The sequence below is a fragment of the Photinus pyralis genome, unplaced genomic scaffold (genome assembly GCF_008802855.1).
Source record: "Photinus pyralis isolate 1611_PpyrPB1 unplaced genomic scaffold, Ppyr1.3 Ppyr1.4_LG7, whole genome shotgun sequence".
Lineage (NCBI taxonomy): Eukaryota > Metazoa > Arthropoda > Insecta > Coleoptera > Lampyridae > Photinus > Photinus pyralis.
In genome coordinates, this window is record NW_022170738.1 from 24315296 (window position 1) to 24387384 (window position 72089).

At 36.6% G+C, this 72089-nt stretch overlaps 1 protein-coding gene and 1 long non-coding RNA gene across 5 annotated transcripts; one reads left to right on the top strand and one right to left on the bottom strand.

The window, feature by feature from the left end:
• Positions 1–6719: 6719 nt before the first annotated feature.
• Positions 6720–40636, bottom strand: LOC116177027. Of its 4 annotated transcripts, none has more exons than XM_031495882.1 (4): positions 40512–40636; positions 18739–18855; positions 13988–14187; positions 6720–8781 (listed from the first exon to the last, which is right to left on the bottom strand). In XM_031495882.1, the coding sequence occupies exons 2-4, from the start codon at positions 18818–18820 to the stop codon at positions 7981–7983; spliced, it is 1083 nt and encodes a 360-aa protein (XP_031351742.1). In that variant the 5' UTR covers positions 18821–18855; positions 40512–40636; the 3' UTR covers positions 6720–7980. The 4 variants fall into 4 exon arrangements, with proteins under 4 accessions (XP_031351742.1, XP_031351740.1, XP_031351744.1 ...); XM_031495880.1 differs by having other exon boundaries at positions 13952–14187; XM_031495884.1 differs by having other exon boundaries at positions 13952–14187; positions 40525–40630.
• LOC116177028 lies at positions 30180–30683 on the top strand. The gene is made up of 2 exons (XR_004146588.1): positions 30180–30350; positions 30404–30683. It is a non-coding gene; the product is annotated as an uncharacterized LOC116177028 (long non-coding RNA).
• Positions 40637–72089: the final 31453 nt, after the last annotated feature.

Consider the following 72089-nt stretch of genomic DNA (forward strand, 5'->3'; position numbering starts at 1 on the left):
CCCCGAGTTCAACCCCCTCTTCGCCTTTCGGCGGATACGAAATCGCTCGGGACTTTATTACACAATCACGATCTTAAACGACTATTAAGAAGACCCGCATTTTCCCTTCTTAATAACCCTGCTTCTGGAGATTACCCATAAAGTGGGCTACATGCTCACTCCAGCCCTGTATGCAACAAATATTTTGGCAGGAAAACAAATGTATAAGAAATTGAATACATTTAACTGCGATACCTAAAGGAATTAAGTTTCGTCGTCCTCGTTTCAGATGTTAGAAATAAGATAAATGGAAAATGTACACATAAAAAAAGCGCACTTATTTCCCTGAACATCAAGATTTAGTGGCATGTATCGGCACTCGATCGCTTCTTTTATAAGCACATATGTTAAGAGAATGGCTAGTACGTCAAGTTAATGTGAATTCTTGTTCTTATGGGCGATATATTCTGATAAAGTATCTAGACGTAACCTCGTTCAAACCATTGAATAAAAACAAACTTCATTCCTAATTAGGTATAGGTACTACCATAGTATTACACATATTATGGTACTACGTTCACATACAAGAATTCGTACTGGAAAAAAAACGTGTTTGCATTTCCATAACTTGCACTTGATCCCAAATGAACTTCCTCATTAGTATACTGGTGGACATACGTACTATTACACGAAATTATTTTATTTCGTAACGTAGAATGTGTTGCCTACCCAGCTGAAATGGGGAAGTAAGTTCCTATTTTCAGCTATTCTAAAAAGCTCTCGTCCAAACAATAGTTATTTATTCATAACGATAGAGGGATATTTTAACCATTGTGTGAATTAATTTTCTCGAGATGGTTAGTTTTCCTTTATCGTCGTGTATAATACAAAACTTTATTTGATAGCAGAAGTCATACCTATAAATTATTGTAAAGCTTCTGAAAGTTTTGAATTTAATTTAGAGACCTCAAAAATAGGAAGCTTAGGTTCTGCCGTCGCGATCGTTTCCATAGAAACAGAATTGTCATATGTACTGAACGTCATTTTATGTCGTGCATTTGAAATAAGAATGACAGATGTCATTAGAATGCACAGTCATTTATTTCACTTTATCTATCCTTATGGTTAAAGAACGGCTTAAGGATACTCATTCAAACTTATTAAAATGTCAATTTAACATGTGCTATAAAGTCGGTATAGTTGTTCTTCGCCATATTAATAATAAAAAAATCCATAGCAAAATAACTCCTAAACATTCACGCAACTGGTCTCCTCTGGACCCTAACGTAAAGTCGGCACTTGCCATATTTAAATGGATTGGTGTCGTGAGTTCTGTTATTATTTTACCACCATCCGAATTAGGTTTTCCTGAAGTGAATCTTAATGTCGTCTAGCGCTGTTGATGTTGGCTTTTGAGCCCGTGTGAAGGCAGGTTGATCGACCTAACTGTCGAATTTTGATTGATAACATAGGTCGCTCTTGTTCCGCACCGGTAGGAAACAAAGAAGACAAATTCACCATACTAAAAGTCATCATACACGATGAAAATGACGCTTGGGCACTAGTACTGCATGTGGGGCACTTGCTCCGAATACAGCCGGGATTGCAACACCTAAAGCAGCTCAATTTGTGAGCTTGTGGTATTATTTTGTGCATGAGCATATTCGACGGGTAGGCGTTCCCTAATGCGGATATTAAAAAGACCGTAGATGTAAGATTGGCAGATATTGTCATTGGTTACAGCGTTACACGCGATTGCATTATATGTTTTTATTGCTATTTATTGGTATAATGCGAGTGGAACGATCCCTTTCTTCCTATCTGTATACCAAAAATAAGCACCGAAATAAACTAAATGCGATTCCAGATTTGGGATCTCATCGGACAACCTGACATAAAAAAATTATGCGAGAAAAAACAAGGACAAGGACTTCACTTTTTTAATTAAATACTTTATACTTACTTTTTTGTGCAATATTTTCAATATAATAAATCCTCATCAAAGTTTTTATATTGGTATTGTACCTAAATGTGTTCTCACATGTGCAAAAAAAAACAAATGTATTCTCTTTATTAGCATAATGAGATGCTCTTTTATTTTAATTTAACGATGTTCAAATTTCTAGTTTAGAGAAATAACATGTATAACGGAGTATTCTCTGTTAGATCATTCTTAGCACAGTACCTGTTACTCGTAAGGAATTTGTCGTGCAGTTTATGGTTCTAATAGACTACTGTAAGTTCTCTCCATTGTTAGGGTTTATTTACGGAAGCATGTACGAGTCTTTCGAATATGTTGTAAAGTTATTATTTATTATTACAAACAATTTTTTCTGCATGTTTGAAGTTTATCTCCTTCGGTAGAGTTAATAGCTTTCTAAAAATTTCATTTGTACAATCACCTACTAAAGTAATGATAATCGGAAGCTTAGTGCCACCATACACTATCTAAAATGGCAACGTTGAGGTTTAAGTTTTTCTCCGAGGATTCGTGTGGGATGGGTCGCACGACGTTTGCCGGATGATTTTGATCTGAAAGGCAACGGTTACTTTATAATGCAGGCGGCCGGCCGGCCAATTCCTCCCATCGATGAGGAATGTTAAAATTACATTGTAAGTATTGGCCGATCGTAATAATTTTGGGAAACTCGCTGGCAAACTGGACAATTCGAGCTTAAAAAGTGATCTATATCTGAGGTTACCTGTGGGCATACTTTCTGCGCACTGCAAAGGGAAACTAAACAAACACATGCACCGCATGGGTATGGTAGAATCACCATCGTGTAGAGCAGTGGTTCTCAAACTTCCATTTCCATGGCGCCCCCTTTCATAAAACTAAAATTCCTCACGCCCCTCCCCCCCCCCATCCCGATTAAAAAATGAAAAGTGCTGTTGCTGCAAACGTATTTTTTTTCATTATGGGGACTCGGAAACTGTAATAGATACAAAGCAGTTTGGGGAAAATGTATGCAAAACTGTATGGTGATTAATTTTCCTTCCAAAAAGTCTTGTAAATCTACAAATAACGAATTATGGTCAAAAAACCGAAAAATGTCATTTTCGAGGATAGGTTGACGTCCATTTATTTCCAAAGACATCAACAAATAATTTTAACAAAAGCTTGGGAAATTTTTCTCAACTTTCTGACGGTGCTCAAAAAGTTGTTATGGGCCATAAAATATTATGTTTTTCAGATTAGAACCGCTTCCGCTTCCAGCGTCCTTAGGTTCATCTCACGTATTTTCAAATCTGCATTTAACTATTTTACAATAGGTACACCATTTATTTATTTGTTTATTTTTCTCTTTGTTTTTCGTTAATCTTTAAATAGTGGATACTTTTGTTAAACTCTTTGCCTTTGTCTCCATCTTGCTTTATTTTTACTGTGATAATATTATTATCTAAAGTTTAACTTTCATTACACCGCTACTATAGCGCGTTCGCACCTCCAGATGCAGTATGGGGTCTTATGGACTAATTGCCTCTCTTACTAGTTTGCGTCATTCTTCGATAATACTATCCTTGTTTCTGACCGCATTGATGTCAAATTGACATATGATTAAATTGAAGTATTAAAACAATACATAATCTCCTTGCGCTGTCATTGTCACCTTTGGCAAGCATGTACTGTATGTCCATAAGCACCATACTGCATCTGGAGGTGCGAACGCGCTATAGTCTATAAATCTCTCGCCACTGATATCATTATTACTGCAATTTTTTTTCTACGTTTAATTTATTGTAGTGCATTTGGAGTTAATATTAACTTGGTTTTTTTATTTATTTGTTTTAGTTTATTATTTTTTAGAACATATTGCTATTTTTTGTCTGTCTTTGTGTATATCCAATGATGAACGTGGAAATGAATGTGTGTATCTATCTATCTATTATAATAGTTTTCAACTCGGTACGAAAACATCGGAGAATTTTATCTGCCTCTTAATCGTGATCTTACACTGATATTTAAAATATTGTACAACCATCTTTAACTGAAATTTTTTTTTTATTCTCCTTTAATTAGACAATCTGCCATAGCTTATTTAACAATAAGTATTTTATAGGATTGGATTAATGATTATAAAATGACACGTGGGGAAGAATTCCAGCGAAGTCTCCCCTTACATTTTTAATATGTAATGTATGCTATGAAAAGAATATAGGTAGGTATAGTATTTGACAAAAGCAATTTACAGTTAATGTTAAAATCTTGTAGGTAAGTCAGATGGTTTGAAACGTTTAAGTCTTCTGGGTTCATCATTATTGTCCATAAGCTGGTGCACAGAATCGTTGGGGTGAACGGTCAGTCTGCCTTTGTATCTTACACTGAAGTTTTTAATTTCACTTTTCACTGTGGGAATGTGTAGATCACTTAAAATCACCTTATTTGGGACGTACCATGGCGCATCAACGATCATTCTCATGAAATTAATTACTAAGACTGTTATGTAACGGAACGCTCGACATTCACACCAAGGGCGCACAGGACGAATAGTTAGGGTAGAGCTCAGGCACCTGCTATTTTGGCATTGCACAATACAGGGTATGATATTTGCCAGATAGAATATGGTTTTGGCTGTATTCAAATATTTCGGAGTCATGAAAGATAATTGCCATTTATGCAAAATATAGTCATAGAAAGGAGGGTAACATGAAAATTAAATATTAGCATAATTTGTACTCGAGCATAAAAGAGGGGGAAGGAGTGGAAATATTACATTAAATCTTACTTGACTTGAGGCAGTTCCAGGACTGGGTTTCACAGTCAGGTGAAAATCGTTTACAATGTAACCTAAAATCATAAAGATGGTCTTTAAACTAAAAAAGAACCAAGCAATTTCGAAGGACCTCAATCAAGACCATTTGAAGCTTTTTGCGTGGCTTTCTTTCGGCGAGGCAATATTTTGGATCAGAGGGGTTATGCCTGAGAAAAACCACTTAAGAAACTTATCGAGTCCGCTTCTACAGCTCAGGGAAAATGATTCTAATTCACATACCTTGTCGGTTTCTCTGAATTGCATCAGTAGCAGACACACTAGGGAGACCAGAGGATTTGCCTCTTTTATTTTGGCCCGAAATCCAATCATTCTACATTTCAGCTAAAAGAATGATCAATTAATATTAATTAATAAAAAAAAGCAAAAACCTTCGATCCATCGCAGAAGCCGATATCAACATAACTGAATTCAAAGTCGCCCTTCTGTAAGTAGAATGTTAAATAGAAAAGTTCCACTCAACATCTACAAGGTACTCCAAACTATATCAACACCCGGTACATTCATCTTAATTGAAATGCACCCTACACTTGTGGAAAAGTTCCCTACGTACGTATCGAACCTAACAAATACATTAATTTGTGTAAACATCCTGTATAATCTTAAATGAAATGTAACCAACACTTGTGGAAAAGTTCCACATTACCTACGTATTGAAATTCTAAGAAATACCCTAAATTAACACCCTGTATATTAACCTTCAATCTTTCCCAAATGATAAACTAGCCCCCGACGTCAAAACAGGATAAAAGATTAATTATGCTAATGTAATTAACGTCATAAGTCCGGTAAATCACTTAAATGAATTGTAACGGTACGAGATAGATACTTCCGGACGAGGCGAAGTCAGGAGGCGAGTTCGGAAGTTCTAATCGAATATCGTTGCGATTTTTAATGGACGTATGGCGTTTAATATTTTATTTCATACTGGCTCTGATTTGATATAGGTATTTAATAAAAATATCATAATGTGAAAAAACCTTAGACAATGAAAAAACCAAAGGAAAACTGCGACAAAAGTCGATTGGTCTCCATGGTAATATAATGGTCTCAGTTTTGACGTTTTATTGACATTAATTCTTACGACATCAAAACGAGTTCGTTTTGCGATTTGACAGGATCCGAGTCGTGACATTAACTTTACCGGACTAAAATGGATGCCATTTACGATAGTATACCGGACAGTATGAAATAAAAGGAATTTTCCATAACTCGTAATTCCCATATACTTAGAAGGAAATGAAATGGAATTTTCAACAAAACCTCTACGTAAATGAGAAATCATAATGTATGGGCAATTTACCCCTTACTTAACTAACAGTAAAACAACCCACCCACAAACAATTAAAATAAAATTAGATTTATCATATCACGTAGTAACCCAATCTACAGTCACTAATATAAAACAAAGCCTACAGCCTACTTATGCATCTCTGTTACTCACGAGGAAAAAAACCATAACGCATGTATGTACTTACCGACCTTGTGCAATTGAATTGTGCACTTCCCGCCAAATCATTTTCCAGTAGGGTAACTTGCGTTGTTTCGCCTTTAATGAAGTGGACAAAAATGTATAGCGGGAATTCCTTCATTTTTAAAACTCACAGATATCATCACAGGGTGAAGTATACAGCAGCCAAATCTTGAGTGCACGCCGTTTTACATAAAGACCACTGCTATTGACTTTTTAAAAACTAATATTCACAGCTTTCGCTATTATTTTAAACAAAAAATTGAATGCATCAAAACCCAGATACCCGCGCTTCATATTGGCATTTAATTGATGATGCCGGCTTACATTGATAAACCCAATCTATGTAAATTTTGTATTGAGGTGATAAATTACGTTCTCACCGTTTAATAGATCCTCAGAGTGGTAATTAATTAGGCAAGTGTCGTAGGCGGTAATAAAACGACGTGAGTAACAACATTTGCTTTAAGTAATTTGTTCTAATAACAATCTCAGTACATTATGTAACACATTTATTATTTGTAACAATATATAGTGTTATGCGATAATATGGTTATTAGCATATGTTGGTTCATGTATTAAAAGTTTTCTCTTTGCTATACTTGGTCTAAAATATACACTTCCCTAAACAATTCATACAATAGAAACTAGAAATAGTGTAAGTAGTAATTTCTACGATATTATCTAGGTTAGGTCCCAAAAGAAGTAACTTTAAATTTAGTATTGATATTTTGTACATCTACTGCAGTTTAAAATTTACAGCTACGTTATTCAATTCGTTATTTTCATAGGGGGGGAAATAGAAACGGTCGGCAGTTAAACAAACGTCTAGCTGTAATAGTAAAAATACAAATTGAAAAACGTATCGTTCATTGGTCCTGTAAAGCCATTATAAATATATCACATTTTACATTTCAAACATAGTTACATGAATTTCATTTGAGCTAATAGACGTATGTAACCTTATAATTGTACAAACCGGATGGAATAATGCCAGTTTTATCTTTAAGAAATTGCACTTGCTGCTGTGTTTCTCAAATCCATGCAAATTTAATCTACACGTTGAATTTGTGCTACAACCACTATCCTTCCTATGTATGTTAAGTTTACAAAACCGTATTACAAATATAAATATAAAAATTTTGTTTAATCACACTTAAATTCAAATCAACTACAATTTTTTGATATTTATATTTCAATATAACGAAAATATATCTTTGAGCTTAAAGAATAATTGATCTACCCATTTATTGCCCCGATTATTAACAGAAACGTCAATTTCTAGCTATCTAGTATGAAAATAGACGAATTCAGTCAAGAAGTTTTCAGTTTGTAGAATAACTGACTGTTTACGATCACTACTTAAAGCTTTGCCTTACAATAAAATGTGAAGGGTAAAAAGTTACTTCATTTCTTAAATTATTCTTTTTCAATTTGAGTAATAAATATGCAAAATAGAGGGGAGCCAAGTTGACATAAGACACTCCTCAAAGGCATTTACTGTTGTGGAATAGCGTTGTTTTAGGACATCTACTACAGGCTATAATTGATCAGCGTCACAAACAAACTTGAATATTAACATCCGTGCACTTTGTTTAGCGATGGGTGAAGTTGTTTTTGAACACATTCAACGTCAATTTATTTTAAGTAATTGCAAAATGAGACAACGCTTTTTGTGTATTTTAAATTTAGATTAGATATGTGTAGCCATATTAACATAAACAAAGAACGCAATCGACAAATTATTAGTATTAGCCATCACACATCGGAACTTTTAAGTCCTTCAAGAAGCGGTGCGGTGATTTTAGTTTCGTCAAACGTGATGCTAACGGGGGATGATCGGTCTGGATCCGGCATCGACGATCGCCGAGAGAAGCTGATGGCGTTGACGTTGATGTCTAAGCTTGTTGCCATTCTGGGTTGCTTAGTTCTTTCTACGTTAACAGTTGGCTGCTCGAAGCTAAATGACGTTTTTCTAAATGGCGTCGATGGGTTTACTACTGATGTTGAATAACTGTTTGCCGTCGAGGGAGGAGGTTCCACCACAAGGAATGGCGCCTCCAAAGATTCGCTCGGCGTTTCAAAGCTGACGGTCGGTTGATGCACGATACAAGAAGGTCTTTCGGTCGCGACCGATCTTCTACGATCGAAGCTTAATATAGGTTGATCAAAACTAATAAAATTACGATGGCGCCCAAACAGAGGTCTATCGCCACAACACGAAGGTCTCCGGTTCCTTCCATAGGATGATATTGACGTTGCAATTGACGGTTTTCGGCGTCCGGGCCTTTCGATGCTGACAGACGGCTTGCGATCGCGATGTGAGGCTGCCATGGGTAACATTGAATTGCAACTCGATGATGTCGGACTATACTCGTTTAAAACTAAATGCTGTATGTCGATTGCGGATTTTACACGTCGCGGCGGATTCATAAATGCCATTGTCGAACTACCAACGAACACCGAATTCTGCCTCGGCCTTCTAAGCGGGTTAGGAGAGGGCAGACCGGAGTAATCGTTGAGACAGCTCACGTTGTACTTCGAAAACGACATTCTTTGCTAAAACAGAATAAAGCATGAATCTTGATAAATACAACAAACCATTTCAGTCAATCTAAGTCTAAGCCTAGATATAAAGGTAGGGGAATTGCTCTTATGTTCAAGCGAAAAGCATATTATTATTGCAACCTTTTCTTCTCTCTTCATGAATCGTTTGACTATTGTAATGCTCATTTTCGAAATATTTCTTCAGTTTTACGACCCATGAAGTGTCAAGCACATGCATGATAAAGGGATTTAAAAGACTCTTTTATGTGTCGGTATATCTATATTTGTGGGGTATAGAGGCATTTTCTGTCAGAGTAAAAGAAAAATATTGCAAAATAATCTAATATTACCTACATATACGAAATTGCAATTTCCTTTATGTGGCTGCGTATTTCGTTTAATCAACATTTCGCTTATCGTGTGTACTACTTTTATATAGCGAAATAATTAAAAATGACTTGTGAGTAATGATCCGATGATATATAAAGGCCCTCTGAAATCATCCTCATACAAGTACGTATTAACTTAGTTAAGGCACGGATAACATTGTCTGTGGTTAAGCAAATCTGATCGTGTACATAATTAATAAGACATTTTTTTACAAATAGATAATATCTTTTCTCAGGGAGTTACGGCAGATACAGAATTTCCCACATTCGAGGGTTACCAATGGAATCTCGGAAACCGTCACATTTACGATGCCTTTTAAATGGAGGAAAAATTGTGCATTTTGACACCGACTCTAACGCTATTTAAAAAGTGAAGGGATTCCGGACCTGAAAAAAAAACGAAGTTCGCTAATTTCAATTTTATTCTTTGTGATTTATTTTTTGATATTCAACTTTATTTTTTATATACGGACCTACATTTGTTATTTTGTACCTTTTATATCTACACTTTTTAAAAGACTGGTCACTCGCAAGATAATGTCGTCTTTGGTTTAAATTGAATGTAGGTTAGATAGATATGCAAGACAATTAATTTATTTAATTTTATAAGACGCTTAAATTGTATAAAATTCGCAGGTGTTTTCTTTGTGTTAAGGTTTATTATCATTTATGCGTTTACATTAAACGGGAGAGGTTTATTGTCAGCATGGATAGCATAGCGATTCCTGCCTTTAGCGGCATTGGAGTCATTTAGATAACCGTAATCGTTAGTTTCTGGAATATTACATAGCATCGTCATACAAATTGTTTACATCGTACTACACCAAGTACACGGTTTCAGAAACGGGAGCATATTGTTCTCCCATGTATTTATTGTTAGCTTAAGCATATTGATTGGAATATTGTGTCACATATGATCATTTCAGTGTCCGTTAATAGTTCTAACTGTGCCTGTTTAAACATGACATTAAACGCTACATCAGTATTTAAACATACTTGGCGAAAATTTTCAAAAATGTCAGGTAAAAGTAGAACGTCAGTTTTTAGATAGTATTTTCCAAATGATTTAATATTAAATTTATGCCAAATATTGACTGCATAATCAATAAATTTAAAACTAATAATATCTTCAATTAATTTAGTAAATGGTACATATTTTTTTTTATTCACAGGTAACAGGGGATACACGACCAGGACTTGTAGTAGCCAATTTCCTAATATAATAATGAAATAAGAATCATACCCTGACAAGTTGTGAATAATCGTGTGAGAATCGGTGTAGTTTAGATTACAATACGAATGCGATGAGCCAAGATATTGACCTGTAAAGTGATTATGAGTTATACGTTTTCGCATGATATTGTTGATATCCCACTGTGCAATACTATGAAGTTCCTTTACCCTCGCGTAACCAAGCAGGGTAACTGAGTTACCCCAAAAGTCTTTCTTAGCATAATTTCGTAAAAGTTATGTTTTCACGTACGATGCTGTACCTAATACTCAAATATACTTAGTTAGGCATATTTACATTGCAACTGTACATTTATCTAATTTGATTTGTGTAGGCATAGGTGGTGAGTGAATTATGCAGGGTATCGTTCTGGAGATATCCGCATATATTCCTATGCTCCACGAAGCTTAATGAGCATGAGCCTTTGACGCGGTTTCTGGTAGCGTTCGATTATTATATCGCACCTGTGTTCTCAAGGAGGGCAATGAGAGGCATTGCTCGACGGTGGTTGATCTATTGGCCGAGGGTGCTAGTCACAGGGTCGAGGCGGGATGTTTATCCTAAAGAGTAGACGTGAACCATTTCTCAAATAATAGGGTTGAGTTCCACTATAACTCTTCATCAATCAGAGTGTTTGGAGGGAGGTCCATGTTAGCTCAGTGTCAACTCGGGGAGGAACGTCTCTCGGTGTGAGTTACCCAATTCATTGACGATTATCGCGGTTACGCAGTCGCAATTGTATTAAATCAAGTAACCAAACAAACCACACAATGCTGGGGAATTTGCGAAAGAAATGTTATAAAGGTGTCCAATGCATAAAAAACAACTGGGATAGCGTCGCAGGAAAAACCAAGGAGTGGTAGCCAGAAGATCAAATCGCTGGTTTTCTGAAGGGCGTTATAAGAAGACAGATATTAAATTTTTATATGGAAAAAAGGTTTCCGACCATCGCTGAGTTGCATCAAAAACTGTCTAGTACCGCGTTAAAAACGTGGGTTAAAGACATGAATGTTGCCTTTAGAAAACTGGAGAATCTTGATGCAAGCAGCAGCTTTTAAAACAGGAGAATGTTTAGACTCAATCAAAAGGTATAGAGAAATCGAATGGATTATATTTTTTTACCGAGGAACCATGGTGCGGCGCAAACCATTCCAGAAAATTTGAATGAGTTGAATTTGGAACCTCCGAAATTCGTGCCGGTTTTGATCAATATAGAGGAACAATTCAAGAAATAAACGGGTACAGAGGAGGAATCAAAAGGGCGTAGTAAATGCTTCATTGGGAAGAAAGGTTCGGCAGATTACTATGATGAAAAGGTCAACGTGTTTCATTCCTCATTCCCCGAGGGATACCGGTGGTGGGCTGCTCAGTATCCTGACCCTCTTCAGCCAGAGAACGGGAATGCAAGGATGGGTAAAGTTAGGATGGGAACGGAGTTAGCGTGTTGAGAGGGTAAAGTATTGCTAGTACAAGAAATTTAGCTCTTCGGGCTAAAAAAAATTCATAACACGTGACGATTGATATTAGTTCCCCAGACAATGCTTTTTAGCAGGGGATAAAGACTTCAAAAATCCTAGCTATGGAAAATTTACAGGACCCAATTGTAGTGTTCAAGTTAAAAGTCGCACTAGTAATCCGAGCTCTCAGAGACGGTCTTGTAAGTTCCATTAAACATGGAGCACGCGTCTGGGTGTGTGTTTGTTTAAATGTGTGTGTGTGTGTGTGGGGGGGGGGCACACCCATTTCGTGTTAGCGAACGTATACTGCTCGAAAACGACCTGTGCTTCGTGTTCTGACTTAAGTGACACAAGCAACTAGATGTCTGGTCTCGCTGTAACTCATGAAAAACTCCAGACTGTGCACTGTCTATCAGAAGACGGCAGCCCTCTTTCTTATACAAATAGGCGCCTAAATGCAGCAAAATTTGAGTAATGAAACACCATGGGCGACACGCTTGTGTCATTGCCTGAGCGATGGCCTGGCGAGTCATCTTACGGGAGTCACTGTCGGACTCGATAACGATACCTAGTAAACCATTATTAGTGTTTCTGGTATAATTACTTGCTGAATGATCCTCGTAACAGTAATTGTAACCTTCCAATTTTCAAAAACGCAATTTCCAGCCCGAAATTGTACGGCGCTGCGATTTGTCGTCGATCGTTAACATTCATTTTCCTCTTTCGTTCGTCAGCTGAGATGGAGTGCACTTGATTTTTAATCAAACAGCGAAACTGGGATGTTAATTGCTGCCACCGATATGTATTTATATAGTATTGTGCAATTAAATTCGGTTACTTGGGGGCTTCCGCATCAATTTGTGAATGGAATTTCACCCATTTACTCCAGTAGGAGGATATAGTTGTCTTCTTCCTTTTCATTGTAAGTACGCCATTTGTATTTAATCTGCTTGAGGTAGGTATATCTTTTTTATGTTTCGGTTGATATTTCATATCGCAATTAATTAACCCTCTTATTTAAATAGGTATGTACATTTAAGGTTATTAAAAACGATTAAATAATATTTCTTGCATATGTACTTAAATTAATTGGTAAAGATTGGCGTTTCTCTAATGGACGTTTTTTCGAACGTATTTCGCTAGCCTAATTCGCTAAATTCAACAAAAAGTATGAAACTATGTGTACTTATGCATAAATAAATGACAATTCAAACAAAATTAGTTTAATAAAAATCGGCCCAATAGTTTTTTTTTCATAAACGTTTAAAGTGAGGTGACTAAACTTTTTACGTCAACAGTAAATGCGCGTAGTGGACGAAATTACGAGATATATAGTTATAGATAAGGACGGACCAGGCCGACGAAAGGCCTCCTACAGGAATCCTTTCCGTTCCGGAAAATTCCAAATCGTAAAGTCTAAAATCCACAAAATAATTTCGTTTGTTGTATGCGTTTCGGCAGTAAAGCTATCATTACCAGCGGGCTGTCGGTGGGAAGACTAAGTGTCTAACGCAATTTATGAGAGCGAACGGAATTTTCATTGAAAAGTAAGAGAAAAATTTTCGGGCCATTGGAGCGGAGACCGTTCGTATCATAACATTGTGGCACGGATCTGCATAATCCACATCATTAGAAGACGTGGTCAGTGTAGGAGAATAGCAAATTTTCGTTTTATCGTGATGATACGGTTGCTAATAGCGTTCCGTAAAATGATCTTTTACATGCATGGATAGGTAACCTGGTCCATGACGGAACTTAAAAAGGCAAACGATTTTAGCAAAGCACCTCCTCATTAAACATGCCGCTTGCGTGCACGTAATCTTTTTCATGTTAGTGTTTTAGCCCGCCTAAATGGCGTAAAATATCTCCTTTTCCTCTCATATCTTAATTGCGGAATTAAGCGAAATCGATCTAGATGCGTGCTTATACTACGAAATTAATTTTGTGCTAATTAGCTTCACTAAAAGTGCAAACTACCGCCATCCGCTAAACGCCTAACGTCGGTCGTTTGTTTTAATTTGAATTTGACTCAATCTGTCGTGCGACGTTAGGGTTTTAACAGAGGCTTATAAGTGAGCTAATAAATAGACTTCCGTATAGCATACACAGATCGATTTCTGTGGCCGTTGCACAGTGCTCACTTGGGGGGTGATTCCGGGTGGACTTAAGGGCGCTAAGGGACACGACGGTCGATGAGATTGTTGAAACTTCGGCTGATACGGTTCCAACATCCTAATCTTTCCCCAGCGATTGAAAAAAAGGGCGATCGCAGCCACCCACAGCGTAAGGACAAGGACCACAAGCAGCACCTCTTCTGCACGGACTATCACTACTGGTCCATCTGCAATAAATAGGAAATAGGTATAAGTTATTACAGCAAATGCGATTTGTATTGTAATTACTTTCGACTATGACATGCAATTTTTCCTTGTATTTGTAGATAGCTAATTGAGCTAATAAGACGAAAATAATTAAAATTGTTATCACGCGTAATGGCCAATTAATTTTAATGATAATGAAATAGTTGGATTATCTAGTATATAAATTTTTTGATGTAATTAATGGTGTAAGATCCCACATAAGGACATCTGTTTACTGAGTGAATACATTACTTAGAAGAACGTTGGAAATATTGTGTACACCACGAGCAGCTCTTTCACACGGATCAGTACAGTTGTTGCATTTTTAAGTAGCGCGCGCGCGCGAGAGAGAAACAAGTGCATGGTTCTGTGTGAAATGCGAGTAGAAGGACGCAGCATAACACCTGATCGTGGTGTAAGCATTGAATGTAAGAAAGTGCGCATGCGCTCTTTCCATGTGACAGAAGCAGACACAAATATTAATTACATTAATTTTAATTAAGGGTAGTTTTGACCTAATTTTTTTAGGCAACCCATTTGCAATGTGTTTGTTTACATATCAAAATTGCTAAAAAAGGTTTTTCACTCGGAAAACAGATTTATTTATTTATTTATTTATTATCCCTCTCTTGTTCTGGACCCTCAACAGATGAGCGAAGGTTGGCCTTATGTGGGATCTTGGACTATAACGAGTTGTTTGATGAAAGAAAAAAACTGATGTTGCATTTCAACTTAAATATCAAAAGTCCTTTTAGTTACGAATAGTAATCTCAAAATCTCCTCTTACACGAACGGTACTAATGACACAAACAATTGAAATAATTGAATCTAGCAATATCAGTAATGCATATTTGTGATTAAAGGTAATGCGTTTTAAGTTTTAGCAAACAAATTTTGATCGCTATACTGTGAAGAATTTATCTGGTCTGGTTCATCTAACTTAATTATTGAATCCGTGCAATAGTGTGCTATTTTGTGTTGGTCATGTTAAATTTACATAGTCAAGGTTCCTTTTGTCACATATCCTAAGCAATGGATTACCTTACTGTTTCGTTCGTTGTGGTTCCCATTATTGAAGCTTTACGTTCAACTGATAGATGTTCTTTTTGCATATAAATCGAACATCTCTGGGGTTGTAAGGTTTTCCTTCCCCGAATTCATCTGAATTAAAACGTGTTTTGCGTATGCACCCGAAGTTTTATCAACAAATCGACCAATCTTCAACTTATTTCTATTGCTGTGACTCGTACGGGCCGTTTATACAACACATCAAACCAGGCACAACAAAATATATTTCACTTCTGACTTTAAATTCTTGATTCCAAGCAAACAATGGTCAAGATCAAACTCCTTAAGCTCCAAAAAGGTCACTTACCAATTATTGAAAGCACTTGAAATTAACCTTTGGGCGAGGATCAACAGAACGTTAAACATAATTGGGCATGAAAGATCTCTCTGAATCGTTAAAGGGATCGAATAAACACACGACTTGTATGATTTTACATTAACAAAATTTATTCTGCGACCACAAATGAAATTGAACATCCTATACTTATAAAATTGGACCACAGCGTCCGAATAAACAAACCACGCACATGAGTTCGATTACAAATTAAATAAACATCTCAAAATCTTAAAATTAAACTAACTAAACTAACTCTGTTAGACGCGATTCTTCTCAAATTTTAAAACAACAAACACTTCAATTTGGCCTAGCAATTGGCAGACGAATTCTCCAAAGGACCGCAACTTGACGAAAAAGCCTCTTCCAACGAACGGCACCCCGGCCTAGAACTTGGCAAGGAAGCGTCTATCTAACGCCGACTGCAGTATTTAAACGGACTTCCCTCTTCCATCAACCACTCGAAAACTTCTTATCCAATAAATAACCTTTGGTAACTTGACAAACCAATCGACAACCTGCGATAGGATTCGTGTTCTTTATCACGTACACGAATCTTTACTCGGAATTATCTTATATAAACTATTACATTTTTACGAAAACAAACAGTTAACAAACAAAACCCCCCTTATATCTAGACAATTACATTTTCTTTCATAAAATAAAGGAAATGCTAAATAAATCAAGTCGGAGCTGTCACAAATGAATTAACAAAACAAAAGTGATAACATAATTTGAGACACACATTTTCTTAACCTTAATTCCTTTTACAATGCAATAATTAAACAAAACAGTTACGCAAATTCGTTTTGTTTATTCGTAACTAATTCTACGAAATTGATTAACATGAGTTGTAATGGCCATTTGATTAATAATTAGAATACCCGCATTTATTTCAAATACCTGGATCTAAACCTCAGCGTCCCAAACAAACCGACATTGTTCACACAGCATTACATTTTAAAAAGTTGAAGTAATGACTCGGGCTGAGGTTACTATTTAACTGAAAAAAATTCAAATTTCCAACACTCTCAAATTCAAATAGAATAATGGCCGTTTGCACCGACAAATTTAAGTGGAGCTTAGCTTAAGATAGCTTAAAATCCATGGAAATCCATTATTGCGATAATGGTTCCCATGGATTTTAAACTACGCTAAGCTAAGCTCCACTTAAATTTGTCGGTGCAAACGGCCATCAGTTACCTTAAGTTTATCGTAATAATAATAGTGATGCACGTTGGTCGTTCTAACTCGAAGTACTGATTGATCCAACATGCCGAGGACAGTTGATACAAACCCCCAGGTAATGCATGACACCCTTGGAAGTTCAATTGAAATTAAGCTCACTCAAAATTACGCTAGACCATGGTAAATGTCAAAGTCGAAAGATATACAACATGAAATTTTTTGTTTGTTTATCCACCTTGAAATATTACATGACTTAATTTCGCACGTTTAAATACTTCCGCTATTGTTCGTATTTCGCAATATTACTTGTCTCACAAATAAAGTTTATTTAAGGTCACGCAGTTAGCCTTTGTAGTTCAACAATTTCCTACATTGTTGTATTTAACCTAATAGTTAATGAGGGATACTCAAAACTTTAATTCACAACCTTACGCGTTCGTTTTTTCATGTACCTATACTTAGTTACGGTAAACGCCAGCAATTTTTTCCGCAAATAATAAACACCCTATTATTAGAGTTGTCGCACTTATGGATAAACGACCCTATCCACCCTATGGTAATTTATAGATGCCCAACCCAAACTTTGGTCCTTTATCGATGCGCCTGCTCTCTTGCATCAACTCGAATTCGAACACAAAATAAAATCCACCCTACGATAATTACAGGTAACTTAACTCGCTCGCGGCTCAACGTAAAATTTTGTAACACATATTGAACACACCCTGCGTTAAATTATAGGTGATCGACTTTACTTCACGCTAATTTTCCCTCGCCGTTCGACGCAAATTCCCTCGTGACTTAATACCACCTGGCTCGTGGTTCCCCACAAACTACCAACTTGCCCACTACTTTCCCATTCCGGCACGGGAAATTCTAAATTGAATGAAGAATTGAGACGTGTAAAGCTTCATTATCCATCTCTGAGATTATTTTCAAGCTATATTGTTTTGTTTTTTATTATGACGGTTATAATTTGACTAGGGTATTCACTCTTAATAGATATAGAAATAGTAGGTACTACCTATTCAATAAACGATAGTGGACGTGCCTGCAAATAATGGTAACTATAATCTGATTTCTAGCAGGCGAATTCTTATACCGGGTGATTCATTAGAAGTGAGGACAATTTGAATTTCCCGCAAATCAAAAAAATTATGAAGTTGGTACTAACTGATGATCATTTATTTAATTGCAGTGGTGTATCATCATGCTCTCAGTAAATCGTTTACTTATTTATAATCTATAAACACTGCTTCTGTTTTACCACAAAGTATAAACTAACACTAGACACAGTCATGTTTCTTACATATTTTAGTGCATCAACTCTAAAAATTGTTCAAAATGGAAAAAGTAATAAACCGCAAATAGCACACAACATTTAACGGCGACACTGGTTTCTTAAATGACAGTCATGACAAAAAAAAACTAACTAACGAAATTCAAACCGTCAATCTAATAATGCAAAAAATACTAAAACCTTACGCGCGAAATTCAAGCGATCATCACTTCTAATGAATCACCCGGTAGTATATAACGCATTTATGCTGTATCCCTGTTTCTCTTGCTGTGGGTACTTGCTTAAACAGTTAAGTTCTTCCAATTAGTTCTGCTCTTAATGCGACAGCAGCTCTAATTTAAAAAGGGTTGGCTAATGACTAAAATTGTCTCTTATTTAGGTACGCTTTAATAATAATAATATAATCAAGTGAGCAAAGTACTAATTAAGTTAACTACGCATTACATGACTTGGATTTTAAAGAAACGCGGATCATTAGGCTCTCGGAAACCACAGAGCGGCAACTCTATAGGAATTAAACCACTGTCTGGAAAATTAGAAGACCATTTCTGTATTAAAATGACGGGATATTCTAAACTAGCCTGTATTAGCGTGAAAGCTTATACCGTGTTTGGATCGAAGTTAAAAACGTGATGAAGAGCTTACCTATCCCTAGATTAGAGGGCGTATTGTTGACCAGTAGTGCGGTGGAGTCTCGGAGGTCACCCTCGCGAACTTCCACCTCCATGCCTTGAGAGTGGCCGTTGTGGCCCGCTTCCCACTCTAGAAAGACGTACAAGAATAAATGATACGCACATATCGTGAATACCTACGCATTTAATCTACCTAAACACGCTTATCTACTCATAGTTTTGACTGGATAATGAATATTTCATACTTTTTTTACAAAGTATGCGCATTACATTTCAATTGGAAAATACAAGTGGATTGGATACAACCTACATCATGTGAAATGAAATAACATACCGTGCATATTAGAGTAGGTAAGTTCCTATTTAATTAATTTTATTAGAAGTTGTAAATGCGGGGCTGATACTAAATCCATCAAAATAAATTGAAAAATAAGTATTTTAAGGGCAATTATCTGTATGAGTATGACCTTTCCCAAAAAAATTTTGGAACTCCTAAGCGGTAGAGCCTGGACTTCTGTTCTTGAATTATCGGTAGGACAGAGATCCCCCTTGTGGCCCTCTATCTCGCGCCGGTCGACGGAGCAAGCGTTCCAGTATGATTATAGTTCAGTGGGTGCCCGTGAAGTTAGCACGGTCATTAAAGGCACTAACGACGGTACATGATCACATCGTTAGTGCTTCGCTAGTGGTTTATAACTTGCATCAGCACGACCAGCCGTTTCCGAGAAAACGCCTCGCCCCCCTTTGTACAGCGGTGGCTTCCTGGCAATAACGATGGAACAAATGCTAATCGTTAGTGCTGATTTATACCTCGGTTGCGGACATTTCTGATTGTGTAGATCACTAGATAGCTACTTTGGGTGTGCACTTATTCTTTTATTATACTTGTCACTATAATGCTTTATCTCATATTTCATTGATTTCAACTGCAGATCATGTGCGATGAAGTTGTTTGGAACAGACCATGGTGCGTCAACAATCATTCCTAGAACCTTTGTTTATTTATTTATTTATTGTCACGTTTTTGCGTCGGGAGACAACACAACCTCGAGCTAAAATCAACTTTTTGCAACTTAGTGACTTGAAATTTCCGTAACCAAGGTTTCTGCTCTATTTGTGAGCGCAAAGATCGATACTGTATTCATAAATACAACATGGGATTTCTATTATAAAGCAAAAACTTCCTACATCGGATTGTAGTGGTGGAACCATCATTGTTTGGGTTGTACAAGGTGGCCCAAAAGAAGTCATCCGATGTTGTTAGGCTCTCATTTTTTTTCTAAACGAAAAACTTCGATTCTGTGTTTATTTGAACCTTTAGAATTTTATTGGTCAAGTCGAGAAGATGATATCGGTCAAATGGGCGCCGTCACAATTGATTGCTATAAGGCTCGTTTTATGGCATTTTTCATCACTTCGGCGAGAACTTCGGGCGACAGATTCTCGCACTCGTGTCGAATGTTGTCCTTGAGGGCTTCCAGGGTCTCGGGCTTGTTCATGTAAACACGGGACTTCAAAAAACCCCACAAAAAAAAAGTCTGGAACGGTTAAATCGGGCGATCTTGCGGGCCAGTGTACGGAATTCGCGCTGCGCCAACACCACAGACGAATTGTTACGCAAAGTTACGCAAAAAAATAGACCCGATTTTTCCGAGTTCTTGGAGAGTGTATCGCTCCATGGCTTGTTCACTTGTATTCTAAACCTGTCTAGTTCACAAATGTCAAAACAGATTTGAAATTGGCCGCCATTTGCAAAAATAAGAGCATCTTCCAATAGGGTGATTCTTTTATTCACAAAAATAGCACTTACTTGATGGTAGCTGGATCAGCTTTAATTTTTGATGATTCCAATTTCCTGAAGTCAGCATTGCACAGCGTTGGGAGGGGGGGGGGTCTCGGAAATCGGCGTGCGTGCTGATGCATGTTATAAGGCACTAAGAGGCACTATCGAAGTACTGACGACTAGCACTTGTCCCGTCGTTACGACTTTCAACAGGGTAAGAACTCAGAACTGCACAAGGGGAGGGGGGACATTTTATCGGAAACTGCCGGTCGCGTTGAAGCAAGTTATAAGCACTAAGAGGCACTAAAGAAGCACTAACGATGTGATCAGGTATCGTCATTAGGCCTTTTGAACGTGCTAACTTTACGGATACTCATATGCTTGTCATTTACATAACGCAGAGCTCACCTTTAGTTATACCAACCGAGAGATCGTTTATAATTTTGTATTACTGTCTGTCTATCTATCTCGTCTGTCTGTCCGTGTGCACGATAGGTTTGTGTAAAAACGTCCGGTCGCTTTGAAAGTTGATGCACATGTTCTTCAGGATATAAGAAAGGTCGCTATTGTTATTCAGCTACGTAGTTGTAAAAATAATGGAGCGTAACACTTTCGCGATTAGACTAACGGGCTAAACAGTTACAGCCCAAAAACTGTCTAAACCTACAAAAAAAGGTTTCTTTTAAAATTCTTGTTACAAAGAACATATGAATGTCGGGTTTTCTGTGTTAGTAAATATTCCTTAAATTTCAAGCAACTATGCAGGTAAAAAATCGCGCATGCGCAAGGCAATTTTTTTATTTGCGCAATCCCATTGTTTTTATTGGTTGAGATAAATTTAAATGAAATTTTGTATGTAGGTACGAACTAAAACTAATTCCGAATCAAAAACTTTGTTTTGCGCATGCGCAGTTGTTTTTTTAAAATTTGTTACGATGTATTTAAATGAAATGTTGTATGTATGTTGAGTAAAATTAAAACTAATGCCGGTTCAAAAAATTCGTTTTACAAGCTACATAATGTTGATCTGGTAGTACAGAATCCACCCCTTAAGGTGTGTTGTAAAAATGATGGATATATTGCTGTGTTATTTTGTCTGGCAGGACGAAATTTTGGGATTCTTAACTAGAATGGACAAGGGCGGTTTCCTATTTTCTATGTAATTAATTTGCTTAATCTAAATTTTTGTTTTGTGTCGTTCGTTAAGTACTTCAACAGAAATTATTGTTACGAAAAAGAGGTCAAGGTTTGTATTTGTTTACATTTTAATCTCATCTTTAATTTTATTTAACTTAGATTTCTGAGAATTTTATATCACTTTTATTCTGTTATCATTGTAAACGCTTAATTTAATTGACAGGTGGATGGTATTTATCGCCTTTTCATTGTATTTAAAAGATAGAAAATTCTATTTTTCCTAGTATTTTAATTTTGTGTTATCTCTTAATGTCGGTTAAAAATTGATTATAAAAATAATTTCTACCTCTGGTTTAACGTGCGTTAGGGGGGATATTTTCTGTTGGCAACTGCTTATCATTGGCTGTTTTAATTTGTAATTTTGGAAGAAGGGTTTCCACTTTAAATAGAACGGACTGAGAAGAGGAGGGGCTTTTTGCCAAGTTCAGAGCGGAACTACGTTTGTTTGAGATTGAAATCAGCATTTTGTTGAAGTTTGAAGTTTTGGTTTGGGAGTTTTGAAGTTTTTATCGTCAGTTTGTTGCCAGTCAGGGCAGTTTTTGAGTTGAGTGAAGTTTGTTTGTTTTCGCTTCGGCGAGTTACCGCAATAGTTTGGATTTGTGTAGAGGCCAGCAGCATTGGAAGTTGGTGGAGTTTCCGTTTTACGGAGTGGCAAGCCGAGTTGCGGCAGTTTTGGAAGTTTGGACCTTCAGTAAAGTGCGTCACTAAGGTGTGGTCGGCGCCGACTTGAGTGTTTTTTTGTGTAATTTTGAATTTTGTTGTTTTTTTTTTGTGTACCGTATTTGGGATTAGCAGTTTTGGACATGTACCGAATCTAAGTAAGATTAAGTTTTAATTGTAGTTTTTTTCTTTGTAATAATTGTTTGTTTTCCTTGTTGTTTTTTTTATTGTGTAACCATTAAAACTGAAATTTGTAATTCTCACATTAATTTCTGTGTTTGTCTTTCGAACGATTTCATTTCCTTGAATTTACTGTTTTCTTTGAATACTTGCCCAAGGTCCATTTTATTTAATCAAAATTCTTAAGATTGATTTGGAATTTAAGGTATTTGGTCTAACCCACTATCTGGTAGAAGTTAATGGTTTAACTGAGAAAAGAGTCGAATTCCTCCTCTGTGCTGGGGAGAAGTTTTGTTCCGAGAGGAATAAAGGTTTGAGCTAGCTAGGTTTGTTTAGGTGTTTTGTGTACGGTCTTTTTGGCCTACGGGTGCACACAGCAATATGAAGATCTCGAGGATCGTTCGGTATACAGTGGTATCGGATTTTTTATCTTCATCCCTCAGTTTCATTTTTTGAGCCCGCAGAGAAGCTTGCAATATTCATCTCTGATTTTCGATCTTTGAGACAATGGATATTCATATATGTATACATATATATCCATAGGTATTATCTACATCGTTTCCATATAACAAAAAGAAGCGGCGCCATAGTTGATCCCTAAGGAGCGCCGACAGTGAGTTTCAATGTAGAGGAGTTGAATTTAGAATGAACTATGTTGCCATGTCTTGCCGTAACTTCAAGTTGTGATCTTCTGGACAAGAACGACCGTATCAGAAGACGGCCGATTTCAATAATTCTATATATTTCAAGGCCTTCGGTATATCAAAATAGATGCCCATCGTATATAATTTCTTGTCCAAGGATTCGGAAATGCTCTTGATGGATTTAAAAGGGTCCGAAACAGTTGATTTCCCCGTTAATAAATCCGTTTTGGGTTTTCGAGAATAAGTTGAACCTTTCAAAGTAATCAAATATTGATGTTTCTATGACCCCTGAGAACACTGAAGCGATAGATATGGGCCGACAATTCCTTATCTGATACCGATCGCCCTTCTTACATACAGGGATGACTCTTATGGTTTTTAGAGACGGAGGGAAAATCCCGCTGGTAAAAACGTCGTTTGTGATATGGGTTAAAGGTTTGAAAATAGACCATGCTATAGATTTTAATATTTGACCAGGGATACCGTTTGTGCCAGAAAATTTCTTTTTAAATACCTTTATTAATTAGATAGGGTAATTCGGATTCTGAAACGGGTTGAAGAAAGAAGGATTTCAGCTAATTGGGTGGGTTCCTTAACATTGATGTTGATCGTACTTCGTGTATCTAATTTCATAAACAGAATTCCTTGTTTGTACTATCTGACAAACAGTATACCTACATATATAACTGATAATAAACTAAAAAATTTCGACAACCCTCTTACTGACTAACTGACCTTGTGTTCAATTATAGAGCGTTGAGCTATAAATCCGGAGGTTGAGTGTTCGAACCCGTGTTGAGGTGAATTTTTCATCTGTGGCAGAGATGGGAATTACCTCAGAACAGTTTCGAGCATTCTGCGGGCTACTCCGAATTAGGTTTTCCTGCAGTTTTCCTAATTCGTAAGGTAAATACCGGAGTAGTATAAAAGAACTTAAGACCTTCTGCAGAGGCACATCTAAAGAGCATTATGCGGGTTACTCTGTAATTGGGCGCAAGCCTGTTGAGGGCCCAGAACAAGAGAGGGATAATAAATAAATAAATATTCTAAGGTTTCTAATATTTAAACCTGTCGACGGTAATCATTTGTTAACAATATCCGTAAATTAAAGGGTGCATTATTATAAAAAAATTTAATTAACTTCGATGAAGGCATACTTCATTTTACAGGCTTCCGCCGAAGATACTTTTGAATTATTAGTATTCATTTATTATCAGAGCGTAAACTTATAGCTTTCAAGCATAAATTACTATCAAAGTGCAGCTAAGCATAAACCTTTTTTGTGTTGAGCTTTATTAATGTAAAATTAAAAATCGAGAATTCGTTACTTAGCAGTAAAGCAACATTTTTGCTCTTCTTTTTGGTTGACCGTGTCTTTTGAGTTCCGCCACATAAATTCCGCGACGGTACCACTATATGGATATTAAAATACTTCCATGCATAATAAATAAAATGTTAAGCGCTCGACGTTACAAGGAAACAGGAATAAAAGTATTAAAGGGAATATCAAGAATGTATTAATTATTATAGCTAATGGATGGGCTGCAAAAGCGTTAATCTAGATTACACTGTCACGTTAAGTTATAAATTATTTGAAATTTCTGTATGCGTTTCAAATTCTATTTCGCTAAATAGATGATCCATGGAAATCCTTATGAGATGTTTTTAAAAAGCACATACGACTTTACTTTACAATAATGAACCATTACGAAAATGGGATCTCTGTTAGAACCACAATGCGTACGAGTAAAGTCTAATCGTCCGTCACAGGCTGCAATTAAGAATTCAGTAGATAAATTTGAATCGACTTGTTGAATACACTACATGGCATCAACTCCACCAGTCGTTAAGTGAAAATGTTGCATCTGTATGAAAGTTTCACACAAGTTAAGGAGAGGAATCTCGAAGAGCGGAAAATAGAACGGTATACCAAAGATTGGCTCAGCTCTCTTCAATATCCACAGCCACGTTTCAGCCTCAAGAATGCAACAAAACGAGGAGTCTATCGTCAACCGACAGCGCTCCCAAACAAAAAGAATACATTAACTGGGAATAAAATAAAAAGGAGTATTACTACGGTAACAGGATCACAAGCGGAATTACGACAGACAATCATTTTGGGAAGGCAGACTATCTTTGTCAACTCCAGGTGACCGATCCTAAACTCCGACACAATCCACCCCGACTTCTTACAATGATGACTAAAAACCACCCAACATAAAATATATAACCCCAAAATTCCCAGCCCAGAAGAGTACATAAAGGATAGTCGCACAGGAAACCCTTAAAGAAAAGAAATAAAGGATAGATATGAAGGGCTCTGATCTTCGAGCAGGGAATTGTATCCGAAAACGAAAGAAAGGCTCGATACAACCACTAAAATGGACCATCCAAGTCCCCAACCAACCAACCCGAAAAATTGATCACCGACCAATCCATAACGGCCCAGGAATTAGTTTAAATCCCTCTAAATCGCCCATCCATATCCTTTCGTTCATACATTCAGGGAGATACTGTCTGAAGTACCACACATGGCCCGACATATTTTGGTGCTAATTTTGCCGACAATTGTTATGAAGCGTCGGATTGAGGGAAATTCCTACGGTAAACCTTATCTCCAACATTGTAGATAACAGAACGACGTTTCAAATCATAGTAGCGCTTATTCTGGAGTGCCGCTTTCTGTAATTTAAGTCTACCCCCACAACTCTATCTATGAACCTTTGCCAGGTTGACGGTGCTGTATGCAGACCAAACGGAAATTTATTGATTTGAAATACCTCACGCGACGGTACCGTGAATGCACTTAAGGGACGATATTGCTCATCAAGAGGAACTTGCCACTTAATATCTAGGCTCGACAGGACGTAACGAGCACCTCTTGATCTGTCTAAAATACTAGAAATGTAAGGCAGCGGATAAGCATCGCGCCTAGTAACCTTGTATTTAATTGCCGATAGTCTACACAAAATCTCCACACACCGTAAAATAATGCACAGGGCACCTCATTTAAAAAATAATAATAAATAATTAATTATGTCTTTGTTTCTCTAAATTTTACTTGATACCAATTTTCAAAGTGATCGGACGTTTCTAAATAAAGTTATCGTGCACACAGACGAACAGATAGAGGGGGTATAGACGGACAGATAGCAATATAATATTATAGAGGATCTCGAAGATCTTTAATAATTTTAAGGATTGCTAGTGACTTGCCTAAGGGAAATAAATTAGTTTTGCCTCTCGTGCATCCATAATTGCCTAAGGCCGGATGTCCACCGCATCGGAACGACCAAGATCGGTGCGATTTGAATCGCCCGATAAAGATCGCGCGCGTGTGCTCCTATTGAAGCCTCTCCACAGGCTCGATTTTTGTCGGGACCGATCGAAATCGCAACCGACTATTTTCGCCCGACCCGACGTGCTTGAACGATCATTTGTCGGCAGTCGTGTGTCATAATAATCAAAAGTGCTGGTAATCTTTTTTCTACCGTCACACATCTTCTGTAATTGGTGTCCCTTTTGGCAATTAATGGTCGAGCAATGTCAGCCAAAGGAAAAAACTACTCTTGGACATACGATACATACATTTAAATTTGTGTTCATGATTCGCAAGTTCATGGGCACAAATGAAAGCACCTCTGTTTCTTTTATTAGTTATGTACGGAAGAACCCAATAACTGTGGCGGCGAATTATCTTTCGCCTGTGGTGCAAAAGCATGACAACTGCTTCACTTGACATTTTATTTAATGTCAACTGTCAACCCGATAAAAATCGTTCGAAAGGCGATCTTCCTATGGACATGAATTGCCAATTTTAGTCGGCCCGATCAATCTGGATACGACTACAGTTGGACCGATCTTCGTCGCCCCGATTCGGTGGACATCCGGCCTTAGAACATGCAATTAATAAAAAATAATAAGCAATGCATTGTTTATTCATTATTTAAACAATGCCCAAGAAGTTGAAGAATGTACAAACATGTTATCTGCTCAGATATCATTTAAATGATGTTCTCTTCTGCACGTAATGTCAATAATTGTGTTTCAAAGTAAAACAATAAGGCCGGATGTCCACCGCATCGGGCCGACGAAGATCGGTACGATTTGAATCGCGCACCTGCATTTCTACTGAAGCCTGTCAACAGACTCGACTATTGTCGGGACCGATCGAAATCACAACCGACTATTTTAGCCCGTTGTCGTCAGTCGTGACAGTTTTTTTTTTTTTCTGTTGGCAGGCTTCAGTAGAAATGCAGGTGCGCGATTCAAATCGTACCGATCTTCGTCGGCCCGATGCGGTGGACATCCGGCCTAACGCTCTAAATAATTTCTAGTAGTTGTATGCATTCATTTCAACGATAGGACACTTATTGAAACCGTCCCCCAATTATTATGTCCACAGTGAATTGTAAACGTTAGAATTTAGTCCGTACAGGATGCTCCAATTATGCATTTAATTACATTACAACGAACGTTGATCATTCACGATAGGGTGCTCCAGTTAAATAAATATTTGTTATCCGTTCAGTATGCACGGGAGGCTTGCTGGATCCTGGTAGATATACAACGGAACAGATTATTCATACTTTTCGCACGATTTAGTAGTGCCTACCTTTTTACTTTTTAATGATTAAAGCCTAACATACCTACATATTTTATACAATGTGTTCCTAATGTGCATACGGAGGATGCTAATTCTTTTCTTTATTTTATAACTAAAATCTCATATAAACACATAGGTTCGTAAACGCTTCGTTATCGATTCACAGGGTGTAGAAACGAAACGTTTGCGAATATATGTTTATATTAACTTTTAGTTACAAAATCAGTCAACGTCTTGTGAGAGAAACAGAATCTTCATTTTGACACATTTTATTTATATGAACATATCGCTGTGTGCAATGCCAAACGGTTACTAAGCTACTAACAAAACACCTGTCGAGATCAATGTAATAAAGTCTCTCATAAATACATGAAAGTTGTAAAATCCAGAATCGTAATTTGAGCTCAAACTGTTCATTTGCACACAACACACATTTATACGTATACTTGCTGTAAAAAAAACATTAGAACTCAGGGCCAGAGAGAAATACTACGCTACAAGCGCTCGATTGACACAGGTTCAATAAAGTCCCATTAAATAGACGAAAAAAAACACTAAGCTGAATTCGTGAAACAAAATTTCCCGTAACTCGAATTCGATAATTACATCCGAAAACCGATAAGCCGGAAGCTTCAATTTAACAAATTTCATATTCGATTCCACTTCCTTTCCCTTTAATTATAAGACCCAAATTCTCTTATCTAAAGTGCGCACCTGCGACAACATTTGTCTACCTAATTAACTATCTTTTAGCGATAAGCGCAACTCTTATCTACGACCGGAGAAAACATGAGATCAACTTTTTAAATATTACGCAAATAACTTCGGAATGTTTCTTTACCATTAAAAAAACAAAATAGACAAAATCACAACAAAAATTAACCATCATCTACATACACTACCTAAATTAACACAACACTATACACATTAAATTCTGTGGGTTCCCAAAGAGCCTGCAAGTTCGCAAAAAGTGCTCTAAATTCCCAGATATACAAATTCAGTTAAATTTGTAGATTAATATTAAAAAATCGTTAAAAGAAAGGTATAAAAAAAATAAATGAAATACAAAAAAAAATATGGAGCCCTAGTTTGTCAAATTATAAAACGTCGGCGATGTTTAATTCAGTATTAATTTATAATGCAACCACATTTTCAAGTTCAACAAATGAGATGACGAATTTTAATGATTTTTTGTGCATTATTTAATTTTTCATGCATATCTTCATGCTTTTTTGCCATACCTTTTGTGCATATATATGTGCATTTTTGACGTGTTTTCATGCATATGCAAGTCCGGCCCCTAGTAATATATCATCACCGAAATATGTGACACACTGTCCTGTACTTCCAATATGTTACACCCTGTACACCACTGCAATTTAAAAACTAATAATACGCAAACGACCCTTAACTCCTCCACCTGGTACCATTAGGGATATAAATAGTGTACTATTAAATAATAATTGTTATGAGATAAAGTATACCTACCCAAACAGTCACGTTGTTACCCACAATCAAATTTTCATTCCCTCAATTTTGTGTTTTGGAAGAAAGTGTTGTAAGCGTTCTCTCTATAATTAACGGAGGAATAGGTTTATGTCGGTAGCATCTGAGCGCGTTTAAAATTACTGCCTGTTCCCCGATGTAATAAAAGGCGCTATCAGCATTTTACATTCCAAGCTATTAAAATGACAAGAAAAGGATAACCAACCACCAACGTTGAGTTTGAGTTTTTGATATGTCACTTTCAGTTACATTGGCATTGTTATGCTTAATCTGCTTGGAGCAATTTAAGAAAATAAAAGCGGGGGAATGATAAATACGTAGGTAATTAGTTTATTCCTATTACGATAAATAGGTGCTGGAAAATTAATTGTTCGGAAGAACGCGAAAACTGTCGCCCGCGAGCCTAATTTTTAAAGGTTATTGATTAGAATTTCAAATGAGGAGTAAGCGCACCAAGTAATTTGAGTTTATTTATAATTACCTCATTATCGCGTTTTATGAACCCCAACTTTTCGAGTAATTTAGTTTCTGTAATGAATATTTCCATGAAAAAGTGATTTTTGTCTTCCGGCATTGTACGCTTGTGATTATCGACGTATATGCGCCCTCAATCGTACTTTATTACGTGTCCGTACTAACTTTAATGGTTAGGGATTATCGTATATCGAATGTATATGGCACTTGAAATTCCTATTGCCTCGCTCATTATTTCGTTAACTGGGTCAGCTCAAATAGTACGCATAAAAAATTGATGAACCATTGATAAAATATAAAGCTTTTACGCATGTTAAAATCGTTTACGAGATCAATCAAAAGAAAAGATTCTTACATAATTGGTGTCGTTCATGTTTTATTTTTCATGTGATTGCCTTCCATTATATGACACGAATATTTGTTTGGTAATTTTTGCAATTGCCTTCAACTATATTCAAAATTTTCAGAGTTCAGTCGACCATCCAAATATTACGGCCGTCGGCAGCCGCAAAGAAGATTTGGATTGCTTTACTTCAAGCTTTTGGTTCAGTTTTCAGTTTACCACGTGATTACACGTAAGTTATGTCTCTAACATAAATAAAAAGGCGGCAACTTTTTATTGTTGTAGGTTACACGACAGGTTATTGTTTGTAATCAAGTGAAGAGGCCGTGTAATTCATGGCGTTGTAAACCCGCTTGTCACCCGCCTCAATTTACAGGTTTTCCTAGCACAAATGAACCAAATAGGACTTTTTATTGAGTTCCGTTGGCTGAATGAAGTATCAACACGTACATTGATGTCTAATAAAGGAACGGCGTTAATAAGATTCTTGTAATGCCTGTGTCTCTGTAGAAAAAAGAAAATTAAAGTAACGGTTCTAACAATCAAATAAAGAATTTATAATATCTATCTGCACTACTCTACTGTTCGGTTTTGTAGCTCGGGCGCCATTTGTAAGGTGTGTTGCGAAATTGCCTTCGGGAGCTCAGGCCGGCTGGCCAGAGGACAAAAGAGGCAATAGTTTTATGAATGATAATGATATTGTATTACAAAATAGGCAACCTTTGTTGCATCAGTTGTTCCCGATCGATTCGGTGGTATTGTTGCGGCTGTCCAGCTCGTGAAAACCGCATCTCGATATCTTGTTCGTAACCTAAAATTTAGGTAAAAGAAAATTTTATACCCTCAAATTTTTTTTATTTTAAGCTAATTTTTCCGGAAATACTTTTATTATATAATTTGTGGCCCTAAGGTGGATCGATTTAAAAAGTGAAGCTTTTAATGTCGCCGTAAATGCTCAAAATGCTGACCATCACGATACATATCTATATATATCTCAAGATATCGAGATGCGGTTTTGGCGAGCTTGTTTAGGCATCATATAGCTTCTTTTTCATGAAAAGAAAATCAAACCAACGCATTTTTTTGAGAAAATTAACCATTTCTGTCGGATTGTTGAAAAAAGCCCCCAATCGGCGATATGTGAAACTAATAAAATTTATTACACTTATTATTAAATGTTATAATATTTGTAGCTGAAGAATAGCTCTTTTGAACTTACCCGAGTTTGTTTAAATCGGCTTAGCCGTTTCGAAGATACAGGGTGTTCTTTACGGAAACCTTTGAATACCCCCCACCACTCATTTTTAGAGATACAGCAAAATTTGTTAAACAAAAAAGGTTCAGATTATCGCAGACTTCTAAGCCGGGCATTTTTTTGTTAGGTTAATATAGCGGAATTCACAGAAACATCACTTTTTTAGATCCCAGATTGCAGTTACGCCTCCTAGCGGCCACTTCAGAGACTTAACAATATTTTCCAGGTTTTTCTCGTGGTCGTTTTAGTAATAACTTTTTTTACCGCAAGGCTCTACGATGGATAGGTTCTCAGATACAGTACCTCGCATTCTTATTTCACCACCCTGTAATTGCACATAAGAAATGTCGTGGAATGCTCTCAATTTTCGTTGCCCGGCCAAAAATTGCAGTAAAATTGTTTTTTCGAATTTTGCAAAAACTAGTTTCAGATTGGTGATTTTCATGTTCAAAACCCTGGGATACCAAGTTGCATCGAAATCAGAATTTTTTTCGCAACCCCGTTCAGCGGTTCGCTTTTTCGTGGTAGGAATTCTGAAATTTTTTTGTAAAATCGGAAAGGGCATACTCCAAAACCTATTCGAAGACGTGCCACCAGTCTTTCTAACTTTATGGTTTGCTGAAAAATAAATTAAAGAAGAAATGTAAAGTTCACGACTTTCATGAGGGTGGCTCTCAAATGAAACACGATGGCCACTAGGTTTATTTGGAAAAAGCGCTTGTTTCGATCCCTCCTACCACTAAATTTTTTTTACATACCTATATGTAACACCCTGTATAGGTGATTATACAATTCACAAATTCTTCTGCCACCTTTGTTCTCCAATTTTGCGTTATCAAGATATATTGTTAATTTAAAAAGAAACATCTTTTCGAGCTCCTTTGTATCAATTTTCATATCATACCGCACCTAATCTCATCTCTCATTTAAAAGTGCCACTTCTAGTTCCATAGATCTCAGTAAAATCGTATAGCAATTCATTTTTTGTGATGAGCAACGAGAATCGTAAGGTACAATTTTACTATGAAATTTAATTTAGTTCACTTCGTTCTACTGCATTTTATTGAATTCCATAAAATAATGCAATCTCGGCCGAATGCACACTTTACTACCGAGCTGTCAGTAAAATTTTGAATGAAGGTAAACGTTTCCAGATGACCATCCGGCGTAAGCAATTGCCTCGATTTAACGACGACAGGACTTGTTTTTTTCAGATTTGTTCTTGAAGTTGTGATTTGGAGTTCTATAAAAGTTTACTCCAACTAACCTTTTTAGGTCAAATTCAATTTTTACGTCACATCCAAACGTTATTGCCAATAACAGTTTTAAATGTCCGGTGCTCTTCAAGTATAAGGCACTTAAAACGGCAATGAAGTTTATATGTAATTAAAGGGGAGTAATAGTGTTTGCTTTGTCATAAGCACGTAATTGCAGGTTGTATTTTAACCCTTACTAGATTTACTGCAAACGTTACTGTGCAGGAAATGCACTTTGGAGATAAAAATTATCGATGTGGGAAATTGTTTCTTTTTTACTTTCCACTCATAATATATCACTATATACTGAAGCGGAGAGCCAATCATAATTTATAACTCTCGCGTGGATTTCATTATTGATCTAAGTAATCGCCTAGAATTTCGTATGTATAGGACCAACCGTTTTCATGGCTGATTTAACCCAACTTGATGAATAACTGTCGCCATCACGTTAAACTGTCCTTTGCCACGGATCTATACAACATTAATTGAACAGTAGCCAAGATTAATGTCGTAATGAAAACGTAAAGAATAGATGCCATCTGCCCACGGTGGACGAAACGTTGTAAATATATTCATATAAATTTAAGTTAAGAAACAGCTTATATACATTGAAATAAACCGGCGTTATTGTTCAAAATCAGCTAACGTGTCAGAACAGTTAATCCAATGGGAATAAACTTCAGTGATTCGTACAGAATGGTCTTAAAATATTGCAATTCAGTTACAGTAATGTTGGAGTTATAGTTATCTCACTCACGTTTTAGTTCAATGATCGGTAAAGTTTGCTTGCTTGTACACAACATCAAGGAATCACACGGGGATTAGATACCTATCAGAACTGTTCATACGGCAAAATCCAGTTGTCATTCATTAGGCATGGTGATAGAGAGACTAAAGGACAATTTGCAATCAGTCATACCGGAACTGAATAGGAATAATAGCACAAAGCACACATTCTAATTTAACGAAAGTATACATTGTGTATGAAATCGAGCATAAAAGTAAATCATTTCCAAACAAAGGGTTACGCTAAAAGCAAAAGCCAAACCTTTCAAATCTCTAAGCAGCAATGCTTTCCTTAACAATTCACTGGAGAGTAGAAACACGTCTCCGAATCAGACCCAATCATCGAGCTGAGCGGGAATGTAGTAACGAATGTGAAAATTCGCTTCAGCTAACAATTCAGTGACAATCCGATGCATTTACTTATTGAGCTCCTTATTAATAGTTATTTATGTATTAAGAGCATAATCAAAATATTATGGCACGAGGGAATGTTTAAAGCTTTTAATTTCTCGAGGGCCGATATCGATTATGCCCGTAGTACATACAGAGTTTTATTCTATTTTAGCACGGAGTTAAAAGGGATTAGTAGTTCTTGCAGGAATTTGTCGCTACCCAAATATTAGTGGTGTGCAGCTCTACATATTTGACGTTTTTTATGTTGCTGTGGATGCTGGAACTGTTTACCTAAAATACCTAAAATTGTATTGTATATTATACCTGGTATACAATTTTTATTACATAAACGGTCAATATACACGTTAAACCCAGCATATCTCAATTTAGTAGACCAAGAAGTTAACATAACCTCCTACAAAAATTACTTGTCATCTATGTAATAAATAAATAATAATAAAGAAAGCAGTCACATAACATTTTTTAGTTTCGCGTACTTAAGAATGACGAAATATAAGTAATAATAATAACACCAGATTTCCAGGAAGTGAAGTGACCTTTTAATTAAGATTGTGGAAATTTAGGCCTTCTTCCGCAAATTTTTTTATTCAAAACGCGTTACTAAGGGCTTAAGGTGTCCTCTATCCATTTTAATTAATTTCATGATCATTCCTGGGGGGCTTATTATCCAAAAAGAATACAGCAAGTTTTTCGAGTGACGGTGTGCTAAAAAATGTAGACAGAAATTTGTGATGAGACCCTCGTAATGGCGTACTTGTCACAAATGGAAAGAAATTGTATTTTAATATCAAATATTTATTAAATTATTCTGCTTAATTTGTTCTGGCCTCAAGTTTATAAACCCTCGTGACTTTAGTGCACCTATTCCAAGCAAAAAAAGGTGCTAAAAATTAAGGAAAACGATGATATCTCGAAATTGATAGTGATAAACGAACATTGAAGCAATTAACGTGGATGACGGTCAGACAAGGTAGCCGAAGCAAATTCTCTGCAGAGCAAAACCAAAATTGCTCAGAACTACTGCGGAGGAGCTGCGATAAACATTCCACAAACGAGTGAAGGGAAGTTTAGATGTTGGTTTTTGTGATGTTACAATTTCTAATCCAAGAAATTGCACTTTTAATTTCCAGAAGTAACGTGATTGTATATATTATTGTTGTGAATAATAAATGTTTGATGATTAAAGCAATCGTTGCTAGACAATTTTTGACAGTTCTGTGTCATAAAGTCCAATTAATTTTAGTCCGAGAGCTGGTAGACTTTTTTAGGTAGGTATTTGAGGCACGGTGAAAACTTGCCCAATACTTCTCCAATAATAGAACGAAATATCGAAGGATCCGCAGTATTACAATCACTTTTAACGATAATTTATTTTAGTCTTATATTTTATAGTTGACAAAAATGCATCAAATTCATGTTTTAGTCATTGAGATAATGCTCTTGGTCTGTTTCCCAACGATCTTGGTACATAAATATCGATTTTGACAAAATTTAGCGCCATTTTTAGCGCATTTTTGCACATTTATTTGTAAAAAGGTAGCTTTTAATCTCACTTTGACCGGCTGGTTGGCTGGCTGGGGGCAAATGAGGGCCAGTGGAAGAACGTTTATATAGAAAGACGAGTGGTGTACATGTACGTGTAATTAACATCTTTAGGGACCGGGCTACATGGTATCGGCGGCATCTGGGCGTCCTCCTCAACTTAGAAATTTTTCAGATTTTTTCTATCTTCTTCTACAGTGTTGGTCCTATTGTTTTAAAATTTTGTTTTTTCCTAGGTACGAAATTAACCACGTTTTGCAAGGCGCGCGTTTTCGAGGGGTAGTCGACTACTGGCGCACAAAAGGTATCTTCCGCTGCGAATTTTGGCACGCGGTTTAAAGTTTCTTAAAGCTCGGGGTCTCTCTTTCTCGTGCCGCCAATAGAAGCCCGAGTTATGAGAAGAATGCGAATTGTGGGTGAACGAGACGTCGGAAGCGGGTATCGACAAAGGGAATGTGGTTGCCCTCGACAAGATCTTGCTGATGGTAGAGTCAAAACTTCAAACGCGCATTGCGAGTGAACGGAACGTCGGTAGCGGGTAAAAATTAGCTAACCGTGGAAGAAAAATTTAACTTTTCGGTAAAGAGTTAAAATTTACGAGTAATAAAACTTAACTCTGAAATATAAACCCTGTTCCAAAGTCATAAATCGAGCAAGGTGAGAAACTAGAGGCATCCAAAATATGCTTGAAATCTCATTTGAATTTCATTTAATTGAAGCGTACTATTCTTTAAGCTGTAATCTGGTATACGACAATTTTCCATCGATTGTTGCTTCATATTATTAGCAATGTTATTTAAAAGGTATGTAGATGCAGTTCAGTTTATAAAGAAAGAGAGGTTACCTTTGATTTTCTTTTAGGATATTAATTGCAGGGGTTCAAGTGTTAGTTCAAAATCTAGTTTTAATTGACCAGCTTCGGTTTCAGTTTTGGAGACGTTTTACGTACAATCCTTGTTCGGCATACAAATTTCAATAACCTTGGATAAAACTCACCATTGCGAGTGCCAACACCATTGACCTGCTGACAAAAAGCGGCCATTTTCTGGAATTGGGTCACCGGGTCATGAACGAGATTTGATAGCAAGAATCGATCCTCAACAAAGAGACAACTTCCGTAACTTTTAGCGTATTAGTATTAACTATTATGCTATCACATTCAATTAATTTGTTCAGTACTCGGTTAAGTTATGATCGGGTTAGATACGTGAATGCTATTAATTGGAGTCCGCCACTTCCTTCTGAAGCGGTTGGCCGATTAAGTACCGTACCTGTGATAGAAACTTAGTACGAGTAAAGCAAGGTCCTTCAGGCGTTGGTCAATTAATTAAGTACCGAGCACTGTGGCTTTTCTTTTGTTTGCAGGTTTTGGGATCCGAGGACTGAGCTCACTTCTTGGCGTGACCGTTTAATTTTATGCAAAGTAAGCGTTGCCTTAACGTTTTACTTGTAGTAGGCCCTATACGTACGAATTGTTGCCCGGAGTATCAATCTATTTGTAGGAACTTGTTTTTAGATTCAGTAATCAATTTAATCGATCATTCTTGATTGGAGGTTTGGTCAATTGGGAAATTTTAATTGTAAAGTCAAGTTAATAAGTCCGTGAGTAACCTAATTCCTAATTTAGAGCATTTTGAATTTAATATTCGATTATAAACCAGTATTACCTAATTTTGGTACCTAAATTGATTTGTACTGCTAATACTCCCATCGTATCTTCTCAATTTCGTATGGGGGGAGTTAAATTAAAAGTTGAGTGGTGCTCAACCATTGGTAAGTTCAACGAATGATGAAGAGCATTTTATCCAGAACGAACTACCACTGTAATAGATCTCAAGCTTGTATTTTCTAGCTTAACCCTGAGCTATCTGGCCGTTTATGCGGAGGGTTTGTGGACACGCAGCGACAACTAATAAGTTCTACGTGTTTTCTCTTTTACAATTTTTCAAAAACACTATTATCAAAATTCTTCCCCGAAGAGATGTTATAACCTTGTTATTTATTCGAAATCGTTTCACGTGCATTTTCACCTCGACTCGATTACTTCTCCTTTTTTAACTGAAACTTGCGCAATTGGCACGAATACCGAAATACTAGCTACGCGATTATTTCGACACCTATTTGATTTTTTCACTCCTCAACTCAGCAACATGTGGCGAACTGTTGAAATGGTAAACATACTGAGGATGGTCGTCAGCTGTCATCTACGTATCATTACTAAATTGACGGAAAAGATGTGAGGAGAGGTGCTATAAATAGGAAAAAGGAGGATCGCAGTAATTGGAATAGTTTATCCGTTTGGCTTTTCCTCGAAACAGGTGTTTTCCTATTGCATACGTGCCCACCACAACTTACAAATATCAAAAGGAATACAACGGTTGATAAAGTAGAACAGACATTCAAAGGCAAAGAGAGCGGGCGGAAAACCATCTGGGACTTCCACCGCATTACACGGGCAACAAATATATTTTCCAAAAGGGCATGGAAACAAAAACCGATATTTTCTTTTTGTCAGGAATTTCACAGGCAAGAGTGGTTTACTAACCAATTACATTTAAAACGGACTACTGAATGCAAAGGAATTATTTATAGTTTAGCGCTGTCATTGGTTATATTTCAATAGTTTACCGTTTACTGGTGGTTGGTTTCTCATAATATGAGGAGACCCTTTTCTCATAGGCACGTTAGTAATCTTTTTATATACAGCGAATTCGGCAGACTATACGGAAAGTTACTCCCAGTAATTACAGCAATGGGATATCTACTAACGAACACGGAACATCTACATAAGTGTGGAATTCACTAGTAGAATTTTTCATACCGTGCGGAAGCATGTGCTTAAAGTTTAGGATAAATATTTTTCTTAAATAATCGCGTAGTTTGTATTTTAATTTTATTTTATTGTTCATATAGAAAGATAAGAGATATTTGTAAATAATGTTTTGTTAATGTTAAATCTGGCGGTTGCTATAATAAATTTGTTATCGCTGCCAAAGCTAATTAAATTTCAAGATAAGCACGTGTGATCGGAGAGTTAAGCAGATGTTAGTGTTTTCGACACGCAATAATTTGATAATACACAATTACACAGGTGATGTGCTTAATCATATTCTAGTCGCAGTTAGCAGCTTTTTTCTTCATTTGCAGTTATGTGTCGCAATGAAATTTTGTAGTAGGCATAAAAAAAGACCCCGCATGCACTACCTCCAAAAAATGACGCAATTTTTCCACTCTTGTAAACAATTGATTGGTTTAACAAATGTGGTTATTTAATACTCCTGCAAAGGAAGAACATTTTCAAGACGTGTGCTTCGATAAACCATACGATAATAGGAGGGCTACTAAAAGAGTTTCGCAAAACGATGCGAAAAAATAGTTAAGTATTTGCCAATTTTCATTTATTAGTTGTGATGGAAAGAGAGTTTCTCTATTCTTTATTAATTTAATGGCGATGGAAGCGAAAGAGATTATGGAAACCAAATAATAGAAGAGGAAGCCTTTGGGGACAGCCAGTGTACCGAAAAAATGAGCCGAAGGATAGCGTAGCAAATAAGAAGATTTAGAATTGCACAAGAATTGCTAGTGACGATTGATGAACCAACTGAGGAAGGTCAATGAAAAACCCACGTGATTAGCTCGAAGAGAATCGGGGACCAGATTGGTTGGAAAATTAAATATTCAATTTCATTGATCCAGACAGATTTCAGTCTTTACAAATGAAGAGTCGAACCCATACAAGGTGCAATTGGTCAATTAATCGGTATTATTTGTATGAGGATGGTTTTATTGTAAGGTTAGGTCGCTCCTCACAATTTTACAGTACCCTTTTGAACCCCCTTGATTTAGCTGGACCTGTGGTAGGGAAAGTTGTTTTTTTCCCTCTCTTTTCATTAATTCATTGGAGCGTGTTTGACTTTCTTAAAAATAACCGTTACAAGGGATCTCGTTTTATATGGTTATTTTTGTCATTTAGACTTTTAGGCGACCAAGTACGGTGAACACATTTATCAAAAAATGGTATACCATCTTCATTCTTTATTCAATTATTCGAATTTAAATTTCTTTACGTCGTTTTCATAATTTACGTACTGACATTATTGCAATTCATTGCAGTTCACAAAACTTCCAAATAGGTTGGCAGCTATAAACGTTAATAATAAAACAAAATTACTAGCAACCATCTGTTCTAAAGGGGTCATTTAATAAAAACCCCGCAATGAGAGCAATTTCACAAAATTAAACAATAAGAACATTTTGAAACCACCGTTTGGTATCATCACTTGCAGCCCTTAAATTGAAATAGGAACAAAGTAATTGAAAATCACGCTTGTCTTGAAAAAGATCCGTTCGGAGATTTACCGATGTCTAAATTTCGCCACAGAAACCTTAATGAAATGTATAGTTGTTATTTATCACTTTAACGTTATTCAATTTACTTTCACTTGAGGTCGTCAATTTGCGTCGTCGAATATATACCACTAAAATCTCTTGCGCTGAGTAATTGGAACAAGAAATCCTAACGGCAAATTCGCGAAAATTCCAAGTCGTATTCGTTAAGAATTCGCTGCCACAAAATTATGGAAATCCTTTCGGAACGAGTTCATTGATCACTGTCGTACCGTAGCTAATCCATCAATTTTTTAATTTAGTCCGTATAAACCGCACTTTCACGTGGTGTATTATGATATAACTCTCCTCACGATTTATACAAATCACGGCACCGTCGTAATCATGTTCTTTACAATTCATTTGGAAATGCGCCCTAAAATCCCTCATAATGTGATTAACTACCGAGTTTCATTATTTAGACTTCACAAATCTGTATGGTAAATGTGAAATCGGACTCCTATAAATCCAATTTGAAACAAATTAATAGGAAAGTAGCAATTTTTTTATCGTGGTTTAAGTATGAAATATTTACTATCCGTCTGCTAAAGCTTTAGTTTTATTGCGTCTCGTTAAACGAAAGATAAAGTATATAAAAGACGCTATTATAATACCAAAGGTTTTACGGTTTGAGTGATAGGATTTCTTTGCAAATGAATTTCTCTTGCAAACTTCCCACACTCTTAGCAAGCCTACTTTAGAAAAAGCCTACGCAGTCCTACGTGTATAATACAATATGTGCAAGATTTACATGAGCGGTATACCGGCGTGCACATGTCCGGGGGCAGCAAGAGTTGATTCGGTGAAGAGGTCCTGCCCGTCGGCTGGACTCTTTTCGTGCTGAGTTTTTCGTCTTAACACCCCCAGGATGTGACCTGCAAGAAAACAAATATAGTTACAATCTGATTAGAACGTATTCCTTTAGTTTTTATTCCGCTACATTTGAGTTTCGAGATACCCTAACTAAATTAATTAAATAAGCGAGAAGAGTAACTTTTGGTGTAAAAAACGTCTCATTTATTCAAAATTAATTATGAAGGCTGAGTTTTGCGAAGTAAAATTGTTAAAATGAAAGTTTCTGGCATATCTTGCCGATAAATGTAAAGGGGCGCTGTGAGGACTGAGTCGATTGATTGTTTGTTACTGAATTATAGTAAACGAATATCTTGAAGTAGAGCTAAACAGAAACTTGGTACACCTCTTGCATCTTTATAGGCGATTATTTTTAGTGGGAGACCGGTGTTTGTAGAAAGGTGAATCTCAAAGGATTAATTAATTTACGTGTAAAGAGGGGGTTTAGAAACTCTCCGTCGAGTACTTTAATAAGCTTTAAAACACACTGGTGTTTGCAAGCGTACCTATTAAAATGACGTGATTACTGTAATTTTGGGATCTAGACGACTACGTAACTAAAATCAAGTAAATCCGTTTGTTAGTCCTCCGTGACACCAAAATTGGTTGTCCAAAGATTTATAACGGTTTGGTTTTGGCGCAAACCAGGACCGGTATTGCTCCGGTCTAGCTCTACTCTGGAGGCGAGGGTCACTCAGCTCAGGGATTCGCGGGGGTAGATTGACAAGAAGCGCCACTGTGTTTTAAAGGAAAAGGAAGGAAAGGGACTAAACACAGAAAATCCTGAAAGAGAATACAGAAGGATAGGCAACAAAACAAGTAAATACGACCATAAATGTACCACAGTTACGTTTGGGTAAATTTTAATAATTCATAAATAAATCGTAGTATTCACAAATGGAATAATCCGGCCATTAAAATTAAAATTAAGTGCAAAGAGGAAGGAAGAAGGTTAGGGAAATGAACGACGGTACAGCGAAATTTTGTTTGGGTCGCAACCAAGTGATGTTGAATATACAGGGTGATTCCTATAGTACCTGCCACCGTTTGGGAGCGTGTAGGTGGTGCGTAGGGGAGTATTTTGATATAGGACACTTGGGGTCGGAAATTTAAAATAAGGGTGCCAGAGCCAAATTTACCTTCTGGAATTTCGCGCCTGTAGGTAGGCAACCCAACCGGCCGGCGGTGCACACGGAGCGATCTCAGGCGGCGATGTGTGGCTGACACTTGATTAGAATTTTGTTTAAACCCACGAAATCCCGTCTGCAACGACGCGTATCAAGTGAATAAAACTATGGCAATAGTATAATAATAGTTGGCTAGATGTAGGAAGTGCATTGAGAACAACGGTGGCCACGTTGAACACTTGTAAACGTTATTGCTTTTGACTGTCGTTTTCCCTCCTTTCCTCCCATGTCGCTTCCTCGCGCTAACTCGCTCTGCATCGCTCCGCGCGAAACGTCGGTCGGTTGGGTTGCCTACATACAGGCGTGAAATTCCAGAAGAAAAATTTGGTTCTGGCGCCCTTATTTTAGATTTCCGACCCCAAGTGTCCTATATCAAAATACTCCCCTAGGCACCCCCTATACGCTCCCAAACGGTGGCAGGTACTATAGGAATCACCCTGTATATATAAACCAATTTCATAAATAAACCAAAAAAAAGGTAAATGACGCACAGGGACCTGGCGGTAAATAAAAAGGCCTTTTCTTTACACGGGTACCCTAAAACACCCCTGACAGCGGGTATTCTACAACAAGGAAATTTTGGGGTGCTCCTTGGTGTACTCCTTACACTTTTACTTGTTGGGTGTCAAGGTATGACAGATGTATTGTTTACATATAGCGACAAAAAGTGACAGTGCTAGTAGTGGTTATGTTAACCGGAAAGATTTACAATAATAACATAAATGAAAGAATCGTTGGGTACACAAAATTATAGGTCAAATGTAAGTACTGTTTTATAAATAAATAGAGGAACGTAACCTCATTATAATTAAGATTGTAGGACAACACTAGGACACACACACAGCATGATACTATAATAATCAGATATGCTCAACTGGCGAACGAATTTAGAACTTGTTTGCGCATTACGTCATCGGGTGACAAATTTAAATTTTGTTGTCGCTTGTCGCCAATGAATATTAAGAGAGATTTACACAGTAACATTTTTATGAACATTTCCGCGGTTGTAAAGTGCATAACAAATGTGGCACAGGAAATGAAATGATTATTATAGTATCATGCACACACAGAGGCGGTTTGACCTTGCCCGTGAGGACGATCAAGCTGGAGGTAAGGACTGGCTACCGGACATCTACTTCCTTTGCTGGTTGTAGTGGTTACTCCGTTACACTAAACGGACAGTGGCAGGATAGCACGTCGACTCGGAATGTAACCGGTGATCCAGGTATCGTTGGTCGGCAAGATATCAGTCGTAGAGAGAGAGAAAACACACGGAAGAGGGTACGTTCACGACTAACGTGACGTAAATACACCTAACTTTTAGGTACGGGATGTCGTCATTGGACGTACCAACAATCCACACAAAAAGCTGTAAGGAACATATATAAGAGAAGGTAAAAAGCAATAGAACATACCTCTTAAGGTGGTAATCGAGCTAAAAGTAGACGCCAACCCCCATGTGGTTACAGAACCGCAAAGCGAAAATCCAAAAATACTACCACAGAGCTACCAAGACGTTTCCAATGGATAGTAAAGTTGAAATATAACACCAATAAACTCGGAGATCCTTAAATAATTAAGGGATGCAAATTTTCAAGCGTATTGATAAAACCCATGCAGGACAGACGATTGTCAAATCAAAAAGTGACCGGAAAAGAAGATAAAAGGTAAAGGAATTTTATCACAAGGACAAGGACAATACTGGTTTTTAAAATTTAAATACTGAATCTGTACTGTATTCTAACAGGCAACCAACCATACATACGGAAGAAACATAGGGAACGAAACAAACTGTTATAGATTGCCAAGTATTTTCGAGGAGCAATTTCTACACTCAAGTCCTTGTTTTCGAAGTGGATCCAGTGTATTTATAAGTAGGTATTCAAACTAACCAAAGTATACTTAACAATGGGATGGGTTCAGTGCCATAATTTAGTCATTGGCATATTGGATTTTTTACTTTGCCGTAGGGCGAAAAAACCATAAAGCACTTTCTACAGTTTTGGCTCATAAGTCGTTGTTCAAATAATTCTTACACGTGAAAACAGTATTGAAATAGTCCGAAAAAATAAAAAAATACAAGCTACGCGCCAAATTGCAGTGCAGATAACCGTAATTTTTGTATTGTTTATTTCTCAAGAGGTCATCTATAATTTTGTCGTATACACTGGTGTGCTACTCCTTAGTCTACCTGCGGATTTCATGTTACAGTGCTGCATTAATCTTTTAGTTTTCGTTGTTCGACCTGACCCAAACACATTTCTCACCATCCTCCGCGGTTACTGAAAGATTCAACTGGCCCCTTAATGCGGAGTTGTTTGAATCGATCGGAAGAATTCTTTAAGTGTGTATGCCAGGTTAATCCTAGCCGGCCTTATTTGGAAACCTTAAGGGCACTATAACGTTCCATTTTAAGGAAAGCCACATGATACACCCCCTTTGTCGAGGTACTTAAAATAAGCGTCCGTTCTTGTGTTCCTGAGTGTACCTCTTCACCTTCGTAAATAATTGTCTAATTTCAGCCAATTAGTCGGTATGAGTCCTAACTTCAGACGCTGAGCATAAACCACCGGTTGAATAAAACGCACATGGAGGGTTACTTTATTTGACCTCCATCACATCCGGCCTTTGACCGCCCCCGCGTGAACGGTGTCTCGCCAACCGACCCGTCTGATCCTTCTTAGCTGATGCAACTAAGGTTGCCTATGTTGTAATACCATATTTGTATAATTCGTAATTAACACCATCTTTTTGCCTCCATCTTTTCATGTACAATTGATTAATTGAATTAAAAATGTAAAAATTTACACTACTCACAAAACACCTGCCCAGCTAGCTCAAAACAAAACATACTCATAGTTGAAACTTTAATCACTCCTCGTACATCTCCGGCATCTGTTAGGTTAGAAGAAATTTCAATGTTGAGGTTAAATTAACAATTTGGGACACTCAGTAGCCTCAAAAATTCCAAACAATTTATTACACAACTTTTGATTAACACAGGAAATAATTCTTGGGCACCAATAGAAAAATATTGACATGAAAAACTCTACCCGGGTCGCATAACGCAATCCAATAAACCCACAATTAATTGATTGAAAATGAGAGAAATTTATTCCGAAGCACATAAGAAAAAATTCAAACAAAATCGCAGAAAGAAAGAAAAGCTTACAAATCTTGTTTGGGCATATTACCCCGTACGCACGCGGGCGACAAATAAAATAAAAACCTTAAATTACGTACAGTTTTTTCTTAATAACCCAAACAATCTGGTCGGACAAGGTTTACCTATATTCAGGTGCATTTTAACTGACTCACAAACGCTGACAGCTTCTGGACTCTAAATTGTTCTTGATAACACTGAACTTCATGACAAAGAAAGCTGGCGTGATGAATAAGAATTTTCGATAGCTGTTAGGACGGTTGAAAACTTTTACCTTTTAATATGAAGAGAACATTAACAAAAGGCCTAACTGTACTACAACTGCTTGCTTCTTCACCTCGACGAAACTTTTTCCTTAACGGACAACACACGTTAAACTTCTTACACCACTTTATTATAAATCTGACTGCGTCTTCAACAAAACAAATAGAGACTGCCCGTAAAAAAAACTTTCGTAACCAAATAGACACGCTTTTCAATTTCCATGAGACCGACAGTAGCAGTCACATTCGCCTCACTCACTCGTTGTCTCCAGTATTTAAGGAAACACCACTTCCACCATCAAATAGAATCTCTTTTTTTACAAATTTAAAATAACTCGCCAATCACGGCGGAATGTGCCAAACGTCCCTACTCATCCAAAATCAAACGCGCAATTATGCGTAAAATACACATATCCTTATCAGCACCAGAACACGTGTGTTCATTAAATTTCGCCTGATAAAAAAACTCCATATCGCAAACGACCTTACTTCTGGCACATTGTCTAAATTGAATAATTTACAAAAGCAATAAAATTTAAAACAAATTACGCACTTACAAAATGTCTAAAAAGAAAAACAACACTGAGATACAAATTCAAATGAAACGAACGAATTATGTGCTTATTCCGTAAATAATTCCCCAAATTTACTTAATAAATTCAATTATTATTCATATACAGGATGACCCGTCATTATTTAGTGTTTAGACCGAAATATCGTCTATACGACGTTGTTCACATAACAGTATGTATGTACGAGTATGTCTCTTATGCTTGCCTCAACCATTCATCCAATTGCGATGAAACTTTGGAGAATGGCTGGACGTATTCCCGCAAACCAAGCTGATGTCTCATCCTGGAGCGGGGAGATATTTGGGCGAGGTGGGAAACCGAGCTTACGTCACCTATTTATTTCACCCCAAAATCACCAGAAAAGACCCAAAATATCTCACTACATTATTACACGTTTGTATGCAGAAATGTATCCTAATCGTTCGATTAAATGTAATTGCGGCATTTCTATCGAATTAGAGCGCAAGGGAGGAGGCGGGGGAAATAAGGAAGAGGGAAATTAACGCAAAATATATTTTTATTTTTACCCGTAATTTCGTCTCCACATTTTCTCATGTTAATTATTTCAATTTAATCCTGAGGATAGATTTTTGGAAATCAATATTTCCTATGCAAACACGTATATTTAAGTGTACTAAGTTGGAAAACGTCAATAGCTATCCGCCGGTTCTGTGACCGGTCTGTGCAACCTAACTGGGAAGCAAACTTCACTTCCACATCGAAGAAACAATCAACGAGAAGCCACGCCCAGAAGTTTGGTCGATCCATGTGCTTTTAACCATATCCAACTTAGTAGTAGTAACTTAGTTCGTCATAAATTGATGATATATTGATTGAATAGGCAAACGCTCAATTCGTTCACGATTTCATGAAATCGTGAACGAAAAAAGCGCTTTGCCACACGCCGCACTGTGCCACGAGAAGTGCGCGTTGACCTTTACTGTGAGTGCATCAGTTCAACTTAGTTTAACAGCACACGTGATAATTAAAAAGATTTAGAAATTGCGTATTAAATTCTCCTTGGTCCGGATCTTTCATGTTTCAAATAACATAGACAACCTCCTGTGCAAATAGAGTTGTTTCCGAGGAAATTAACTGTTAGATATGTAAGTGTGCCGTCCCGTAGAGAGATATTAATGATACATGCGCCGTCACTCACACCTTTTTCACCGAAAATGTTTTATTTTGCGTTAGTTTTCCGTTGATCAGTTTTATGTTTAGTGCACTATACCGCTCGAATCCTTAATGTGTTCTGGTACTTTATTACTTCTGACATGATGTTCTGGGAATTCTAAGGATCTTTTAAGATATATGCACTCTCCGAGTATCGATTGGCTGTGTCGCATTCAAATTTCTTGTTTTACTGCGGATGGTAGTAAAAGCCATATCAAACGTCCCGATCAAATTCATAGTTTTCCCCCAAATGTCAACATTCTTATTTACTTTCCGAATGAATGTTTAAATATTACATTATCTCGATTAACAAAAGAGCGTTGACGCAGTGCACGACAGAAAACAATTATAACAATAATGATTCCTAGCTTAATAATGTTTTCAGATATGAAATTTGGGACGTGGGATATTGCTGTGTAAAAATAGCTGACCCGGTAATACGTTTTAAAGTTGATCGTAGTGTTGATACGAAATTTACTCGATTTCTTTCACATAAAGTGTTCAAATATTATCGAATTTCTATTTTATGGCCGCTCTTCCATTTTACGAGCGAGTAAAGTTGGGTACTTTTCTTTTGTTCATCTCTCATCTCATTCGTACGCTTTAAAAGAAGGTATTGAAGTGCGGATTATTGACGCTTATGATTTAAGAATGGCGATGTCCCGCTTTTTATTATTTATTATTTACCACGTTTTGCACGTTTAGCGTCGATTTAGAATTGCGTGAAGAGATTTGAGCCAATTGAACACTGCTGCAGGCGCCATATTTTTTGTTTAAAAGTACTGAATTTGACCAGTATTCGTTGTTCACCTATAATACTTCGGCGAGAAAAAGAATTAGAAACTATTCTTAATTGTATAAGTATTTAAGTCAGTAATAAGTCCTTTTTTTGTATACAGTGTGCGCCGTAAGTCTAGTCCATGGTCTAGCCCAATATGCCTAGTCCCAAATAAGGACAACACATAACGTTTCTGTGTCGACTTTAGACGGTTGAACGGGTTGAACGCTTGCAGTAAGAAAGATGCGTACCCCCTGCCATACATAAATTCGATATTGGACCAACTGAGGGACGCCACATATTTGAGCAGCATCGACATAAAATCCGCTTACTGGAATATACCATTACCTCAGTCATCTAAGGAGTACACCGCTCTTAGATCCGCTAAATACGAGTAGCTATTTTATTTTTTGACCAAAATTCTTGAGAGCGTGATTAAAGTGTGCTTATTGTCATTTGAAGCGCACTTATTTATGTTGATGTTCGAGTTGGATCCTAGATTTTCATCGCCGAGCAATTAATTAAAAGAAGTTTTAATTTTGAAGCAGTTGGTACGAGTTCGTGTGCCGTGTCGTGTACCATTCTGACTAAAGAACTAAAAGAAGATTATTTAATCAATCTCATTAATTTATTCTGCTAATTAAACTTTATCTTTTGATTCAACTAATTTTACACTTTGAGTTTGAGTAACCGTTTTGAGGGGACCTCAGCAGAAAGTTCGTCGCAAACTAAAAGAGCAGTCGAGGAGCGATCTTTGTAGAGTACAGGTATTTCGCTAGAAATTTTGATTGCGGCAGAAACTATAACTTATTACTAGTAAAAGTCAGGGGAACACAGGGGTGAATTAAATGTGAAAACGTTTTAACAATATAATCGCGAACTTTCAGGAAGGCGAGCTTCCTGAAAGTTCGCGATGTCCCTCATTTGTTGCATTAATACAAGATTGTAATTTCAATCGGGGCGGTATAAACTTTGTGTGAACAATTCGATAGACCAGGTTCCTAATATCATTCGGACCCACGACGAAGAAACAAAGAAAACTAGGTTTGTTATAAGGAAATAAGTTTCATTCGCATTGGGAAATAAGTGACACCGTACTCGAGTCTGTGATTTGTTTCGTATTAAGCCATGGATGAGCGGTTTTCTATCGTAAACTTGAGCGATGGCAAATTAATTTCATTTTACCATCGCGCATACTACAAAATTCGCACGAAATAACATATTCTGCGCGTGCATTACGTGATCCAAGCCGCACCGAATCCGATGAACTTTTACCTCGGAAGTAGTTATAGAATAGTATTATCAACAAATACTCACCTTGACATAAGGAAGGCTGGAGCCGTATAGACCCAGTATGGAAAGCTCTTAATCTTGGCGGAACGTAAGCCATTCTGCGTAGATATTTCGGACCATTATCCATTCGTGCAGCTTCATAAGACACGAACACGAACTTATGGGAATCCGGAGTATTTAAATGGCCGTGAGTGAGACATGTTAAAGGTATCATAATAAATTCGGTTTTCTATTAAATAGCTCATTACGCTGGCTGACTTGCAATTTTCTATGTTTTCTCCATGGCATATCCGGACTTTATCTAAGGTAGACGCTTCATTTAGAGGGGATTTGGTGGTTTACCAAAACGTAAATTTGAATCTTTTTGCTTTCGGTGTTTAACTTATTTAAATCTTTTGCTTTTTGCATCTTTACAAAGTACGTTTTGTAAGTACCATATTAAATTTGGATATTTTCCGTAAATTTTTACATTAAGTTTACAGTACCGTAGTTATAGTTTTTGCCTTGCCAGTTAAGCAGTATAAAAAATGAAAATCTCCACCGATCCGTTAGTTGCAAGTTAAGCTAGTTGCTACTTAACGTTTTAATAATTGTAAGAGAGGTCTCGCTTTCCTGCAATTTTTTTCTAGTAGAAATCGCTACCAAATCCGATTATTTACTGTTCCCGCTTACGGAAATTGCTGTGCACTGTAGGTTTGTTTTAGCATTCACCAGTAGCCGCCCACCGCCTTGCCATTTAGAATTGGGACCGCCGTTCTCCATTCGACTTACCTGCTAATTAGGTACAATCGCCTGCCGCAACTTGTCCAAGAGCAAGAGAGACCGAAAACTTCTGGTCGCGCCCGAAGTACTCCGGTTCCGCCGTTTCCTGCCGTCGTTTCGTCGGTTTCCGCCGACTATCGCCGCCGTCAACGTCTTCAGTTTTTTATTTCAAAATTACCGTTGGATTTTCCTATTTCTTACATTTGTGAAATTTCACTTTTGTAATTATACTGTATATTTATTTTTGTGTAAAGGAGAATCGAAGCCGCCGCTAGTGCGTGCGCTTCCGGGGAAATTCGTCTCAGTGTAAATAATGAAAATACATTCCAAAACCTTGTATATTATATAATTCATTATATACTTATAAATAAATTTTAATTTGCTGCTTGCGGGATATGAAGTTCATTTGCAAGTATAACTCAAACCATTCCTCAAGATTGCTAGCATCACTGTAACACCCATTACAATTTGTCGTCCATTCAGTATTTAGGTGTAACCATTGTAACCCTCGTGACCATTTGGCGCCCAACGTAAGGCAGAATGTATCAATTTGCTCAAAAACCATCCGTACTTGACAGATATAAAAGGGAATGCGTACTAGTAAATAAGAAATTAATGAGGATTTTAACTAAAACGCACTGCGGAAATCAGCCTGGATATTTACATCTGTGGCAAGGAAAGGATAGGGAACAAGAAAATATATTATATTATATACTCCCACTAAAATATGATGTTAAGGAAACTGAAATTAGCAAAACTGTCCTGGCAAACAGAAAAGTATATTAAGATACAAGTGTATAATCAAGTCTTTAAAGCACGCGCAACGAGTTTAAGGGCACGACGCAAAGCGGAGTGCCTTTAACGTTGCAAGTGCTTTAAAGACCAATTATACACGTGTATCTTATAGTATTTTTTATTATACCTGCAGTATAATTTAAAAATAGGAAATACAATGAAGTCATATTGACGTTATACTCGAATACATGTCTAATTAAGTAGGCTGGGTGTTCGTAATTTCACGATTGCCATGGAAATGTCACTTGACGTTTGCTTATAAAAATCATCGTCTTTGTGAATTAAACGATTTCCGTTGAAAAAGATAATACACCGTCCATTAAATCGATTGTTGTAAAATCTAAACAAACGTTGGTAGGTGTAAAATCCAACTCCAGTAAAGCCTATTTATAAAGAATATGAAAAGTTGTTTCCATTGATGAATAGGAAGTTACTTACGAATACAGCCTTAAATGCATCCATAATGCTGGCATATATGAAGGAAATGTCAAAGGTATTTAAATCTTCTATATTTTGGTGCATTCATTCAAAACTTTAAAGCAATATTGCGATTCAAAAGTGGAACAGATTTGGAAGTATACCCTAAATTACGCGCGTTTGTGAAAGCTTCAACCAAAGGATAGGTACAAAAGCCAAAGAAATGTTCTGCATTTACAGAAAGCGACTTAAGAGGATTTTTTATTTCATCCAGATGACAGTTTCAAAAGTCATACTTGAAGTATCGTTACTTAGCAACTTTAAAGCACGTGTGTTTTAAAGGCCCTTTTTCGCACGCATTTGAGTGTTTCAGGTATAATAAAAAAGTTATAAAACGTTAGTCAAATTTGTGACATGTAATTACAGGCAACAAATGGAAACAACAAATATTACAAACGAATGGCGTGGATTCCCCGAAGACTACATACATTTTTATAATGGTATGGAATTACTCTCCACTCATTAAGGCCCAGAGATAATAACTACTTCCTATATCTAATGACCATTATTTACTTGTTTTTTTAATCTGTGTTTACATTAAACGATATAATGAAGACAGAATGCATGCCGGTGACGCAAAAACTTGCTCAAATATCCCAGAATGGCATCGTGGGACACCTTGACACCTTTCGGCCGTAGTTGTCCCGGTGAAATCCTTTACAAGAAATACAAGCCATGATTGTTTACTCGCAAACGGTTAGTGTCAATGTTGTGGGAAATAGCATTGGAGTTTTATTACGGACATTTACAACTCAGCCTCAGTATCTCTGTAGTCACAAACGATCGTGTCAGAATTTTCCGTACGAGTGCAAAAAACGCGAATTTAATTTAAAAAGCAATAAAACGTGTTCTTCCAAATGGTATACACTGCGTAATTACGGAAATGTCGTCGTACGTTTGAGTATCGTTTCCTCGTAAAGCAACAATAATGATCAACAGTAAAATTTTTGCGATGATTTTAAAATGTATTAATACCGAATATTACAGAACAAACCTCGTCTCGGTTTGTAATGAAATGTAATCAGTGGTAACAAAACCGTACTTCCATTGAGGGTTGCAATTTTTAATTGAATAAAAACAAGGAATGGTTGTAATTAATTTACGATGTAATCAAATATCCTCTTCTTTGCTTTCATTGCTTTGTTTACTACAATCGTTACTCGGATTTACTGTTTAGTACATTTGTAATGTGGCCTTTCTGCGAATTAAGGGGAAAATGAAAAATGTTTCATTTACGTGCGCTCAGCGAATCTAAATGCTATAAAAACTGTACGTGTTGTGATCCATGAGAATACTGTACTGTACGCATTTAATAATTAGCTTTCATTTAGGCAGTCTACCTTTTCTGAACAGAAACATTATACAAATGCAGTAAAAATAAATGCGCGAATATCAGATTGAAATTTTTCATATACGCGCTTTGCAGACGTCCTGTTTTCCTGTTTTTCATAAACCATCGACTTGGTCTGTTTCCAGCGCACGGACGCGGACGAAAGTAACGGCAGTCCTGGGTGTCTGTCGGCGGAACGGACTCGAGCGCCACCAAGGCCAAGCGCCTTGTCCCTGGTCAAGGTCGGAGGTAGCAGCGGTTTAGCGGATCGGTCTCGAAAGCCTTGGGCAATCTCAAACGGTGCAAACGGCTGCTCCAGGAATTTTTAAATGGCAAGCGATGCCGGCTATTGGTGAATTCTAAAACAAAATTAAAGCGCACAGCAATTTCCCTAAGCGGTAACGTAAATAATCGCATTCGGTACCGATATCTACGGAGAAGCGAATGAATGCAGAAAAACGAAAGAATACCCCCCCCCCCCATAACTGTATTGCCTTTCATACAATTCGGCTATGTTATGAAGGGATAGACGGTTTCCCAACTGACACAGCCTATTCGGTTATCTACATCCAAAAATTAAAATTTCTTTAATTTATTTCTCGGTTTCTGATCAACATAAAAATTAGGGACCACTTACAAACATCTGGAAAAATTAGAGCGCATCCAGGGACACCTCACACCACTGATTTCGATAACGTTTACTACAACACACTACCACTTACTCAATTGGCCGAATTGATATTTCTAATATCGGTAGTCCAGTCAAACTCATAAAGGTCTCTTATCAACCTGAAAACGGCGTAAACCTGGACGGCTTTGCAGTTTCAGTGCTTGCTTTAAATTAACATAGGAAACACCAGTGGTAGATGGTCCTAAAGTACACAGAGGCACGTGGCCACTCAATCGCAAAGGTAAACGACGGAAATAAATTAGCATTTGCTTCATTTGCTTGACTTCGGTTATCTCCGCATATGTGATTTTATGTCGATTTTGGGCACCGAGCTGGTGTGCTCCAGTACACCTTTAACTTTTGTGAATTCTTTTCTGTTGCGTTCCGCGAGTGACAACTAATGTAAATTGACTAATTAAAGTTGTCCTGTAGTCTGTGAAATTAACAAGTAAAAATTCATTTAACAAAGATTTGGTTACCTTTTAGATTTAAGATTAATTTGGTTCACCAAGAATATCCATGTAAATGGGTTCAACTTTGTTAGTCATAAGGGTGTATTTTCTTCATTCCAAAGCAGCCAATGTTTACTTATTGAAAGATCCTCGTAACAGTCGTAACCTTGGAAAAGATAACTTCACCTTTCGTTAGGATTTTAACCACGCAATCTAACGCGCGTTGGTTATCGATTGCCCACATTTGTTATTCTTTTTCGTTAATAGAGTGCACTTTGTAGAAAAACACCTGAGGGGTTAGTGAAGAACCCATGAAATTTAATTTGCCGCCATCCATAGACGGATTTACCCATAACTTTTAATATAAGGAGGGTATAATTAGGTCTCTTCAGGCGTATCTTGAGTACGCCATTTGCATTTAATTTACTTGACCTTGAGGCATTGTTCAGTTTATTGCATTTCAAGCTCTGCGGCTTGGGAGTTTGCTTTTGTTTGCAGGTTTATGGATCCGAGAACGAGCTCACTTCTCCGGATGGCATCTACTGTACTACTGTACATTAATATAAGCGTTGTCTTTTTATGTTTTGATTGTATTTGGCCTATACGTTCGAATTTGTGTTCGGAACGCCAATTTATTTGTGGAAACTTGTTTTAAGATCAAGTAATTAATAATTGAATCGATCATTATTGATTGTAGTTTAGTTAATCTGGAAAAATTTTCAATTTTGTAGGAGCCTACCCTGTATATACTGCGAGTACCCTGTATGTGCTTATTCAACAAACAGAAGCGGTTCAAGACGTGGCAATTCTGCATTTTTCAAACGAGACGAAAAGGAGGGTAAATATGTTAAGCGCATGGGAAGACAAAGATGGCAAGAACATTCCCGTTTTAGTTGAGGAGAAAGCGAATTATTTTTTGCAAAAGGGACATCTTGTTTTTGTCCTTCGCGGGAGTAAGTTGAATCTTTGCTCAGTCTTAACTTTTGCTTTGTGTTAAATTTTTGTGTTTTGTCTACAGGTATTTATCACATTTTTATATTGCTTTTGAAATTTGCCTACGAGGCCATGTAATTTTCCATCTTGCTTTTAACAGAAGGACTTTATTGCACCAAAGATGAGTCACATCCTGTACCCTTCATCTTTTCTCAGAATTTAGGTAGGTACCTGATCCATTGTACACAAAAACTTGTTTTTAACCGTGAGTGTAACCAACATTGTGTATATGCATATACTATCTTTGTTAACTACTGCTTAAACTTTTACAAAATATTCTTTTAATTAACTTTTGGACTGTTTTAATCAAACTGCAAGGTTTTTCTTCATCGTACTCTTTTTACCCTTGGCAGTTACTTTTGCGAGAGTACGACACACCCTTCTGGCTTTGCTGACTTTGCTTACAGTAACGTACATCAACGAAATTTCCGAGTTTTCACAATCATAATAATTACCTACAATCATTATTAAACAAACTTTTCACAATTTTGGTGTTTTATTTTACGTTCCTTCCCGAGTGTACTTCAGGTAATGGGGTTTGTTTACACTTAAAGTAATGGGGTCCTGTCTTAGATGTTTTATCACGTGCCACTTTTCGAATTTAAGTGGGATCTCGTTTATTTGTGCAGGGAATAGTCATTCTGGTGGCCATTTTTAAACGTTGCCGGGTTGGTTGTATTTCCGTGTTCTTGTAGTGTGAAGTTAGTGTAGAACCTGGGGGTTAAATACACAACAATTTTAAGGTTATTAAGATTTGTGTATGTGTAACGTAACTTATAATTTTAAACATTTGAATATTTGTGTATTACGCTATCCCATTGTGGAGTTTATTTTTAATTTGCCATTTAAGAGTGACAATAAACCGGTATTTATTTTGGTATCTAAATTTACTTGTACTCTTTTAATCACCTCGGACCTTCTCAATTTCATACGGGGAGAGTTAAGTTAGAAGTTGAGTGGGCTTCAACCCTTAATAAGTGCAACGAAGTTTCCAAGATCATTTTACCCAGAACGCTCTACCGCTGTGGAAGATTCTCAAGTTCTTGTTTTGTGTTTAACCCTGAGCTAGTTGACCGTTTATGCGGCGACTTGGAGGTATCGCAGCGCCAAATCTACCTACCCGTTATAAGGGATATATAAAGTAAAATTTCTATATCACAGATAAAAGCACACACTCTCAATGCTGACTTTATTTTTAAATATTTATAAGGTGTACTAACCTTGCCCAGTTCCAAGATCCAGATCCAGATTTCAGTTTGTCAAATGCAGGAAAATCTGAGATATTTATTCATTCATTTAAATTGCAACATAATGATCGTTTATTAATCCTTGTAATTAGTGCCTAAACCTTTAACATTGAGGAAGTTAGGAATAATGTTGACATGATCAACAATGAATATAAACTCATTTGTGGGGAACTCTTGTTATTATAAATTCGGAAATTTACTTCTCTTATTATTTGCATGACACATCCAATTTGGAGCTAGTGCGATAACATCAAAAGTCGAGAGTTAATTTATAATGTGCTTCAGTTGCTAACACCTTTTCTTGAACATACAAATCCTGATCAGTGATCATTACGGAACTGGATGTTGAGTACAATGACAAAAATTATCGGTGGTTGTGTGTCCCAAAATCGGTTATTTTTCGTACTTATGTCACAATCAACTTATTAAGTGCAATATTTAGTCATTATAACACAAAATGTTACAAAGAAGTAACACATACAATGCACCGCGCACTATTAAATTTTCATCAGTGGATTTATTATGACATCAAATTGTAACTATAAATTACAGGTTTATCTATTATAGATCTATAAATTCCGTTTAGTGTGTGCACAGCCACGAGACTTGCGAACTAGTTCACACAAAGTGCAACATTTCGGGCAAATAATCCCTACATCTTCTCACGAAATATTCATAGACAATCTGAACGTTAATAATTCAATGCGACTAGTGAATTGCACTTATCCATAGAGGATACAGCATTAAACCTAAGCAATACGGTTTAATTTATCGGCATTGCGAATATTTGCATGTAAATCACAATTTTCGATTGCATTTGATTATTCACACCTCAGGGACAAGATTTTGATTATAGTTCACATTTGAGTAGTTTTCTACGACCACCCTCCTCATATCTCTCGCCCAGATTTTAATTAAGGTACACGAATAAGTGTGACGCAGAGCAAACGTAAATTGAAATAAATCCCTCGATTTAATATCTGAAAGCTTTCAGGTAATATGGACTGATACAGCTGTCATCCCACGAATTTTTTTTAAAGTCTGTACGGTAATGGCATCACTCTAAAAGGGCACTCTGAGTGCAGAGCGTGTGCTTGTAATGAAATTCCCCAGACTTTTCGTATGTGTTTATATTTCCTTGTTTTTTGCAATTGGACCTTAATTTTTAGGAACTGTCACGTTATTCTCGTCCTTTTTGTATTGCCGTTACAAGCAATAATATAAAATTTAAAACAATCTACTACACAGGATAAAGTTCATAAAATAAAATTTTGCATTAAATTGTAGGGTTTATTAAGATAGTCTTGAAAACAACATACAGATAGCGTTGTCCCCCCTTGTTATGATAAAAGCGGCCATTAAAGGCGAGGAGAAGTTTTACTTTTTCTTTACTTTTCTGCAAATTACATTGTACATGTAATTTTTACTTGTTTTAAACAAACTTTAAGGAGTGTATGTTTAAGACAGGAGTAAACCTCGTTTGTCCCGGGTCTGTGATTTAGGACTGCCATCGTGATATGTGTCCCAGAGTGCATATATTCTAGTGATGTTAGGTGCCATTTTGCTTGCTGTACATGTGTAACGACTTATTTCCTTCATTACAATCACACGTACAGTGTTCACGGTTTATTTACTTGAAACATCCGCGTAACTTTTGAATAGACGGCTCCATCTATCGCACTTTTACCGCGCAGTGCGTACTGATTTTCATCAACAGCTGAGGCGTTAGTTGAGAACACATGGAATTTTAATTGCCATCATCTACATTTTATTAATCTCTGACAATTGGATTCATTAAATTGGTGATTCTGGAATAATTTGGACGCATTCACCTAAACTAGGATATAATTGCGCTTTTTTTGCTGGCTTATCGTAAGAACCGCCATTTGCATTTTCCGTAATTGAAGTGTACCAATCAGATATAATCACAAAAACAAAAGAGGGAGGACGAACAGCACGGTATACAGAAGTGGAATAACTTTGGTACAACTTAGGAACTCGAATACTGGTTCCAGCGAGTTTTCCAGTTTTTATCACAATTCTAGAAGGCTTCAATTGGTAGCGCCTCGATTACTCTCGTCACAAACTTTTGGATGTCAGTTATGGGCTCGAAATGCGTTTCTTGCACGATTTGTTTCATGTTTGAGCAGGGAGAACAGAAAAAAACCGCATGTAGACATATCTGGAGAATACGCGGACTGGACCAGCAATGGAATGTTTTGTGAAGTCAAAAACTGCATCACACTGAAGGCACGATGACATGCATTGTCGTGATGAAGGATCCATGTGCCTCCGATTTCTGGATGGACTCTAGCGACTCCTTTTCGCAACTGTTTAAGTACTTAGATGTAGATTATTTACGGTTTTCCCAGGTGGTACCAACTCCTTATAGCTTCTTTGACCTTGCTGAACCAGGTTGGCTTTGCCGCTTTGTCTCAGGATCATATTGATCTTAATTCATTCGCGATTCCCAACATTCGTACCATCCTGGCGAACAAGAGCCTGCATGCACACGCCGCGTGTTGATATATCAGTTCGCGCTTTAATCGGCCTTCCACTTCGCGGCTCATCTTCCACTTTTTCTTGGGCCGTTTTTAAATTCTTTATGCCACCGAAATACCTTACAAAATACCAGTCACAAATTTTGATAGGTACCATCAAATAATAAGTAAGAAATGAAAAAAGGCATTTTCCATGAATTCAGTACTTCCTGAAAGGTCATGTAATGAACTATTTAAAGGAAAATAAGTTATAACAAATTTCTTATAAATATGAGACTGATGCTTGCGCAGTCTGCGCATCCGGTATGTTTCCATTTACTATAAGAATCATTGGTCAAAATATAAGGAAGTTGATATTGCGCAAAATTTTAAAGAATATCTCCATAAATAAGAAAGTTAGCATTGTGCTGTCTGATTGGTTCCGGAAGAACTATGATGTGTTTCCTTTCTCATAACAGACTTATCTTTATCACCAAATCTGAATGTTCTCCTTTACTATAACATCTCATCCAGCTAAGAAAATTGATCGGATAAAACAAAAATATCTACCATTTGTTTATGTGATTGTGAAACGCGAAATTGCTTGTTAATATGTAGGCACATCTGGTCGTTTGCGTTAATAATTTTTGTTATTGGACGAGATTTAATTAACGCATGTGTATTTTTATCGCTGTTAGAAGAGATAACTGGAGATGCAGGTGTTCAACAACATGCGCAATGCGCATTATTTCGGCGTAAGTGGGAACCCGTTCTGGAGTTAACTATGGTTAGCGCTTTATCTGTAAAACCCGGAAGAAGGAAGTTTATTTTATTATAGAAGTGGTGTTTCGTGAAATACTGCCAGCAAGAGGCTTCCGCTGGCTGGTTCGCGACGGTTGGAAAGGGTACGTTTCTTTTCGCTATTTTATTCGGGCGTTCCGCCCTATTTGATTGATTAAAAGACGCAATCTTCCCCCTTATATATGAAAATGCAGGATTGTGAAGTTTACTACCCTTCTTGGGTATTTCCCACTCCACTATTTCCGGGAAATAGCCATGGTTATTCTGGGACGTATATGATAAATTTCTCTCATCAATACGGTATGCGTGTAGCGAAGTATAACCTATACTATAAATTAATTGTGTTGGTTACTTTACTAGTCATCATGGTTAACTGAACCCAGGTGTTACGCTCAAATAAATACAACAGCCCTTCAATTCGGTTATATACGGGGTGCAGGGAAATATCAATACCTAACAGTTTAAGGCTGTTATAATTGGCGTACAAAACTCATTACTTCAGTTATGACCAATGTGTCTCTTAATGGAATTATAATTTAATATGCTTGTGTAATGACAACCACGCTTTTCCTTTTCTCTAAGGAAAGCTTAGTTTTGTTTGATTTAATTAGAAGAGGTTTCTGCGCTAGTGTTTCACTAATCCATATTCCATATATATTGCTTTAAATCGAAATGTCGAGATTTGTCACATGACTCGTTAAGTTATTGGATACGAAGTATTCCTTGTCAATGAGAATTAAATCCCGTATAACGTATTTTTAATAACACTCTTGCGGTAACGCATCTACGCAATTGTGGCACTGCGAATAACAGGCTCTAGACATTTACTACAGTTAAATTACAATTCTAGATTGTATGTGGTTAAATGCGCTATTTGTAACTATCCACATAACAAATGAGCTTCACCAAAACTTCTATAACTACAGAACTTTAACGTTACGGTTACATTACCTTCACTAATGAAACTTATTGGGGTGACTTTTATCAAAATAAATATACATACAATAGGTATTGATGCCAGGAATCACACAGTGACACAAAGAATGAATGATGTTAAGAGTATCTTATGCGCTGTTCTCACAACCCTACTCAATGTTATTGTCAACCTACTGACAGACTTTCTGCTTTGGAAATGGGAAGAGTATTATAGTTTGTTCCAGTTTAATTTCACTTTTTATTATCTATAAAGCTTTATCTACACTTATTTATTCTACAATCTACGAAAATTTATTCAATGCTATTATTTCATTTGCCTTTGTTCACCATGTCCCGACCTTTTTAGGAACTTCGTAGATCCCAAGAATTTTACAAAAAATTGCAAACCATATACTTAGATTTCCGTACACAAAAATATGAAAGGAACCATACTGCGGACTACGGTGTTCGTGCCAAACGATAATCTGGGGTCGAGTTTGATTAGCTAGAGATTGCTGTAACCGCATTATTGCGTGACATACCCTTAGTTTGTTGTGTGCCAAATTTTACGAAGTAATGCTTACATTTAATTGGGTAAGCTGTACATTAATATTGAACAGTTTATTTCCTTTAACGCTCTGGTTGTCAAATTAGTAACGTGAAGGAAATTATAAAGCAAGGGATCCACGTGCAACGCAAAGTCATATTTCTTTAATGTTTTGTTAACTTTGTTTTCATTTAATTTTCAGTTGGCAGAGTATTAACCAATGTTGCGCTATCAACCCAACTGATTATCAACCTTCGAAATTGAATGTCAATGTTGATTATATAGAACAAGTATAAATTGTGCACAACTCATGTGCAGATAGAGCGCATTTTTTTTAACCCGAAATAGTTTTTGTTTTGACATCACCAGTGGATACTAGAGTGGATATATTTGTTGCAGACGTCTCAATTGCCATTTGTAAGTACCCTCGTCCGACATCCGTTCTTGAGGTGTAAGGGAATATACCCGATCACGATAAGAGTTCGAGGAGGAGGAATATGGTTGGTAGAAACTAATACCTTTCGTTGAGACCTTTCATTACAGTATCATGAAGGATAAAACTAGTCCCCCCCCCCCCCATGGTTGGTAGAAATTAATTCTATTCGTTGAGACCATTCATTAGAGTACCATGAAGGATAAAACTAGTTCCACTCCCCCCCCACCCCCCCAGAAAGAAGGGCAGTAGTTGGTAGAAAACGGTACTTTCAAAAACAGGATCTCAGGAAATAATTTATGGAGAGGGGGGGGAGCCTTTTAAACGGCGAAATTTTATGGCCGTCTGGCACACCTTCAAGGTATAGGCTACGTACTGCAAAAAATTCCAGGACTCTATCACCATTCCCCTAGAAGTAGTTCGAGACGGCAGAAGTGGGCCCGGACGGACGGACGGACAAAACGCAAACAATAGCACATTTTGTTTTAATTCTTAAAAAAAAGCGCTAAAGAGATAAAAATTTAAAAAAATTACGCTACGGCTTAGTTACATTTATAAGGCTTAGAGACCCCTCTTGTAGAAAAATAAATTTTGTTCTCTACGGCACGGGTAACAATTTCACGGTAACAAATAGTTTTTTGTAAAGAAATCATTAATACCACGGATAGCTCAGTAATGAATAAATTTTCAATGACCTTTACCCTATGCAAGGTTGGTTCTTTATCTCCACTGATACTTAATCTAAAAATTTATTTATTTATTTTTATTGTTATTTATTTTATTTATTTAATTTTGATCCCTCTCTTGTTCTGGGCCCTCAACAGGTTTGCGCCCAATTACATAATGACCCGCATAATGCTTTTTAGAGGTGCCTCTGCAGAAGGTCTTAAGTTGTTCTATACTACTTCGGTAGGTATTTACCTTACCAATTAGGAAAACTGCAGGAAAACCTAATTCGAATGCTCTAAACTGGTCTAAGGAAATTCCCCATCTGAAGGCCTGCTGCTCTGGTTTGATCACCCTCAAATGAAGATTCATATAAATTGACTTGTTTTAATATATTGCTGAAAATAATCTCGTTCCAACGCAAGCTTTCTTTATATTTTTTGTGATTTAAAATATTGGTGTACTTCACGTAACTAATACAAAATAAAGTTTCTATATCATGACCTTTTTTAAATATTCGTAATTAATCAAACAGCTGGTACAAAATTCATTTCGAAATAAATCTACACGCCTACGGATGCTAAATAAAATTTAACCCACACAAAAGAATGGTATTACTGAACTGAAAATTCAACTTCACAATTAATGAGAAAAAATTTCCAATATCTTTGTATTGGGTTCACTTATCATTCGTAAAAAATACACAAATTTGTTCACAGACTATATTCCCATGGGTCGACCACTTTAGGAATGTTCGAATGACTTTAAACATTTCTATATAAAATTCAAAATAACTTACATTTATCCTTGAGTCAAAATGTTCTCTAATCGACAGTTTATTTTCTTCTTTGGAAGGGTAGCTGCAATTTGGAAAATTGGATGGTAGAATACGATACAACCCAACATTTTGTATTGACAGCTAAAAATTTGGGTACGTTGAAAGTGAATCTACAAAGATGGTTGACGAATTTGAATCCAGAACAAACCGTGCTTCAGGTTTCCCGCAATGTATTAGTTGAAATTTGGTTTTATTTACTGGAATAATTACCAACCTGTTCCGCAATATGGAAGTTTCCAAAAATACACTTATACCTTAGCGTTTTGACAGCCAATAAAAGCACGAATTAATTGTCGCTAACCTTTTTACCGGTTGCCGTTTCGTGTATAGTTAATAAAACCCCGTATACGCAAGAGAGGTACACAGTTTGGATTAATCAAATAAATTCGGCGTCCATTAGTTTTCACTTAGTTTCTTTGTTGCATAAAAACGACTCATTATTGGTCTTGTTCGAAAAGGCAGCCCACACTAAATGGATAAAATACCCACGACCACAAATTCGTGGAAGACGGTGGTACAATTTTCTATGGCGCGGCTAACGATTCTTTTAAGTACTGCGGTTATACCCTGGGTTATACATACGATTTTCGTTTCGAACTTTTAATTAACAATGAAAGCTTCACATTGAAAGCTTGCCGAAGAAGTTCGTGTTACGAGATATATAAATTTTCACGCATACTTTACGTATGTTTATCTCCAAGGTTTGGGTAATAATTTCATTCTCCCACTCTAATTTTTCGTTAAGTAGTCGCCGAGCTCCAGTGATAAAACGACCCCATCGAAACCTAAACGTTCACTCTCTTTGCGAAGGTATAGCAGAAACACCGTCCCTCATTCCTCGTTACGACGGTTTTTAGAACAGACTGTAGAGTTTCGGTTCTTATCTGCGTTAACACTCGTTTCTTATCTTAACGCTCTTTATTTTCTTGCACATTACTTAGTTCCGTTCACTTCCTTTATAAAGCGGTACATGTATGTGTGTAATTGCCTATATTTGCAAATTTGTAAATTTAACAAAAAAAACTTGTATTGAACAATGTATTGAATACACACATTAGTAGATGAAAAATAGAGTTTATAGATGAAATACATACTTGCAGGATATGCGTAATTACAGCGCTGCTTTATTTGCAAGATGTTGACATTTTAATCTTATTTGGCGAATCTTTGAAATATAAAAGAAATAGACATTTCTACTCTCCGAAATCTGTTCTATGATACCCATATTGCTATCGAACTTCAGTGAAAGATGATTTATCTTTGCATTTGTCCTAGCCTTTACCGCTACTATAAGATATGGAACTAGGATTAAAACAAGCATTTCTAACAAATATGCCGAACGCTTTAAAGGTATCGCTTGCTAATTTTTTTTTGGGAACCAAAACAAGTGAGATGCAACTTGTGTCTTAACAATAACAACAATAACTTTATTGCCCAACAGTAAAAGCCAATTACTGGACAAATTATAACAACAACAATAATAATAACAAACAATCAATTAACACATATTTAGAAACTAGAAACACACGCAATAACAGAGTAAATAGTAAATAGATATAAATAATTATAAATAGACTACCAAATGCAATGATAATATAATAATTTAATAATAGTGAACAAATTTAAACCTAAGTCTAACATCTTACAAATCGTGAATATACGTATCAATTAGTGATTTCAATGCACAGTTAAAATTATCACAATCAATTTTAATTTTGTTATATGCTGCACACATCACAGTAATCGGGCATTTTAACATTAAATTGGTTTTAGCAAATGGCAACGAAAACGTAAAGGTATGCCTCCCTTCTATCCCGGGTACATGGAGGTTAACTTTCGATAATAGATATGTACAATCGATCTTATTATGCAGTAGGTTGTATAGAAAGGTGAGCGCAATTAATCCAGGTTTTAGGGTATCCCTTTCAAATTGGTAATCAATTTAAAAATGTGTATATGTTTATGGCGGGCTACTCTACCATCCAAAAACAAATTTGAAACTACTTGTGAGATTATAAAACAAGATCAAGAAAAATAAGAAAGAGGTACACAAGAACATATCTTTTGATGGCAGTAGGTGCCTAGAAATTGGGAGAAAACCCTCTAATGTAGAAATGTTAATGACAACACCTGTAAGTGTTATAAAATTCCTACGTTAGATACCTGTCACCTATTTGTGCACCTTCTTGTTCCTACAAAAGGACAACCTTGTATTTCTCCAGAAAACTTATTCCCGAGACCTTCACCAGAACGCACTAACGGACCAGAAACCGTATTCTAGTATATTGCAGAACAGAACCACATTCCCGTTAGTTAGTTCCTGATCAGAGTTATTGATTGAGTTGCAAAGACGATCGTATAAGTGTATAAAATTGAAGATATATCCTTTACGTTTTAGCTTTATAATACCTATACGTTGAAGTTTATTAAAACTGCGCGGAACTCATACGAAAAGTATTCCAGAATAACTTACGCTTCCGGCCGTATCCGGCGTGATGGCGCCGTATATTACAATATCTTATGTCGTTGTTTGTGAAAATCTTAAATGACTTGTGCATGGAAGTCGAAGTTTCCGGATGTTTGGTGTGTACCACACACTCTTACAAATATGCAATTAGTGTGGGTAATTTATTTTGCACAATAGCGATCGTAATCTACGACAAAAAAGCGAATTTAGGTGGTTGGAAAGTAAACATCTCATTTCAGGGTTAAACAAAAGGAAAAACCTAATCCATAACCCCGAAAGGTCGATACCTATATTGACTAAGCAAACAAATATAACAGACCTGTTTAATATTAATATTATCCTTGAACGTTACGTTCCATATTCAATGTAACCGAGGAACTCTTTTCGTAAAACACATTTATTAGAATTGACGTTGGAACTCGAAGTTTTTAGAACGGTAGACGGTAAAGTAAATTTGAGATGACAAGACTAGGCGAACATCGAAAGTCGTTGATGGAGCAATTTAATCCATTTAGATTGTCCAGTTTTTTGACCTCGCAAATATTTTCTTTAACAATCATAAAAACTCTGTAAAATGGAAAACGCGGAGTAAACTTTGTCAACAGAACAGATATAGACGTCTACCAGTTCCTATCGGTTGTGCAATTTTTAAAGCGATTTTAGTGATTCTTTTTGTTTTTTCTAATAAAAGGCAGACGTTTTTGTAGAGTCAGCGATGGATAACCCTTATTTCCCTCTACATGGAAAATTATAATGGACAAAAAATGTTGACGTCAGTACCCTTTCAATAGGTATATTGATTTTGTAAGAACGAAATTTTTAGTCAAACAATACTAAATCAACTCCAATTAATTGTAGGCTTTAAAAACCATACAATTTATACATATACGATGTGGACGTAATATTAATTTCAACCTTCTACTTCAGTAATACTCAGTTCATCAACACTAAGCGCACCAACAGTCCAGAACTGAATTTCACAATCAGTCAGAAAATTTACATTTATTAATGGTTGTCCAAAGAAGCAGCGTTTTGTTTCTTAGTCGCCGCGAATTGTTTTTTCGCAATTGGTTTTAAGTACACTATCTGTATGAAGATCGGGACGTTTGGTGAGCCCTCAGAATTTTATCCATAAAGGAAACTGAGTGAAATTTATTTGGGAATAAGTAGGTGAATAATACGAGACATCACACCACAAACCGGGTCTGCAGGTGTCGTTAGCGGATATAGTGAAATACGCTTACGTTCTATTCGAATTATAAGTTTCATATTATTCTCTTATGCGTCTAATGAAATTTCATTTAATTATCGTCTACATTACTTTTTATATTGTTTTGCAGGATAAAACTAATTATGTGGCCAGTGTGGGTAAATTTTTTTGAGTCGAGTTAGGGACTGAACCATTGTATCCACGCCGTACTGTAATAATTTATTTGTTATTATCTAATCATAATAAATGTATTCAGTTTGAAATAATTTCTTGGAATGTTTATAACACGCCGTAATTAATTATGAAGTTGTAATTTTTGGAAGAAGATAACCGAACATTCTGTGTCGGTTGGAAAAATCGTCGTTCCTCCACAGCATACGAATTTTGTTTAAGGTAAACGCTTAATTTAAAGGCGATCATTTGGTGGTTAATTAAAACGTAAGTTTACCTTAAAAGTAAAATCTTTTGCCCTGTCTTTTGCCTTTTATCTTTTGCATCTTTGCAAACTACGTTTTGTAAGTACTGTAATTTTGATCTTTTCCGTAAATTTATGTTGCATACATACTGTTTAAATTTTGCTTTTACCGCACCGTAACTATAGCTTTTACTTTTTCTTGAACAGTAATTTCTACCGCTCCGTTAATTGCAAGCTGTTTGCTAGTTTCCGTTTGATTAATTATAAGAGAGCTTTCCTGCAATTGCTTTCCCGTAGAAACCGCTACCGAACCCGATTGTTTACTGTTCTCGCTTGCCCTTTAGAATTCCTAGGACTGCCGTCTTCCATTCGAATTACTTGGGGCTTACCGTCACCGACCGCATCCTGGCCAGAAGCAAAAGAGACCGAAAACTTCTGGTGGCGCTCGAAGCACTCCCGTTCCGCAGTATTCTACCGACTATCGCCGCCTTTACCGTCTACAGATTGTAACTTGTAAATTACCGGTCGCTTTTCATTTTTCTTACCTTCATTAAATTCCATTTTTGTAATTGTAGTCTCTGGGTTAAACTCAACCGGAGAAACGGTAACTCCAAGAATTATGCGGGTCTAGCATGTAGTTACCGGAAAAATATAAGATGGGCATCGGACTTCCCGTCTTTTAAGCGCGCTCATGTTGATACTACGAGTTAAATATAACGTTGGTGAGAAATACCATAACACGCGACGGAAGTCACCATCATATTACTTCCTTTGCACTTGTCAGTTATGTCGACTGGACTTACCATAAAACGGAAGAGACGATGACAGTTTTATTTTATTACGCCACTTTCTCTCCCCTCTTATAACTTCCTTTTTTTCTATTTCCGTCTCGTGCTTTTTTAATACAAGGTTCTCTCCTTTTATTTTTTACTCATAGTTTTGATATAATTCTGGACGCCGTCTGCCGGTTTTTCTACAATTCATTAAAACGTCATCCATTAACAATGCTTACCCAATTAAGGGCATTCAAACTTTAATGCCCATTAATCCAATCAACATCTAATCTAATTGGAATTTTCCGGCGCCACAACTGTTGGCGTTATTTACATGTGGAACTCGTTTCGATCCCGGTTTTCGCTTATTATGGGAATCTAAGATGCTCAATAATTAATTAACGGCGCTGAAATATCAAAATACTAATTATCTCTCTTCTTCTCTGGCACGAGAGCTTGGAGTGACTGTAAGAATAATTTAAATATTCCTACCGGAACGGTCTGAAGAACTGATTACTCCATTACAAAACTTACGCAAACCAAGAACCAAAGCTCTACTCAAATAGCAATTGAGTTCAATTTTTTTCGCAGAGAAATTCATGTTTTTCGGGTCAAATTACATTTCACTTCAAGAGTTTTACAGCTCCACGCGATGAAAATTGATTTATTTCATTAATATTTGCAACATTTCGGAATTATACTTTTATGAAGAGACACAGCTCAAGTAAACCGCCGAAGTGAATCAAACCGCGGAAAACTGCACTCAAATCACATTACGTACCTAAATCTCGCTGTGGAAGAATAGAAACAAAACAAAAGTTCTAACTCGCATTTCAAAGGTTCCATTCGACTGAGAGCGTGTAACATTACTACAAGGCGAAACAAAGATCCATGCTTCAGTATTGAAGTCTTTGTCTTTACCGATTTGTACTGCATTAATCCAAACGAAGCTTATATCTTACAGCTTTCTACCGAAAGTTCAATGGAAACTTCCTTATTGCAAAGTTTGATCGTTCGAGCTCGCCCTAAAGAGAGACATAAATATACAAATTTCCTAATTCCGATTAAAATTACGTCTGTTAAAAGCATTTATTATTCGAATCCGCAGTAAATTAATATAAATTTAATTAATGTCTTTTTACATAGATACAAAATTCAAACAAGAGCAAGTAAGGTTTTTAGTTTCTTGCTCCGTATACTTACCTATTAATGTATTGTAATTATTATTAGCATCCCTATTAAATTCTTTCGTTGTCTTACTGTAAAACATTAATGTTACAGTTACTTCAGGAACAGCTGATTCTTATTAGTTAGCAAGCTTTAGAAAGGAGAATATAATGTTGGTCGAAAATAAAGGACGACGAATGCAATGTACATCGTTTATCATTTCATCCACCATTAGAAAATAAAGGTTGATGAATGTCTTTGGGGATTTATGTCGCATTGTACTAACGTACCTATAGTGAAACACTAACACTAGATGTCATTTCCATAAATAAAAGTTACGGGATGGAATCTGACATGAAATGAACACAATTATATTACTAACTTCGCCCGATATGTATAAAAACATGAGCATTACAACTTACAAGTCTTTCTATCTAATTTAAAAGCACCAATGAAACATGTCGATATCTTGAAAAGAAATATTTTCCTGTCTATCCTTCCACACTGATTATATGAATCATTTCCTGATGGTTTTTCATATTTGTCAAATATTGTCAAAATCTCTATTTATGTGCCAAAAGTGAAAGCGCATATCAAGCGCTTCGATTATGTCCTATAATACGTAATTTTGCTTGTTTTTTTTAAATGTTTGTGGTATGTCACATACATGAACAATGTATGTTGCTGATCAAATGAAAATTTGACCACGTTCGTTCGTCACTGTCTGGGTTTAATATTTCATGTGTGAAGTTCACATTCCTTATTACTAATTAGGAAATGGTGTAACTGCTTAGGAACCTGAGCTACTTTTTTTCAAAAACGCGCTAAAAATAAGATATTTATGGTTCATGGCTAAAAAAATATATCATTGTAATCAGGAAAAAAATACAAAGAAAAAAAAATGACACGACTCAATAACTTGACTAGTTCTACATTTACAATCAATCAACATGAACTCCCAGGATAATCAATATAGATCTACAGGGTGGTGACTTGTGTAACGCATCATAGGGATTTCAATGTAAAATTGATAACATGCGATTATTAATGGCTCCCCAAATTATTTTAGAGCAAAAATGTAAAATTCCATGGCATCACAGATTATTGAAAAAGATGGGTTTTTTTCCAATTTTCCGTCTTTATTATGCAAAAAATTGAAAACTAATACGGTTGATTGACGTAAAAAAATTTTTTCTACAAAAACCTTTAATACGTTTTTGCTCTAAAATAATTTGGGGAACCAATAATCGCATGTTATGAATTTTACATTGAAATCCCTATGATGCGTTACGCAAGTCACCACCCTGTATACACAGAACAATATAAGACATTAAGGGAAAATATCACAACAATATACAGTCATTCACCGAATCCCCAGACACCCCTACGAGACTTCGACGTTGGTCCGATTAAGTCTCAAGCACCTCTTGACTGCCCTGATTTTTGTTACTAGTTGTCGGACGGCTCCTTCACAACGGTTGCTACTCAATCAATTTCACGGCTTCTATGAACGCAGCTACATACTCGTACAAATTCAGATCCCAACCTTTAAAATCCTCATGCGGTTCGGTATAACAAATCCTCCCGGAACAGAAACCGCTACAAATAAAACTCACATGTAACATCGAAACAACCAGACACAAATTCGGAATAATCCTTACCACCAGGGAGAACCGGACGACTCAAAATAAATTAGCTAAACATGACTTGATGCAATATCTGATATCTAAAATTTTACCGCGTGCTTCCCATTACACCGAAAAAGGTCAATCTCCCGTAAAGGGCATACGGACAATACCAAATCTATTTTCTGCAAACCAACCAAATGGATGTCCCGATTTGGAACCAATTTTACATTACGCAAAAATTCACGAAGACAGCAAGTCACACCAAAGGCAAAAGATTCGCACTTAACAACGGCTTTATCGTATTAAAATTTGGCAATTCATGGAGGGATCGACGTTTCATAGCCGACACAGTGCATTCGAATATTAAATTCCAAAAATTAATTAATTGTGCGGCCCGCGATAAAGATAAACATCTGGTCTTAAAATTCAAGTTAATTAAGAGCGCTTCTTTTGATGCCACTCACGGCTTAATCGGATGCTGTTGCTGCAACGCATTTAATTATCTACGGTTAATTAGACTTAACTAAATGGCCGGATTAAAATTTCCAAATGTCTGCGATATTAAAGTAAATCGACTTGCAGCTCTAATGCTCGTTTTGGTTTAACATTGGGAAATTATAATCGGTTATTAATGAAAGAAGAGATGAATACATTAAAGATTTATTACTACACTGCGTCACCAGGCCGAGGGCTGTGGGATGCTACAGAAATACTTTGCGTATTTCTACGGGAACAATTATAAAACTGATCAATTATATACGGCAACTAATTTCCTTTTCATTAGTTACGTGGCTTTACAAATTAAATCCGTTACCTACTTCTACCTTCTGTATCCAACTTATAAAAGAAATACAAATAGTTATGAAACAAACTTTTCGTAACGAAGCACCTTTAGATACCGGGTGTTCAATAAAGTTAGTATGGTAGCGGTCATCTATATACGGTGTGTTCATAAATTCCGGTATGAAAACTGAGTGCTTCGCTGCAATATCGCATTCGGTTTTTGACCGCGATGGCATTACGTGGGCGGTCCGCATTTTTAGGTAGCGTCAAGTTGTGCTAGGGTAAGTAAGCCCTATCAAAGCTTTCATTGGAGTTTGTTTCAATCAGCGGAAACGTTGTGCGCGAACAATCGACGCTGTAGGCCCAGTTAGTATAACTCGCGTCATCCATTTATGATAAATATAGGAATGACATGATTCCGTATTTCATGTTCACCTCCGTAACGAGTTGAAATTTGGTTATGAAATTTTATACTTAAATTCCTGTGTGAAATGATTTAAAATATTAGGTATTATATTTCAGCATTTGAAAATCGATTTGAAAGCTACAAAAAGTTTCAAAATGAACAGTGGACACATTTCGATTCCAAAAATACCTCAGTTTGTAAAGACGAAATGGGTGTCCCCTAGATGAAAGTTTAATAAAAAAAATATTGAGTACTTTTTGAGATGAACATGAAATACGGAAGCACGTTTCCCATATATTATGACCGGCGCCTGTTAGTGGTGCCGGGTGCGTATACAGTCTATTACAAATTAAGTCGGCACTAGTACTAACTTTCTTAGTTGCAGAATGTAGAGTTAGAAAGACGGTTAATTATCCAATTTTGTATTTTTTTACTGAATCCAAATTTGTACTTAAAAAGACAAAATAACATCGAATTTTTTAGATAATAACAAAAATGTGAGTTTTTTATATGGAACACCTTGTATATTATTACATCATATGGAAGCCTATTAAATTATCTATAACAGTTCCTTATGAACAACAGGAAAAATGCCTCAAATATCCAAGACTTTTCAATTACTTTCATTTCAAATTCCCGCTTTCTTATAGGTATGCGTAAGAACATGTGTGCCAATTTTCAAACCGCTCGGAGATTTTTCTAAAGTTATCGTGCACACGGACAGAAAGACGGACCGACAGCAATACGAAATTATCAACGATCTCGAGGGTTGTTAATATAATTACTAAGCTAA

Coding starts and splice junctions, on each gene's coding strand:
- LOC116177027 (XM_031495880.1), bottom strand. CDS start 18,820: ATGGAGGTGGAAGTTCGCGAGGGTGACCTCCGAGACTCCACCGCACTA. Junction 14,188..18,738: donor GCCCTCTAATCTAGGGATAG/GTAAGCTCTTCA, acceptor TATTTATTGCAG/ATGGACCAGTAGTGATAGTC. Junction 8,782..13,951: donor GGCCACAGAAATCGATCTGT/GTATGCTATACG, acceptor ATTCTGTTTTAG/CAAAGAATGTCGTTTTCGAA.